The 56,150-nt window shown below is 41.2% G+C and overlaps 3 protein-coding genes across 4 annotated transcripts; 1 reads left to right on the top strand and 2 right to left on the bottom strand.

The window, feature by feature from the left end:
* Positions 1–12,240: 12,240 nt before the first annotated feature.
* Positions 12,241–19,951, bottom strand: FAM111A (FAM111 trypsin like peptidase A). The gene is made up of 6 exons (XM_067461937.1): positions 19,612–19,951; positions 18,413–18,517; positions 16,994–17,067; positions 16,157–16,245; positions 15,944–16,056; positions 12,241–14,244 (listed from the first exon to the last, which is right to left on the bottom strand). The coding sequence occupies exon 6, from the start codon at positions 14,182–14,184 to the stop codon at positions 12,403–12,405; it is 1,782 nt and encodes a 593-aa protein (XP_067318038.1). The 5' UTR covers positions 14,185–14,244; positions 15,944–16,056; positions 16,157–16,245; positions 16,994–17,067; positions 18,413–18,517; positions 19,612–19,951; the 3' UTR covers positions 12,241–12,402.
* A 7,106-nt stretch (positions 19,952–27,057) lies between these two features.
* Positions 27,058–33,215, top strand: LOC132772677 (macrophage-expressed gene 1 protein-like). 2 transcript variants are annotated; one of them, XM_067461926.1, is made up of 2 exons: positions 27,058–27,245; positions 30,257–33,215. In XM_067461926.1, exon 2 carries the CDS (start codon positions 30,281–30,283, stop codon positions 32,444–32,446), a length of 2,166 nt encoding a protein of 721 aa, XP_067318027.1. In that variant the 5' UTR covers positions 27,058–27,245; positions 30,257–30,280; the 3' UTR covers positions 32,447–33,215. The 2 variants fall into 2 exon arrangements, with proteins under 2 accessions (XP_067318027.1, XP_067318018.1); XM_067461917.1 differs by lacking the exon at positions 27,058–27,245 and adding an exon at positions 27,252–27,471.
* Positions 33,216–47,980: 14,765 nt separating this feature from the next.
* Positions 47,981–55,325, bottom strand: CNTF (ciliary neurotrophic factor). Its single transcript, XM_060771558.2, has 2 exons — positions 54,300–55,325; positions 47,981–50,459 (listed from the first exon to the last, which is right to left on the bottom strand). Exons 1-2 carry the CDS (start codon positions 54,411–54,413, stop codon positions 49,971–49,973), a joined length of 603 nt encoding a protein of 200 aa, XP_060627541.2. The 5' UTR covers positions 54,414–55,325; the 3' UTR covers positions 47,981–49,970.
* Positions 55,326–56,150: the final 825 nt, after the last annotated feature.

Below are 56,150 nucleotides of genomic sequence, written 5' to 3'. Positions count from 1 at the left end.
ATAGATGCATGCGAAACGTCAGGAGAGAATGCTTCTGGAACATGACCAGACAAACCCAGAAAACTCACAACAACCTAGTGATTCCAGCCGTGAAAGCCCTTTCACGCAGCCCTATATCCCAGAATATCAGGGCAGGAAATCCCACATTATCTGAGTGTGGACACAGACAACCCAGTTCAAAGCCGATATTGTGGGATTTTCTGCCTTGATCTTCTGGGATATAGGGCTGTGTGGAAGGGCCCCTAGACAATACACTGAAATGGATTATCTGGTAGTGTGGGCTCAAAAGCAGATACTGAGTTATATGATCCCTTCGACATAGCCATATAACAACTCAGAATATCAAGGCAGAAAATCCACAGTGTTGGCTTTGAACTGGAATATTTGAGTCCACACTGGCAGATAATCCAGTTCAAAGCAGATAATGTGGGATTTTAATCAGCTGCGTGGAAGGGGCCTGAGTCACCATCTTTTACCTCAAGTCTGTGTTTTTCCAGTTGTGCCATCGGGTGCGTGCACACTGTAGAATTTATGCAGTATGATACCACTGGTTAATGCTGTGGAATCCTGGGATTTGTAGTTTGGTGAGGCAGCAGCACCCTTTGGCAGGGAAGACTAAAGAGCTTCCAAAACTACAACTCCCATGGATTCTGTGGCATTGAGCCATTGCAGTGAAAGTGGTGTAGATAAGGCATGGGCAGACTTTGGCCCTCCAGGTGTTTTGGACTTCAGCTCCCACAATTCCTGGCCTCAGACCCTTTCCTTTCCCCCCTCAGAGGCCTGAGGCCAAGAATTGTGGGAGTTGAAGTCCAAAACACCTGAAAGGCCAAGGTTTGCCCTTGCCTGGTGTAGATGCACTCTGCGATAGGGCTTCTTAGGACAGAGGGTACATCTACACTGTAGGCTTAAATGCAGCTTAACACCACTTTAATTGCCAATGGCTCAATGCTGTGGGATCAGTTTGTTGAGACACCAGTTTTCTTTTGCTGAAGGCCTTGCAAAACTGCAGATCTCAGGGTTCTGTGGCATTGAGCCATTGGCAGTCAAAATGGAGTCAAGCTGCATTCATTCTAACTGAAGTTGCACCCTGAATCACTTGTATGACAATTATTATAGCCAGGTATGGGCAAACTTCGGCCCTCCAGGTGTTTTGGACTTCAACTTCCACAATTCCTAACAGCCGGTAGGCCGGTAGTTTGCCCTGCCTGTTATAGCCTAAGCAAAGAAAGAGAAGAAGTCTAGCTGCCGCTTGAGTATGATCAAGCAATGTTTTCATCCAGTTCATATGACAAACCACTTTCCGGTGTGCAAAATGGTCATTTCATTGCCACATCCAGTATTTGAGCTAAATGAGGGTATAACATTACCTATGAATCCGGTGCACACACCTGACTCTCATGTACAGTACCCACATTGTCTCCCCATTCATTTCCCTGCCTTCTGCCAGCGGCAGCCAATGTGGAGCTGGGCAAGGGAACGCATGATGTGTGACGACGTGTCACGGATAAAAGCTGCACATTATGAGGCGAGAGGGAGGGCGGGCAACACCGCAGAGCTGTTTCCTCCTCACCGGCATAATAGAATGGTTTCCCTAAAAACTTTGGAAAAATACACTGCAATAACCAAAAATCCTTTCTAAGAACATTTCATTAGTGAAAATATTTGGATGACCTAAACACAGTTAAAACAACTGTCAGATGAGAAATCCACATTTGTGTATTTCCCATAATGTCAGTGGAATACTATAGGTAGGAGTTAGGTTTAGGAGTCCTAAATGTTCAGTGGGAATTCACACAACCCACAGAATAAATCCTTTATATTGTACAGGACAGGAGACCTTTAACACTGCACAGTTATAGGGCAGATTAAACTTTAATGGCCATGGGTTGCTGTGAGTTTTCCAGGCTGTATGGCCATGTTCCAGAAGCATTCTCTCCTGACATTTCACCCACATCTATGTCAGGCATCCTCAGAGGTTGAGAGGTCTGTTAGAAACTAGGCAAGTGGGGTTTATATATCTGTGGAATAATGTCCTGGGTGGGAGAAAACTCTTGTCTTTTTGAGGCAAGTGTGAATGTTGCAATTGGCCACCTTGATTAGTATTGAATAGCCTTGCAGTTTCAAAGCCTGGCTTCTTCCTGCCTGGAGGAATCCTTTGTTGGGAGGTATTAGCTCCCAATAATGGCCATATCTGCATCCTATGGAATCTTGGGATTTAGTATAATATTATAATATTATTTTAAAATGTATTACCTGCGTCTTGAAGTGGCTCTAAAAGCTGGGAGTTCTTAATAGTGTGTTACTCTCAAAACTGTAAATTTCAGGAATCCATAGGATGCTGCCATGACAGTCAAAATGGATTCATAGTAAGGTAATTGTGTAAAGAGCCTGCCGATATGGGTTGCAGCCATATTGCGGAATTAACACAGTTTGACACCACTTTAATAGCCATGACTCAATGCTACAGAATCATGGGAGCTGCAGTTTTACAAGGCCTTTTGCCTTCTCTGCCAAAGATTCCTGATACCTCCCCAAATCCCAAATCCCAGGTCAAATAGCATTGGGCCATGACAGATCAAGTAGTGTCTAACTGCATTATTTCTATCGTGAAGGTGCAAGGCAATCCTTCTTTCTGTGTTGACCCATTCAGCAGCTAATAGCAAAGAAATAAAGAAAACATCAAAGAAGAGCAGTGTTGTGCTGAACTCCCATCAGTTCTAGTAACCAGCATAAGGAATAGTGGGGGATAATGGAAGCTGAAGCACAGCAGTATCTGGAGTGCTACATCTTCCCTATGCCTGGTCTTGACGTTATCACACTGCACTGTTATTGCACTTTTATTCTACTTTAATTACCATGGCAACATTTGGTGGAATTCTGGGGTTGGTCATTTAGTGAGACCCTGGAGCTCTCCTGGAGCTCTCCAGCTGAGAATCCTAAATACCCCTCTCTAAACTGCAAATCCCAGGGTTCCGTAGGCATGTTGCCATGACAATTAAAGTGGAATAATAAGGCAATAATAATGGAGTGTAATAGGGCTCTCTCGTCCAGAAAGATAGAAGCAGTATCGGTGGGGCTTGTATGGTTTTTAATAGTAGTTTCTAGTGGCATCAGTGCAACCTTGTGAGAAGTATAGTGAAATATGGCATTTAATTGCATGGAGAAGAGATGCTTCTTTCTTGTGCAGCTCACAGTTTAACCTTATGAGAAATTAGTGAAATGTGACATTTAATTGCAAGGAGAAGTTTAATGATATGTGACAACAATTGCTAGTGCAAAGGTTTTGACCTTTCCTCCCTTTGGATTGCCCCCTTTGGGTTGTAATTAAAATCCAAGTTAAAAGAAACTGCAGTCTATCCATATCTGTCAAACAAGCAATTGCTCCCACCATAGATACGTGCAGATTGTACAGCAACCGAATTCACTCTTTTCATAAATTAAGCCCCCAGCTAAGGATTGCTAACTCCATCTGGGAGTTTAAATCAAGGCAGATGCTTCTTAAGGAAGGCAAAGATCTTAATTGGTTTGCTTATATGCAACTTAAGGATAGATTTAATCAAGGTAAGGCAGTAACAGAGGCTGGAGAAAATAAATTTTATTTAAAGTTGTGTAAAGATGGTGAACAAATAATAATAATAATAATAATAATAATAGTTTTATTACTTTCCTGCCTATCCTCACAGCTTGTGTTGTAGTTCAGCGTGTTGACAGAGTTGCTACTCCTAGTAGCAGAGGGGAAGGGTCTCCTCGGGAGTCGGAGGGAGAACAGCAGCGTCAACGCATTAGAGAAATCATTATGGCTCCCAGTGATACCGATATGTTTCTAGGCTTCTCAGATACGAAATGGGGAATGGGGAGGTGAGCAGAGGTGTAAAGAGGGCTGCTCACGAGCGGGAGTCTAAGGGGGAATTACAAAGGAAGCGTATTCGGGAAATACTTAGTGCACCAACTGATGAGGATGACTTCCTGGGATTTGAGGGGAGTTCTGGGTCTGGGAGTGACATGGAGGGGGAGGAATTGGATTGGACCCATGTGCAAAACATAAGGGACATCTGTAACCAGCCCACCTCTAGCGAGGAGTTTGAGGGGTTCACTGGGGACTGGCAGCCAGGTGATTCTTGGCAGGATCTGAATCCTGATAGTAATTGGCAGAGGTGGAGGGATGGGCACTCAGCTGTAGACTTGGGAGCAGGTGATAGTGATGACGAGAGGGTGGGGAGCTCATCAAGCTCTGAGGATGATCTTTGAGATATAAGGGGGTTCTGTTGCCACATCTAGTTGCAGGAAGCAAAGTGTCTTTATCGGACATAATTCTTTGTCCTGCCAACTCTCACCCTTGGGTCCTGGGCTTCAGCTTTGTGTGTTCCTGAACCTCTGTTTCTTCAGTGATTCCAGCATTCCAGCCTTGCTCTTCAACGGATTGACCACGGGCCGGTTTGACTACGCTCTTGGCTTTTCTGGACTTGTGAATGCTTATATCTTTGTGACTGAAACATTTCTTAGTTTTGACATTGTGTTTTTCCTACTCCAGAGACTGTTTTTGCTATACCTCGATTTTCAAGCAGTTTGCTTCACTTTTTGTTTAAAGCGGATTATAAAGCAACGCTATAATCCGGATTATATTTTTGTTTATTGAAACAAATTCTTTTTGATGTCAAATCCTAGGACCTTCAGCACTGCAGTTAAGTGCATTTTTGGTCCTTTTGTTTACAATAAAGCTGTGTTTGAACCTTTATTTTGTGTCTGGCATTTTTTGTAAGCATCTGGATCTTGACAGCTTGAGGTGGGTTATAAAATATAAACAAACATAATCATTTTAAAACACTTCATAAAATATAGATATTTAAAATATACCTCCATAAAATACGTATCAAAATATACAAAACAAATACCAGGCATACAGTGGAGTTAAAAATTCACTCTTTAAACTGTCTGGATAGGCCTGTCAGAAGAGATAGGTCTTCACTTGTGTCACATGTATGTACAGCAGAAGGCAGCAAATTATTTGGGGTGATTCCCGTGTAATTATGTGTTTCATGTAAAATTGGAGTAATTAGAGAGTGAAGTATCACATTTTACCAATAATTGACTGCTGTTACTTGACGTAGTACTTTGTACAAGTTGAGCAGCCCTTATCGAAATGCCCTTTATATTTATATTTTTTACTTTTTGAAATTATCTAGACGACTGTTCATTTCACAAGTGAACTAACTACATTCCCACTTGAGACATTACTTTTGAAAATAAGTTCATTACTGCTACGTTACCATTCACTCCCCCAGCCTCCAACTTTTTCCCCAAAAGCTCTGTGGTAGTAAAGATATACATTATGGGCTGTTGAGTTTTGAACCATTATCATCTCTACTAAGAAATAATATCAACTCCTCACTCACAAATCACATAAAAACAGGACAGAAAAAATGTATTCTATACATTTTTACCCTGGAATAATAATTGTGATATATGCATTTGATAAACAGATTACAAGCATATACATTAAATAATACAAGGCAAGCAGCTCTTTAATCTCGGACTAGTTTGGTTTAGGCTAATGTGAATCTGATTGACACTTTTTAGAGAACCAGTTTGTCCTTTGTATTTGCTGCTATTGCAGTGCCCCCTTCTGTTCTCTTTCAGGAAGTGCATTGCAAATGAACAAAACAGGTTGAGTATCACTTACCCCAAATGTTTGGGATTAGAAGTGTTTTGATTGGGGTGGTGTGTGTGTGTGTGTGTGTGGAATACCTGAATTACATACACATACATAATGTGATATCTTGGAGATGGGACTCAAAATCATGGGCCCTCTAAACACAAAATCATTTATGTTTCATATATTCCTTATACGGGCAGCCCCCAAGTTACAAACAAGATAGGTTTTGTAGATTTGCTCTTAAGTTGAATTTGTTTGTAAGTTGGAACTAGTGCATTTTTAAAGTGTAACTCCAGCCAAAAGTATAGAGATATTAGCTTTGGATCACACAGGGAAGGGTTAACACCTATGTGGTATTTGTTTTGCTGCCTGTGCCCGGGCTCAGAGGATTTCACATCACTTTCAGTCCTTGTGATAATTGGATTTTGAAAAATTGGGCTTGTTGTGGATTGGAGATAAAGCTTCAGTGGAAACCCCTTTTCCCCATGATAACAACTCTTCCAGGAGTGAATTTCCCTTCCGGGGGGTTTCTGTTGTCCGATCTCCGTTCTTAATTATGAGTTGTTTGTTACCATATGGAAGATGGTATAGGATGATGAAAAACAAGGACAAAAATAGACTGAGGACCCTTCCACACAAATATATAAAATAGAATATCGACAGAAATTCCCACAATATCTGCTTTGAACTGGGTTATCTGAGTCCACACTGCCATCTATCCCAGTTCAAAGCAGAAAATGTGGTATTTTATTCAGCTGTGTGGAAGGAGCCTGAGAGATAGCTTTTATCCCAGTTGTTGTTGTTGTTCATTCGTTCAGTCATTTCCGACTCTTCGTGACCTCATGGACCAGCCCACGCCAGAGCTGTAACTATATTACTATATATGTAACTATATTTATCCCAGAGCTGTAACTATATTGAACTCTATGGGTTCACATTGACGTGGCTGTAGGGATTGTGAAATAGTGATTAGAACGTGGAAGGATGGGTGTTTTGTTTTTGTATTTATATAATGTGGATGGCATTTAATTTTGTTGTATAATATACAATAACAAGAAGGTTATTCTATTCTATTATTTCTCTTTTGCTAGTTGCCAAAAGCCAGGGCAAATGTGTGAAGGAGATGCTGCTTAAGATCTCAAATATACCCACTGCATAATTTGTAAGTTGTTTCCTGAATGCATGTGTGAAAAAGTCTTGGTCATATTTCAATTCATTTTAGATGTGTAAATCCTTTAAACACGGTGCATGTGATCATTTTCAATATGTAAGCCTTTTAACCACCGTGCATACAATCACTTATGAATCCCAAGTCAGACATTTTTAACCATATGGTGAATTATGTGGTGTGGAATTTTATTCTTCTTCTGAACAATTTTAATCAATATTCGTGCCATAACATCAGCTATAACAATCCCCTTCCAGAAGGCATAGTTGTGCACAAACATAAAGCAATATTTAGAATTAAAGGATGAAGCCATAATGTGTGTTTCCTCATACAAAATGATCTGAAGACCTTTAGAAACCCAACATTATTGGCCTCACTTCCCCAGTATGTCCCTCTAAAATAATATCAGACATTGCAAATGATTCAGCTGCAAGCCTCTATCACTGTATATATTAGAGAATTGTACTTATATGTAGCAGAGGCTTTAAGAAACCTTCATAATGATTTGCAAAGATGTGCAATGGGATGTGTCTCAATGCATTTTCTAGTGTCTTTATACACAATAGGATCAATGCACAATGTTCAGTGCACATTTGGTGATTTTACTGGCAGCAATAACCCTCAAGTCGTGGATGCACACATTGCAGACTGCCCAATTCTAATTCCTGTGAAAACAAGTCCACTTCCAAAGTCGTAAGTCACTAATGGGGTTCCATCCATCTCCCTTCCCCCGTTTGCTGTTTGTAATATGCAGTGAACCTGTACCATAAGAATTAATGTAGTTTGACACCATTTTAACTGCCATGGCTCAATAATATGGGCCCACAGGAGCTATAGTTTTACAGGATCTTTCACCTTCTGTCAAAGAGTGCTGGTACAAATAACAACTCCCATGTTCCCATAGCATTGCGCCATGGCAGTTAAGAGTGGTGTCAAACTGCATTAATTCTACAGTATAAATACACTATTATTAATTTTCCAGTCAAAGCTATTTGTGATGCCTTATTATTCCAGGCAGTCACACTATACTATGACCTACAAAGAGTTGTGTATTGAAAATGACCAAAATGGTAAATTCAAGTCTAATGGTTCATGATAATATTTTCAAAGATTGTCCTCTGAATCCTGTGGATGTAAAGTGTAAGAAATGCATAAAGGCTTAATTTAAAAAAAGCCACTTTACCCTGAAGGATTCCTTACAAGATCTCTTTCTTTTTTTAAAAAAAGTAGCATCAGGCTTCAATTATCCTCAGATGTCCCAATAAACGTAGGTGGAGTCTAGGTAAGAAATTTCTAGGATTCACATCAAAGCAAGGGTTGATGTGAACAGTCAAAAGTCTTCAAACAGGCAAGGGATGACTCCATGTTAGGGACTTCAAAGCCTGGCCTTTCATTCAACACGCCAACAATAAAATTGGCTGCAATGAAATAATGTCCTGGAAGTCAGTCCTTTGATTTGCTTTCACTGAGAGTGCCTCTGTGCGTGGAGATGCCAGGTGAGCTATTGATGAATTCAATTACAGCCAGCTTCAGAGAGGCTTCAGGAGTGAAGGAAGCAACTGGTCATATTCAAGCAGCTGCTAGCAGAAGAAGGCAGGCATTTAACACAGTGATTTACTGTTACTTGCCTAATGCCATTACTACTAATGGCTTGTCTTCCAGGAGTTTGCTTTCTAGGAGAAAGCCAGGCACATAACGGATGACTTCAGAAAATGCTGTGGCACCATGTTGTGCCACCTTACACATCACATGAGCTTACAGCTAGGTCTGTGTTCTCAGAAATGGTCAAAGCTTTCCTGCCTTGCTTGCAAGGCTGGATTAAAATGCATGGGATCAGGCTGTTTGTTTCATCCTAGCTAGGGTCCAGGAGCGGTCAAATAATAAAGTCTCCCTAATTTTGTGAGTTATTCTAGAAGCAACAGCATATAAATTAATGAATTAGAAGTTAAATACAAAGTACTGTAAACAGTAGCCAAAAAATCTATAGCAGAATCTATTTCCAGTCCTGCCAAATACTGCTCCCATTTTAACACATCATCTTCCTATATTTCACACATGAAAACTGGCATGCACAAGGACAAGCAACAGTAAAGCATGCTTAAGATGGCAAAAGCTATTAATGAGGAAGAATATACAATCCAGGAGTGCCTGCAGTAGTTTGTTTTTGCCTGAGCCTACTGGGATTGGGAAGACATGGCCCCTTTGTTTGGTCTTCCCCATGCTGAATTTTTTGAGAAGAAATTATTTTTTTTGCCACTTTCAACTCAGCAATTTAAGTGGTTTGAGTACAATAGGAGGAAGTGAGAGAAAATGGGACATTTAAAAAGCAGCTGAAAATTATAAATATTTCTCCTTAGAATACAGGCAATAATGTGGAACATGAACAACAGCTTCACCCATGCCTGACTGACACTGGCTGAGTCTAAAGACTTTGTGAGTGCCTGTCTTTCAATACAGCTGGTGGGAAAATGTTGAAACAATCCAAGGTAAAAACTGTGATTATTTTTGGAAATTACAGAGCCTAAAATTATGGCCAAAGCAAAGGTTATGCTATATTGTTTACTGTAATCTGATGATGATGATAATAATAACTAACACTTTCACAATGGTCAGTTGGAGATAAGAGCTTGGTGGTTGGTAGACCAAATAAAGCTCAATTCAGAAAAAGACAGATAGTACACCTTACAAGATAGAAGTACAGCAGAGTCTTGCTTATCCAACATAAATGGGCTGACAGAACGTTGGATAAGCAAAAATGGTGGATAATAATGAGGCATTACGGAAAAGCCTATTAAATGTCAAATTATGGAATGATTTTACAAATTAAGGACCAAAACATCATGTTTTACAACCAATCAACAGAAAAAGCAGTTCAATACATAGTAACATTATGTAGTAATTACTGTATTTACGAATTTAGCACTCAAACATCTTAATGTATTGAAACAGCTGTGGATCTTGGCGGGAGGCAGACTACGTTGAATAATACAGAACATTGGATGAGCAAAAGTTGGATAAGCAAGACTCTACTGTAATGCCGGTTGCCATGGCTCAATGCTATGAAATCCTGGGATTTGTGATTTGATCAGTCACCAGTGCTAGAAGAAAAGGCAGTTTGGTGAAACTATAGTCCCTATGATTCTATATCAGTGTGCCATGGTAGTTAAAGTGGTGTCGAACTGCATTCATTCTAAAGTGTAGCTAAACCTTTGGACATCACTTGTCATTGACCTGTGAAAATAGATTTGATATGTCCTGGATAAAAGGATCCATTTGGAAGTGTTTATAAAGCCCGTGTATGTGTGTGTGTGTGTTCATGTTTACTGTCCACTTATGGCAACCTCATGAATCTCATAGGATTATGTTAGGCAAGGAATATTCAGTTCCTTGCCAGTTCCTTCTTCTGAAACACAGTCCAACAGCACCTGGTATTAAGTACTAACCAAGGCTGACTCTGCTTAGAGTCTAAGATCAGATGGGATCTGGTGCCTTTAGCATATTTAGGCCCAGAGCCAATATACCTGATGGGTAGGTTGCATCCATAACTTTAGCACCTTTTGCTTCAATTTATGCTGGTGCCTTGACTCATCCCTTCCAGAAAATAAACATTTTGTCCAGAAATAAATAATATGCATTAGAGTTGCACTGTTCCTTATATGGAGTGACTTTCTAATGTGTCACAGACCACACATAGAATAAAGAAGCCAAGCTGTGATTTGCAATTTCTTGCTGTAGGATCAGGAAATCTAAAGGAACACATTCTAAATCTATTACAATGAAAGTCTTTGAGATCCTTTCCCAAGTTCCAGTGAAGAAATACTTGTGTTCCAGCAATTTCTAACTTATGACAACCCTGAGGCAAACCTATTGTGGGGTTTTCTGGCAGTTTGTGACTTGCTCAAAACCACCCACTGGGTTTTGTGGTCAAGTGGGGACTAAAATCCTGATGTCTGGATATATAGTTCAACACTCTAACCATTATTATTATTATTATTATTATATTATAACTTTATTTGTACCCCGCTAGCATCTCCAAAAGGATTCGATGCGGCTTACAATAGGCCGGAGCCCAATACAATACAACACAATACAACAATACAATACATAGCAAATAAAACAGTTGAAGCAGAAAAACAATAGCAGTAACAATACAACAGAACATTATTAAAAACTGAGCCGGCCGTAGTAGGGTACAGGATTAAAAGTGCTGAAAGTGTCGGAGGGATATGGGATTAAAAAATATATAAGTGCAGTGTGCGTTGAGGGTGATCTTGACTCTGCTAAAGTGCTTCTGGGCTTGATAGTGGGGTTCCTAATCTGAGAAGGCACGTTGGAACAGCCAGGTTTTCAGGTTCTTTCTGAACACCGCCAAAGTAGGGGCCTGTCTAAGATCTTTCGTGAGGGCATTCCAGAGGCGGGGGGCCACCACTATTCCATACTGCTGACTCTCTAACTGTAATAATTAAATCAGAGCATATACAAGACTACAGCCACCACAGTGTAATTCACCAAGGCAAGGTCAGTGTATTTTAAACCTAAAGATGTTTCTAATGCGGTTCTGATATTTTTATTGGACTTGCCAATTATGCACTTGTTAGTCCAGGTATCTTCACTGGTGAAAAATATGTTACAGAAAATCCTGATTCAGAATATCCTGATCCAAAAAGTAGTCATCATTTTAAGAAATTATGATACACCCCCCTCCCTCCCAAAAAAAGTTGTTGGTTTCAAAAAGTTTTAAAGTGGGTCTGGAAAAAAGAAAAGAAAATGGGTTATGGGTTGTTGTGGCCCATGGCAGGTTGCTTGTATGTAAAACCAGTCCTCAGATTCTGTGATATTTCCCATTCCTGCTTTTCAGCTTCCTTGCAGTAGATGTGAACAGTTACATGGGACAGCCTAAACTCTTTATCCATCTGATTTTGGGGACCCAGTGGTGTCATTTCTGCATGCACGCACACACGCACACACGCACACACGCACACACACACACACACACCATGAATCAGGGGTGGTAGGGGTGGTAGCATATTTATGTCCATTTTCAAAAACATTCAAGATTTCCTTCCTAAAAAGTCATCAATGGCTGATAGCCAGTGGTTCATGATCCCTACTTTGAGTAGGACTGGGCCCAACAATTACTTAGGGTAATATTTTACAAACGGAAGCTGTATTTATTCTTTTTTAGGGGGGAGGGTTCCTCTTTTAAAAACCTTTGAGAACAATAGCTGTTGTAGGCTTCTCAATATCATTGCATCCCAGCCAAAATTCTTAAATAAATACATCCAAACTCCAATATTTCAATAAACACAGCTATCTGTTTTTACCACAATTTCACCTCTATCATTGCTTCATATGCCTCAATTCAGTCTCTTCTTCCATCACTGAACACTGTGATACATAAATGCAACTTACATAAGGATTTATATTTGGATCTGATTTTATTGAAAATTATGAGAAATGATTTTGTGCTAATTCCTAATATTAGAATATCACTATTTTTAGCTTGAAATCTTATAATGTAATTGTACTATGTGTAATAGTTTGAATTATTTTTTTAAAGTAAAAATATCCCATTATTTTGCTAAATGGGATTGAGCAAATCAACTGGTTGCATTTCCACATCTGTAGGGTCCGCACCAACAGTAGTCATTTCAACATCAAAACCTGTCTGTAGAAAAGGACAAATTTCAGAGTCATACCAAGATTTATGCTTCTTTTCGATTACTGTGAGGATTGACTTCATTGAATAGCCAAATTCAATTATGCTCTTCTTTTTATACTTTCCTCCATAAAGATATCCTGCAGTATGCATTGCAACTAAGTGGCCATTTCTGTCAAACACAGGTGAGCCTGAAGAGCCACGGAAGAAAGAGGTGTCATAGGTGACTGCATTATGATTATCAATGATTTCTGGGAAATCTCTAGGATTGTACACATGGATACAATTTATACCCTTGGCATCAATTCCACACTGGAAGTAGTTGCACTGTGTCCATTGTCCCTGCTGTAAGCGACGAGTACTCTCTTCTTTGCGTTCATACACACTGATAACAGAACAGGCATCTATCCGCTTTGCTTCTCCATCTGGATGACCAATGATATCAACAAGACCATTGCATGGTGGAGGGAAGATGAACTGCACCAAGCTGTCAGGAAGTGAACTTTTGTTTCCATTTTCTTTCAGTTTCAGGACAGCAAAATCAAGATCGTTGTCTGATATTTGAAACCAGTTTTCAAGTGCAAACCAGTTATCAGGATCAGGGTGTGAATTTTCATAAGAGAAAGTCACACGAGCTAACTGGCTTATTTTGAGCGCCCAGTTTTTTTCTTCCACACCTTCTCCAACTATCAACTTTATCACATGGTGGCAGGTGAGTATGTACTTGCCACACAAGACAAAACAAGTAGCAGAGCCCTCCTTTGCAATATTGCCCCACTCTATATACCCAACTGAATTACTGAAATGAACATGGAGCCTTTCCAGTTTAACTGGAATTGAGGTATTTTTCCCCTTAGCAAAGTCTTCTTTGCACACTCGAAGTTGCTTCTTGTGATTTTGAAAGAAGGTAATGATTAATTGGCTCTGTTTCTCCAGATCAGGATATGTGTTTAGGAGATTAGATTTAAAAAAATACAAAACTTTGAGTTGTGCTGCTTGAGAAACTGGAAGGATCTGTTCATTATTTGGACCCTTAGTAGCACTGACCCGTCTCTCAGTCTTCACATGAATCGTAAAGGTCCTGTTAGATAATGAATTCACTGGGTGGCTGTTTGGTATGGACATTTTATTCTCCATTAGCACCCAATCTCTTTCTTTTAGAAGAGGCGTAAAGCGGCCATCTTTACATATGGCATCCTTTATGTGTTCTTCTTTTGGAGCAAAGACACATAGATTGCAATGTTCTTTAAGAAGCTGGTTACATCGAATTACCTTATCACTTAGTGGCTCATTGGTTTCAAATTTATTTGCATTTGGAGCAACAAAGAACAAGACACATTCCTTGCTCTTCATTTCATCTTGTCTGTATTCCAGTTCATCAGGGCTCTTAGTTTGCTTACTTCTGTAAAATTTCATTTCAAATTGGGAGCCACCAGGCACATATTTCAGAGGCATCCCCAAATTAACACAACCCTCAATCCCTTTCTTCCCTATCAAGTACATCTTGCCCTTCTTTTTTTGCATGTAAGCCTTAATATCTTCAGAAGCCTTGAGGGCAGAAAGCAGGTTATTGTGGATCGTGCCTTTCACCACATGCTCCTTTCCACTATCTCCCAAATTCACAGTGAATTCTCGCTCTTCATCTGTTGTATTCTCAATGTTTGCTGGAGCCTGTCCTTCAGGATGATTCCCAATTTCTGTCATAGGATGTCATCTTTTCATTATTTTGATACTTGAACTGGGCTCAGATCCATCATTACAATGCTAATAAAAAAAGAAATGAAATAAAAATGTTTGTTTATGTGATTTGCTTTTTTAAAAAAATGGTATCTATCTGAAGGTCTGCAGTGTGGCAATAAAAACAGAAAAAAGACATTTTATACAAACACTATTGCTGCAGCGCAAAACCGACTGGCAGAGCTATTTTGGGTGATTAGGGGACTAATCCAACCTAGCTCAAAAGAGAAATTCAACCAATAAAACAGTATTGTTGAAAGCTTTCATGGCTGGAATCACTGGGTTGTTGTAGGTTTTTCAGGCTATATGGCCATGTTCTAGAAGCATTTTCTCCTGATGTTTTGCCTGCATCTGTAGCAAGCATCCTCAGAGGTTGTGAGACCTCACAACCTCTGAGGATACCTGCCATAGATGCAAGCGAAACATTAGGAGAAAATGCTTCTAGAACATGGCCATATAGCCTGAAAAACCTACAACCCAATAAAACAGTACACTGTGAAGAATTTTCCCACCATTTTGCAGATAAGATTGCTTGGATTCATTCTGATTTAGATACCATAGTTGATAACAGCTCTAGTGGACATAAACCTGTCTCCTTCTTGTCCAGTGTTGATGGATTCTTTTCAGTTTGTGCAACCTAAGGATGTGGACAGGATTCTTGGAGGTGAGAGCCACCACATGTGCTTTAGACCCCTGTTCTTCCTGGCTCATAAAACAGGCCATAGGGGGACTGGTGGAATGGGCCGGGGAGGTGATTGCTTCCTTGCATTAGAGCAGGCTGGCCTCAGTGAGGCTATGGTAAGACCACTTCTTTAGAAACTTTCACTGCTTGGGGACTCAAATACTGTAAATAAATAAATAAATAAATAAATAAATAAATGCCTTGATCACATCCCATCTGGATCACTTCTCTGTTGCAGCAGCTCCAGTGGCTGCCAGCATGTTTCTGGGCACAATTCAAAGTGCTGGTTTTGACCTGCAAAGCCCTCTATGGCTCCAGTCCAGATTATCTGAAAGACCGTATCTCTTTCTAGGGGGGGGGGGGGTTATGGGGGGAATTTGGGGATTATGAACTTGTTTGTGTGTTTTAAATGCATTTTTATTGTATTTATTGTATTTTAACTGTATTTTAACCTAACACACACAAAACTGTTTAATTGGGTTTTTTTTAATGTTTGTATTTGTTTTGTTTAAAATTGATCAAAGTGTGTGGTTGTTACCTGCCCTGAATCCCTTCAGGGAGAAAAGCAGGGTATAAATAAAGTAAATAAATAAACAGAGAACAAAACACATCTCTAAGGCAGTCCACAGGCCAATGAAGAAGTAGCTGGGAAGGAAGTCCCCAGCACCATCTTCTGGTCTTGCGCTTCCAGGAAGGAATGGAACAATTCCAAAACAGGGCTGTCATTGTCTTATGCCAGCAAGGAAGCCCAGGAAGATATGATGGTGAACGGTATTGTAAGCCACTGGACAGTAATTAGTAGTCAATATAGTGGGATGTTGTAAAAGATCCTACCTTACTATAAAGAGGCATTAACCACCCAGAACATATATCACAAGAGCTACCTTGATGCATAGGCAATAGTAGTGTTCAATTGAGATCAGGAGATATCTTGTTATTTCTTGCTAGTGTTATCAAAAATAATATTTCAGTATCACCTCCATCTTGCATAGGTTTTTGACACAATGAGCATTAGACAATCCCTTTTCATAATAAGAATGATACCTTCAGAAAAGGAACGATATTTCCATCACTGGTCCTTTTTTTAACAGAATTCTTCTTTTTATTAGGATGCTTCTTCTTGCTTCTAGGATTCATATTGGCTCTTACAGATACAACTAAGGGAAGAAATGAGTAAATTCAGAAATGGTGGCATGATAAACCAGTAGATTAGATAAGGTTCCTCCCACTAATGCAGACTATTCACCCACTCTTTACCTTTGAACTGGAAGGAATTGGTAGACATCTCCTCTTGTTCTCCCATAAGATCTGACAGCTCTCAATTTATCACACCTTTTTTCTGGAAACTATGCAAGAAATTACACATTAGAATGTTGTACTAAGCAACAATAAGAGGAAAACTAGACTTGTTTGGAAAACTCAGTTCTTGATGCAAAAAATCACTCTGTGTTTTATCCTTAAGAGTTTTCTGGAAATACTCCTATACAACATGATGCATCTTTCCAGTGCCATTTCCAATGTCATCAGTTCATCAATGTAAACTGATGATATGGTGTTTACTCCCAACATCAAAGCAAGTAAAGGGATGGGTTGCTGGAGTTTTTTTAGTTGTATGGCCATGTTCCAACAGCATACCCTCCTGCCATTTTGCCTGCATCTGTGGCTGGTATCTTCAGAGGTTCTGTTGGCAACAAAGCAAGTGGAATGTATATATATCTGTGGAATGTCAAGGATGTTTGTTTAAAGCAAGTGTGAGTGTTGCAATTAGGAAGCTTGAATAGCAGGAGTAACCATGAAGGTGCAAAGTCAATCAGTGAAAGCATCTTAATAGATGTAGCCTGTCCTCTGTTGTCTGGAGGCATTCCCTGTTTGGGAGGTGTTAACTGTCAGTATATGGTATTATAGGATGTGTGGTTTCAGTAATGTATGAGTTAATACATAGAGTTGTGAAGTATTTCTAGAGTGTAATTTTCAAAGGTTCCTATGCTGACTAAATGAAGAAGGGTAGATAAGATTAGAATGTGCTTCTTGAGGTATGTTGAGATGTGAACGGACATGATTGAAAGTTGTTTTACGTATATACTGTGTATTTACCAATAAAGATAAGCGCTGTTTTCGTTGAAAGTTGAATTAAGGAGTCCGGAGGTATTCGTGGCTTCAGGCAAATGCTTAAAAGGTCAAAGAAGATCAAGATAAGGAAGGAAATTTATCACAATTAACCAACATTAACTGGCCCTTGATTACTTCTGAATGGTTATCAATAATAATAATAATAATAATAATAATAAACACGCAAAAATACTGTGGGACTTTCAAATCCAGACTGATAAAATTTTGGAACACAATACGCCAGATATCACGACTGTGGAAAAGAAAAAAAGTTTGAATTATTGATGGCGCCATACCAGGTGACAGTCGCATTGAGGAAAAACAACAGAAAAACTCAGCCGTTATCAGGACCTCAAAATCGAATTGCAAAGTCTCTGGCATAAACCAGTGCGGATGGTCCCAGGGGTAATCGACACACTGGGTGCCATGCCAAAAGATCTCAGCCGGCATTTGGAAAAAAATAAACATTGACAAAATCATGATCTGTCATCTGCAAAAGGCCACCTTACTTGGATCTGCGTGCATCATTTGAAAATACATCACAGAGTTCTAGATGCTTGGGAAGTGTTCAACTTGTGATTTTGTTATACGAAATCCAGCTTAGAGATCTCGTTTGCTGTGACATACTGTGTTATTTTTTATCCTGCCCCCATCTCCCTGAAGGGACTCAGGGTTGCTTACATGGGGAGAAGCCCGGTCAAACATAGAATTAAAACATAGCATAGTAAAATTTATAAGAACAACATCATAAAACAACATAAAATATCATCATCATTATTTACTGTCTTGATTCTGATGGTTTTTAGTGGTAATCAGAATTTGTTCATTTTTATTGTTTCCTCCTTTTTATTGAACACTAGAATCAAGACAGTAAATTTCAAGACAGTAAATAATGAACACCACTTAGCTGTAAGTGGTCATCCAATTTTGCAACCATTTTTTTAAAATCCTAAATTTTAAAAAGGAGCTGCAATAGGTGTCAGTGATAGGTTAACCCAGACATGGACAAATTTAGGTCCTCCACATGTTTAGCTCCCACAATTCCTAACAGCTAGTAAGCTGGCTGGGATTTCTGGGAGTTGAAGTTCAAAACACCTGGGGGGTTGATAATAAGAACCCAGGGAGCGCATCAGGGTTGGGGAATATAATCTTCCAGATGTTGTCAGAGAGCAACTCTAAGCAGCTCTCGTCAGCATTCCCAATAGCAAGGGATAATGGGAATTGCAGCCCAACAAGTCTTAAAACAACCACGTTCCCCCACCTCTGAGATACATCAAGGTTGCAACAACATATTAAAACAATATTGAAAGAGGGCCAAAGACAGTTGTGCTCAGATCCCTATTCTGTCATGAAATTTACAGGATGAAGGAGCAATGCTTCTGCTCTTCTCTGTATCAATACAACCTGTTTTCTGGAGTATCACCAGTGGTCAAAGAATCCAGACCTTCCTCACAGGGTTGTTTTAAGGATAAACCAGGAAGCAGAGATCCATGAAACGACTTGGGCTTTCTAGAAGAAAGAGTGATATAATGTTACAAATAACTGAGTGAGTGCATCTCAACATAAAAAGGAAAAAATTAGGGGAGGGAGTGTGAAATCTAGCAACACCCTCATCTTCCTATTCTGCTTCCTCCTCTCCCTTCACTTTATCCTTTCCTGTTCTTCTTCCTCATATTTCTCCTCCTTTTAACTATTATTTAGCCCCAATCCTACCATGATTAGAATAGACCCATATGATTTATGTAAATGTTGACTCACCATACAACAAGGTAGGTTGACTAGAGCTTGAGTAGGTTGACTAGAGCTGGAACAATCCAACAATGCTATAGAGAAATGTGGATTATTATTATTATTATTATCTTTGATTTTTTAATTATTGGAATGTTTTCAAGCTGTGGTTGGTGAAATCCGTGAGTGCAGAACTGGTGGGTAGTCTCAGAATGGGTGCCTAGGCACCCTCGCTATGTCTTCCTTCTCCCGTTTTCCTAATAGGAAACAATCAATTAAAAGTATCCAAAGGCAAAGAAATTATTTATTTAGTTAGTTAGTTATTTAGTTAGTTAATTTCTACCCCGCTTTTATCCCGCAAAGGGACTCAAGGCAGCTTACAATTCCAGCAAAATTTCAATTCAAAAGCAATAGCAGCAATCAAAGCAAGAGCAATCCAAGGCATCCCACTGATCCTATCATTTGTGGTTGTTGTGGCCCTGACCCCTTTCCGACTAATGGCCCACCAACTCAGTCTGCATCTACACTGTAGATTTGACAGTGCTTTAACAGCCATGGCTCAATGCCACGGAATACTGGGAGTTGTAGTTTAGTGAGGCAGTAGTTTTCAAGGTCTTTGGCAGAGAAGGCGAAGTCCCTTTCTCTGGAGGATTTTAAGTAGAGGTTGGACGGCCATCTGACAGGAGGCCTTTGATTGTGTATCCCTGCGTGGCAATCAAAGGGAATGGGGATGGACTGGGTGGTCCTCGGGGTCTCTTCCAACGCTGGGGACAACGCCCATGGTTCCATAGCATTGAGCCTTGGCAGCTGACAAACTGCATTAATTCTACAACGTAGATGTAACCCACTCCGCCCCCCAAAGCAAGCCCACTTACCTAAAAGGGGGGCGGGGGGAAGGAGCGGTCACTCTCTGCTTCTCCTTTTTCAAATTCCCGCGCTTTCTCAAAAGGAAAGTGAAACTTTGACTCATTTTTCCCCATTCTGTGACGCAAAACACTCCTGGGCTGCTGATTGGCTTTTGTCGCGGAAGTCCTATTCCTAATAGATATAGGGAAGAGTCCAATTGATTTCCCTTGTATCCCGTTGTAGCCACTGGATAGTGTTATGTTGCAGGTGGCACCTGCTCTATCCAGGGGTGCATCTCCACTGGAGGTGATTGGATGGCAAGCAGTATTTTAGTGCTTTGGAAACTTTAGACTAGGCATGAGCTAACTTGGGTCCTCCAGGTGTTTTGGACTTCAACTCCCACAATTCCTAACAGCCGGTAGGCTGTTAGGAATTGTGGGAGTTGAAGTCCAAAACACCTGGAGGACCTAAGTTTGCACATGCCTCCTTTAGATGGTGGTTTTTTTTTTACTCCAACCCCCAAAATTCCAGAGTATTGGCTCACCTGACTGGGGCTCCTGGGAGTTGAAGTCCAAAGTTTGGAGAGATTTGCATTAGCAATATGCAATAATAAGTCAATAAAAACAAATTCCACAAGAGGGAGCCATTGTAAGTTGTAGAAATAATAGAAATACAGTATAATGCTGGAAGAGAACAAAAGGGTCATCCAGCCCGATCCTATTCTGTCATACAGGAATCGAAAGTAATTCTTGTAGGGCAAAATGGGTAGTTCTTGCGGTCCTTTCAATTTCTATGATAATTTATTGTGATCTGTTTTGCTGCAACCTCATTAATCCAAGCCAAGGTGCTACAAGATAGCTAGTCCTATCCCTAACTTTCCTACATTGAGTGAGGAACTCTGGAACTTTCTTCTGCTTAATGTTTGCCCTTATGCAGTGTTTCTCAACCTGGGGGTCAGGACTCCTGGGAGGGTCGCAAGAGGGTGTCCAAGGGGTCGCCAAAGACCATCAGAAAACACAGTATTTTCTCTTGGTCATCTGGGTTACGTGTAGAAAGTTAGGTCCAATTCTATTGTTGGTGGGGTTCAGAATGTGCTTTGATTGTAGGTGAACTATAAATCCCAGCAACTACAACTCCCAAATGCCAAGGTCTATTTTCCCCAAACTCCACTAGTGTTCACATTTGGGCATATTGAGTATTTGTGCCAAATTTGGTCCTGATCCATCATTGTTTGAGTCCACAGATGTAGGTGAACTACAACTTCCAAACTCAAGATCCATGCTCACCAAACCCTGCTAGTGTTTTATGTTGGTCATGGGAGTCCCGTGTGCCAAGATTGGTTCAGTTCCATCTTTGGTGGAAATCAGAATGCTCTTTAATTATATATGAACTATAAATCCCAGCAAGTACAACTCTCAAATGATAAAACCAGTCCCTCCCCCAACCCCACTAGTATCCAAATTTGGGTATATTGGGTATTTGTGCCATATTTGGTCCAGTGAATCCTGCATATCGGATATTTACATTACCATTCATAACAGGAGCAAAATTACATTTATGAAGTAACAATGAAAATAATTTTATGGTTGGGGGTCACCACAACATGAGAAACTGTATTAAGGGGTCACGGCATTAGGAAGGTTGAGAACCGCCTTATGTGAATGGAAGATTTCGCATGTCTGTGGACCCTCTCTATCAGAGTTCCTGTTCATGGCAAGAGTTGTACTCATGTCCCAGCAACTTTGAGCAGATCCCTGCAGACCTCCCCACCCAACACAGAATTATAAGGGTGCATCTACACTATAGAATTAATTCGGTTAAGCACCACTTAAGAGCAAAAAAAAAAAAAAACCCTTTAGAGCAGAATCTTCTCTTGTAGTCTACAACCAAATATAATAATGCTAGGCAATTATTGCAACTGTTAGACTGAATAACCAGCAATCTCTGATCTGTCAGGAAAACAGAGATTTGCCAGTGCATAAAAACAGCAGAGCTTTAGAAGTGTTTTCTTTTTCAGTGCCCAAAAAAACTCTCCCATAAAACAATTTGTTTCATATCATGCACTCAAGAGACAAAATGATATAGACTTTGATAGAAACAACATATTTGGTTTACTCACAACTTGAGTTTGGCCCACCCCACCAATCTCGACACTTTATTGTCAAGGTATTCTTTCTAGATTGGCACACTTGGATTTTGCACTTTCCCTTGGCTCCGCTTAAGAATTTATTGCACTACTTGAGCCTAGATCCAGCCCAATTGTGTTTTCCAGCCATGATATCATTTTAATGTGTTGTTGTTGTGATTGTGGTGTTTTTATTTGATTGTTTTCATGCTATTGTTTTTTATCTATGATTTTTGGGCTTGTCCCCATGTAAGTCACCCCGAGTCCCCTTGGGGAGATGGTGGCAGGGTATAAAAATAAAGCTTTTTGGTGTTGTTGTTGTTATTATTTCATGTGATCAGCATACACAGATACAAAAACGTATTAGTCCAGTTTCAAATATACTTTTAAATCGTTTCCTGTGCCAGCCAGCCAGGGCATCTCTCTTGTAACAAAAACAGCTATTAACAGGCCACATGTTGTCAAAAGGAGATAAAAAGAGCATGTAGTCTGCAGCCTTCTCAGAAACCAAAGAGTAAAGGAAGCTGCACATTAGAACATACAGGTAACATAGACAGGCAGATTGCTTGAGAAGGCTTGATGAAGGTTGTCATTTCCAACAGATCTGGCTAATGATTAGATTTATGTGGGATTTATGTATTTAGTAGGTTACACAAGGCAACAAACAAGACCCCTTTCTATTCCCCTTTGGCAGACTATTAGGCATTTGTTTCCAGATTGGCTCATTAGACAACATTTGTACTCAGATCTAAAACTAGAGGCTGTCAGACCGTGGGTGATGTTTTCACCAAAGCAAGCCATCCACGCCACCATAGAAGTGAAATGCTGGACAACCACTTGATTGTTCTTCTGAAGACTTGTGGGCAGCTCTTAGGAAAGAAATGCAATACAAGAGCCATATAACTCCCCCTCTACTAATAATGTGCAAGAACACAAGATGTGTGCCAAGACTGTGGGTGCTCCATGCTTAGAAGTTCAAGCTGAATGAGGGATATTGCCTTCTTCCTGCATTGACAGCAAGTCAAATCCTGTCTTTTGTGGGGGTCCATTAAGTATCTTTTGTGATCAAGCATGAAGGAAATACTGAAAAATCCCACAAAAAGGAAAAACTGCTGTTGGAAAAAGAGGGTCAGCAAAGTATTCCCTTTTAGTGGCCCTGAGAATGTCCATCTCTTTTTATATTCAGATCACCATGAAAGGGCCAAACCATACAATTGCTAGATTTGATCCTGTGCAGCCAATTAAAAATGTTGTGTCTGGGTGTTTAAAAAGACACATCCCATAGATATAGAGAGGTATAATCCAAAGCAATACAGCAGTCATATTTATATGATCAATTGATTTGGGAAGTGATGGCCTGGGACTTGAATATCAGTTTTTGTTGACCTATACAATTCACTCTTGAGCATCTTGCATTTTCAGCCTGCCTGACAGGGTTGTTGTGAGGAAAATGTAGGAAAGATAAGAGCCAAGAAACACATCTTGAGCTTATTGAAGAAAAGGCAGGGTATGAATGCAGCTAATAAAATAAGCCCATAATAAGCTCATTTCAGCAGTCTCAGGAGAGTCTTTGGGGCTACACAGGTTTTGTGGGGAGCTTTAGGGGAGAAATTATAATAGAGTGAAAACCTTCAGACCAGCCGAGTGATGTTGTTATTGATTTTGTGTCAGGAGAGACTTGAGACTGCAAGTCGCTTCTGGTGTGAGAAAATTGGCCATCTGCAAGCACATTGCCCAGGGGATGCCTGGATGCTTTGATGTTTTACCATCCTTGTGGGAGGCTTCTCTCATGTCCCTGCATGGGGAGCTGGAGCTGACAGAGGGAGCTCATCCACACTGTCCCTGGATTAGAACCTCTAATCTGTCAGTCTTCAGTCCTGCCGGCACAAGAGTTTAACCCATTGCACCACCAGGCATAGTGAGATTAGAGCATTTAGTGACCATGGAGTGATGACTGTTCTGTGTGTATACTTGGCCTTTCACATTTGTGTGTTCGACTTCTGCAGATTTGATTATCCATGGATTTGATTTAAAAATTCTCTTTAAGACTCTCTAGATCCTTCAATATGACTCAAAGGTCACCCATTCAGCAATAGCTGACTAGCTGGACACATTTCTCCCTTTCACTCTCCATTTGTGCCTCTTCTTTATAGTTTGCCCTGGAGTTGATCTACAGAACCACTGTCTATACTTCCAAGGCATGATCCAAGGTGCTGAACCTTATCCCCAAATAGATTTGGCCAGTTGGGATGCCTATTGAAATTTACAGTGAAGCTCAGTATGCTGCACAGACATGGAAGCCACCAGCTGCTCTGCCTGCTTGTCATTTAACACGGCTATTGGGGACGACTGGAAACCCCAGGATTGGGCGATCTGTCAGTGTTGCTCAGCCTGATTGCTGAAACAAGTGAGCAGTTATATCTGAAGGGAGATGCTAAGCAAGCCTCCAAAGGTTAAGTGTTTGCTTCCAAGGGCAGCCGCTGGGGAACCCCTTCTGAGAACGGCCAACTTAAGATGTCACATATCAGCTTACAAAGAGACGGGCTTCCCTGACAAGTATTAGCTCTGCTCTGGGAAAATGCCAGTTGGTATTTCTCCTCTTTGCAAGTGTTCTCCCTTCATGGGGTTATTGCAACCACAAAAGCCAACTCTTCCATCACAGAGTGATGGAGACAGCATCTCCATCATTCTTTCTATTAGTTATCTCTAAAATTAGTTCTTGTTTTTTTCTTCCTCAGTTATTTTTCAGTTTCATCTATAACTTTCCCCCATCTGTTGAGGCAATGTACATTACTGTCCTTCCACCTCTTGTTTTATCCTCACAGCCCTTAAATGTTTATCCACACTGTAGAATGAATGCCGTTTGATCCCACTTTAACTGCCATGGCTCAATACTATGGAATCCCGGGGAAGGGATTATTTTGCAAGGTTTTCTCTATCAGCAAACTACAACACCGGCAATTGCATAACATTGACCCAAGACAGTTAAAGTGGGGTCAAGCGGCATTAATTCTACATGTAGATGCACCCAGGGAGAGCAAAAGCAGCACAAGGTTGCCCAATGAGTTTCATGGCTCAGTGGAAACTTGAACCTGGATCTCTAACACCCAACACGCTGGCTCTTGACTTCTTCGGTGTCCAGAGTTAAACTGCAGCACACATTACACTGCTTCTAATGGAAGCAAATGTTCTAAAGTATTGCTTTGGGGTTTGGAAAGATTAGCCGTTTACAAGAAACGTTGCCCAGGGGACGCCTGACTGTATTTACTCAATTTTCAAGGAGACTCTTTCTGTGTCCCGCCCTGTTTGGCACAAGTCTGTCCATGTGAAGCAGGTGAATATTGCATTGAACAAAACATGCAGAACAATCACAGGGCATGTCCCTTGTAAGCCGTCCCGAGTCCCCTTGGGGAGATGGTTGGCAGGGTATAAAAATAAAGTTATTATTATTATTATTATTATTATTATTATTATTATTATTATTATTATTCCTACCCCCCCCCCATATGCAAGGGAAAGTTGCTGCTAACTGTGAAAGAAATAAGGTTGAACACGGTGAAAACCACCCACTACATGGCTACCAGCCTCCTCCCAGTAGACTCAAATCAAGGAAAAGCTTCATGTGAACCACCATTCCTCTTAATGTCCCCCAGCAACAGCAAGAGCATCCCTGTGGGCAACTAAATCAGGAAATCCTCAATGGATGGTCCCCCACGAGGGCCTGCCTCCAGGGGCAAACCAAGAATGGTCAACTAGTTGTTGTAGTTCATTCATTCAGTCATTTCCAACTCTTCGTGACCTCATGGACCAGCCCACACCAGAGCTCCCTGTTGGCCATCACCACCCCCAGCTCCTTCAAGGTCAATCCAGTCACTTCAAGGATCCCATCCATCCATCTTGCCTTTGGTCAGTCCCTCTTCCTTTTTCCTTCAATTTTTCACCAGCATAATTGTCTTCTCTAAGCTTTCCTGTCTCCTCATTATGTGACCAAAGTTCTTCATCTTGGCCTCTACTATCCTTCCCTCCAATGAGCAGTCAGTATTTATTTCCTGGAGGATGGACTGGTTGGATCTTCTCGCAGTCCAAGGCACTCTCAGAACTTTCCTCCAACACCAGAGTTCAAAAGCATCTGTCTTCCTTCTCTCAGCCTTCCCTATGGTCCAGCTCTCATATCTATAGGTTACTACAGGAAATATCCACTTTAACTATGCGGATCTTCGTTGCCAGTGTGATGTCTCTACTCTTCACTATTTTATCGAGATTGGTCATTGCTCTCCTCCCAAGAAGTAAATGTCTCCTGATTTCCTGGCTGCAGTCTGCGTCTGCAGTAATATTTGCAGCTAGAAATACAAAGTTTGTCACTGCCTCCATGTTTTCTCCCTCTATTTCCCAGTTATCATTCTTGTTGCCATAATCTTTGTTTTTTTATGTTTAGCTGCAACCCAGCGTTTGTGCTTTCTTCTTTCACCTTGATTAGGCTTCTCCGCTCCTCCTCACTTTTGGCCATGAATGTGGTGTCATCTGCATATCTAAGGTAGTTAATGTTTCTTCCAGCAATTTTCACCCCAGCTTTGCATTCCTCAAGCCCCGCACATCGCATGATGTGTTCTGCATACAAGTTAAAAAGGTTGGGTGAGAGTATGGAGCCTTGCCGTATGCCTTTCCCAATCTTGAACCAGTCTGTTGTTCCATGGTCAGTTCTTACTGTGGCTACTTGGTCCTTGTACAGATTCCTCAGGAGAGAGACAAGGTGGCTTGGGATGCCCATCCCACCAAGAACTTGCCACAGTTTATTATGATCCACACAGTCAAAGACTTTAGAATAGTCAATAAAACAGAAATAGATGTTTTTCTGAAACTCCTTGCCTTTCTCCATTATCCATGGTCAACTTGGAAGTCCCTAAACAGACTCGGAAGTGGAGTGGGCAGATCAAAAGACATCCCGGCAAAATGGCACTACTTCGAAGAATCCTCCACTTTGTGCAACTGTGGAGCAGAACAAACAACTCCACAGCTGTATGTTTGTCCACAGTGTCCTGCCTCATGTACAGAGGAAGAATTGTTTAAATCTACAGGCAATGCAGAGGCTGCTGCCCATTTCTGGTCAAAAGATATCTAGCCGCTTGCGCTCCTTCTAGTTTTATCAGTTTTATACAATGCTTTTTATATGAAATAAATAAAATAAACTGATGCAAATGTTCCCTGAAGATTTCCAAAATATGTTCCCACTTTGGCATACAAATAGTGCCACTGAAGGCTAGATATTCCCCATTTCTATTTATCTGAAACCGCATGGACCCTGATCCTCCTGGGCAGAGGAGGTTTCAATTTCGTTTTCGTCTCAGGCTGGAAATTCCCGGCTGAAAAGCTAACCGATTCCAATACAAAGAGAAGGGTCATGATCCAAGGAAAGGGGTGAGAGGCCGCGATGGGTTGGTAGAAGGGACTTTTTTTTTTCGGAGGGGCTGGTGTTTCCCTTTCCCCCAGCAACTGCTCCTGAGGTCAGATGACCTGTGATTCATCTCGTACTCCCTTGAGGTAGGAAAGGGAACACCCATTGGGGAGGGGGGCTGGGGTTGCCTCCGAAACAAAGGCATTGAGCAAGAGGAGTTCCTCTCTTCCTCTCTCCGCCTCATCCCCTGCTCCAAATCCGTGGCTTCCTCAACTGCAGGCCCCACTTGGGTTGTGGAGGCAGAAAGGGGGCAACACTTGTTGTGGGACCAGGAGACACAGGAGCAGACAAGGAGCAGCAGGCGCGAGCCAGGTAAAGATCAGAACTTCTCCTCCTCCCGGGGAGCATCTACACTGGAGGATGGATGCAGTTTGGCACCACTTGAACTCTCACTGTGGCAATACTCTAGGATATTAGGGTTTGCAGTACAGTGAGGCGTGCGCCAGCACTCCTTGTAAAACTACAACTCCCTTGATTCCATAGCATTGAGCCATGACAGTTAAAGTGGGGTCAAACTGCAATCATTCTACAGCAGGCCTGGACAAACTTGGGCTCTCCAGGTGTTTTGGATTCCAAATCCCACCATTCCTAACAGCCTCAGGTCCCTTCCTTTTCCCCCTCAACTGCTTAAGCGGCTGAGGGGGAAAAGGAAGGCACCTGAGGCTGTTAGGAATGGTGGGAGTTGGAGTCCAAAACACCTGGAGGGCCCAAGTTGGCCCAGGTCAAGACAAACCTACTACAGGCGACTAAAATGATCAAGGGTCTGGAGAACAAGCCCCATGAGGAGCAGCTTAAAGAGCTTGGGCTGTGTAGCCTGAAGAAGAGAAGGCTGAGAGGAGACATGATAGCCATGTATAAATATGTGAGGGGAAGTCATAGGAAGGAGGGAGCAAACTTGTTTTCTGCTACCCTGGAGACTAGGACGTGGAACAATGATTTCATACTACAAGAAAGGAGATGCCACCTGAACATTGGGAAGAACTTCCTGACTGTGAGAGCCATTCAGCAGTGAAACTTTGCCTTGGAGTGTGGTGGAGCCTCCTTCTTTGGAAGCTTTTAAACAGAGGCTGGATGGCCATCTGTTGGGGGGTGCTTTGAACACAATTTTTCTGCTTCTTGGCAGGGGGTTGGACTGGATGGCCCATGGGGTCTCTTCCAACTCTATGATTCTATGATTTCATGGCAAGATTGGTTCAGAATCTGAAGCAAAAAGAGTTTGACTTGCCTAAGATCATCTAATGGGTATTGTGCCTCAGCAAGGATTCAGACTCTGATCTCCAAAACTGTAGCACAAAATTCAAAATACTATGCCATCACAGGCCCTACTAAGTCTTTTGGGGTTGAAAATGGAGCAGCAAGGGAAGTGCCTCTTACACTGAAATGGTTGAGGTCTGTAGCTTGACGTGTTGTCGAAGGCTTTCATGGCCAGAATCACTGGGTTGCCGTGAGTTTTCCGGACTGTATGGCCATGTTCCAGAAACATTATCTCCTGATTTTTTGCCCACATCTATGGCAGGCATAGCTTGATGTTCTTGACCTTAATAACTGGTGGGCTTTCTGGGATGGAAGGCAAGGGCTCTTCTTCCCCTTGATTTGGGAGACAAACTGCAGCCGAGGAGGCACACAGAAGGCCCACATTTTGAACCATTATGGCTGCGAGCCTCTTGGAAATATGGTCTCAAAAGTTCAGAAATAACATCAGCGAAACCTTCTAGGGCAGTGTTTCTCAACCTTCCTAATACCACAACTCCTTAATACAGTTCCTCAGGTTGTGGTGACCCCCAACCATAACATTATTTTCATTGATACTTCATAACTGTAATTTTGCTACTGTTATGAATTGTAATGTAAATATAGGACATGCAGGATGTATTTTCATTCATGGGACCAAATTTGGCAATACCCGATACACCCAAATTTGAATACTGGTGGGGCTGGGGTGGATTTATTTTGTCATTTGGGAGTTGTAGTTGCTGGGATTTATAGTTAAATTACAATCAAAGAGTATTCTGAACTCCACCAAGGATGGAATTGAACCAATCTTGGCACACAGAACTCCCATGACCAACAGAAAATACTAGAAGGGTTTGGTGGGTATTGACCTTGAGTTTTGGAGTTGTAGTTCACCTACATCCAGAGAGCACTGTGGACTCAAACAATGATGGATCTGGACCAAACTTGGCATGAATACTCAATATGCCCAAATGTGAACACTGGTGGAGTTTGGGGGAAATAGATCTTGACATATGGGAGCTGTAGTTGCTGGGATTTATAGTTCACCTACACTCAAAGTGCATTCTGAACCCCACCAACAATAGAATTTGTCCACAAAGTTCCCACAAAGAACCCCCATGACCAACAGAAAATACTGTGTTTGTTGATGGTCTTTGGTGATCCCTCTGACACCCCCTCATGACCCCCCCCCCAGGTTCCCAACCCCCAGGTTAAGAAACACTGTTCTAGGGTTTTCCAGCACAGACCTTGAGGAAGTCATACTAGCTGGGGAAAACTAGGAGTTACTGTCCAAAAAAGTAACTTTTCTAACCTCCTTGCTTTTTCTGTCTGCTTCCTGTTCTTTGAAATGATTTATTCCGTAACAAAAGAAGGTGATCATGTTATTTCCTATTGCTACTGTTGTGAATTGCTAACTATTGTTTATCATGGGTGCATTTAAGCTATGATTGGAGTGTCAAAATATACTTGATGTACTTAGTCATTTTACAGCTCAAATAAACATGTTTCCTTTGCCATGTTTATATATTGACTCAACCTTTAAAGGCAACTTTCATGCATTGGTGAAATGGACTTTAGTCAACAGCCTTATCACAAACACAAGAGCTTAAAGAGTGGGCAAAGAGTATGTATCCCATCTGAAATCCTATGGCTACCTCCTGCAGAATTTTGGGGCTTGTCGTTTAGTGAGGCATTTTGAAGGTCTCTCCCCTAAACTACATGCCCCAAAATTCTGCAGGAGGCAGCCAAAGGATTTCAGATGGATTGCATATTCTTTCCCTATTCTTTAAAGCTTTAGTGTGTAGCTTATGCCATCATACATTTGCTGGTCTTTTAAACAACAAGATTTCCCATTGTTTTGTAGGTGTTGCCTTGCCTTCCATCCAGCATGGCTCTTTGGCTTTGGCCTCTCCTGGTTCTCCTGAGGGCAGAGGATGGAGTGGCTGAAGACATAGCTTTCAAGGTCTGTAGGCTTCAAGGTTTCAAGGAGAAAGTGCTGGAGGTGCTGCCAGGAGGCGGCTGGGACAATTTGCGCAATGTGGACATGGGAATGGTGATGAGCCTCAATTATTCCCAGTGCCGGACCACCGAAGATGGACAGTACCTCATTCCCAATGATGTCTATGTGGTGCCCCTCAAGAAGAGCACGGTGGAAGTGCATTCAGAGATTATTGAGGACTGGCTGAGCTACACTGATGCCTTTGCTTCATCCGTCAATGCAGAAGCTTCTTTCCTTTCTGTGCTCAATGGCAAGTTCTCGACCGGCTCCCAGGAGACAAAGATGCACAATGTCTATGATGAGACAGTGACCACACGGGTGCAAGTGCGGTATCACATCTACTCTGTGAAAGCCCAGCCCACTTTCACCTTAAACAAAGATTTCCGTCATCAGTTGCTCACTATAGGCAACCAGCTGGAGAACAACCAGAGCCGTACCGCTGAGTATCTTGCAGAGATGCTGATTCTCAACTATGGCACCCATGTGCTCACAGGTGTGGAAGCTGGAGCCAGCCTAATCCAGGAGGACCAGGTGAAGCGCAGTTTTGTGTTGGACAAGGAGTCTGATAAAGCAGGTATCACTGCCTCAGCCTCTGCCACGTTTTTCAGCAAAGTAAATGTGGGAATCAATTTTTCGATGCAAGCCTCAGATGATCTGACCAAGGGTTACCTAGAAAACACAGTGGATTCCAAGCTTGAGAGCTGGGGCAGTGTGCCTTTCTACCCTGGGATCACCCTTCAGAAGTGGCAGGAGGGCATCCCCAATGGCTTAGTGGCCATAGGCAAGTCTGGGTTGCCTCTGCCATTTTTCATCACAGCTGAGGCCTTACCAGAACTGCCAGAACCAACAGTTACACGTGTAGCGGCTTTGGTGGAAAACGCTATCCGCCTCTACTATGCTGTAAACACCCACCCAGGCTGTGTCAAGCCTGATTCTAGCAACTTCAACTTCCAGGCCAATGTAGATGATGGGTCGTGTCAAGCCTCCAACACTAACTTCACCTTTGGTGGGGTCTTCCAGGAGTGTCATGGTGTAGCTGGCCAGGACACAGAAGAGCTCTGCCAGTCATACCAGGTCCAGAACCCACTGACAGGGGGATTTTCTTGCCCGGCTAACTTTACCGCCATCTTGCTGCATGGAGAGCAACGCACCACAAACAAACCCAAGACGGAGTGCCACGATCAGTGCCATTCCTGTTGGCTTTTGTTTTCCTGCTGTAATAGAGTCTGTGGCATTCGCTACTACCCCACCACAGTGAAGTTCAATGCCTACTGGTGTGCTGCCACAGGTCCAGTGCCTCAGAATTCAGGATTCCTCTTTGGGGGATTGTATAGTAGTGGGAATGAGAACCCCATTACCAGCAACTATGCCTGCCCAGCCTACTTCTTCCCACTGGAACTATTTGATAGCCTCAAGGTGTGTGTCAGTAGTGACTATGAGATGGGAACACCCTTTGCGGTGCCCTTTGGTGGCTTCTTTAGCTGTCAGTCTGGTAATCCTTTGGCCGGGTTGCTGAAGGGACAGAGCCCTGGGATCCTCCAGGACTTTTTCTACCAGGAGTCCTCCACTCAATATCCCATGAAATGCCCATCTGGAAATAGCCAACATAAGGCCTACATCAGTGATGGGTGTGAAATCCTCTACTGCTTGCAGGCCGGGACCCTTTTCGCTCAGCAATTAGCTCCTATCAAGCTCCCACCCTTCTTACTTGCACCAACTTTAAGTGGCGATCTTCCTGAAACCATCCTAGTACGCTCAGATGGTAGCTTGGCCTGGGTGAAAATGCCCCAGAGTGGGAGCTGGCGGCTGGCTAATGCCACGGATGAAAAGCAAATGGCTTTTCTTTTACAAGGTATGCAAACGTCGAGGCTATCTGCAGGCAGCATTGCTGGAATTTCAGTCTCCATGGTTGCTGTCCTACTAACAACCATTGCTCTTGTGGTATACAGAATCCGGCGGTACAAGACAAGAGGTTACCAGGAAGTTTCCAACGAGCACCTAGTAGTGGATCAAGGGGACTATGGAACAACAGCTCCAGAACTCAATGCTGCCTGAGACACCGTTTAACCAGCACCCTGTACCAAAAAAATTCCTAAATTCAGGGAAGGTGCGAGTCAAGTCCAGGAAGTAGGGGATCAGAATCGATGCATTGTTGTGGGGGTGAGGGGTGAAGAAGACAATAATTGAAATTTCCAAGTATTGAATCTGCGTATAGACGTTTTGTAGCCAAATGTTTTTTTTTATTAAACATACCATTAATGTTTCATTAGAAATGAGTAAGTAACAGAAACCAAAGAACTAGTGATGGTGGAGGCCTCTTTGGAGGCTTTTAAACAGAGGCTGGATGGCCGTCTGTTGGGGGTGCTTTTGAATGCGATTTTTCTGCTTCTTGACAGGGGGTTGGACTGGATGGCCCATGAGGTCTTTCCCAACTCTATGTTTCTATTATTCTATCTAGCAGTTACTATGCATTTTGGGCTAGACTTATACAGAAGGGAAAAGCAGTTAAGGTCTTTGTCTACTTGCCTGTTTTAAACAAATGTGTGGGCAGAGGGAAAAGCATTGGTTCTGGGAGCAGAAGATTAAAAATAATTGTGATGTTTAATTTCAAGGCAGGGCAACTCTTGTGAGAGAATATCAAGGGTTAGCAACTTTGATCTGCATATTTTGACATGTTTTGCTTATTTTTATTGTGCCTTGACCGTGACCAACTCATACTTGATACTGTAAAAAAAATGAGAAATTGAACTAAATAGAAAAAAATCCCTTTGACAGCCACTAAGAGTGTCTTTTTTCTCAACTTAATAAACATTTGGATAAGTAAGTGGTTACTGTTGTTGTTATTCTGGTTTGAGGAGACCCGGTGGTGCAGTGGGTTAAACCCTCGTGCCGGCAGGACTGAAGACTGGGGAAAGCATGGATGAGTTCCCTCTGTAGCTCCAGCTCCCCATTCAGGGACATAGAGAAGCCTCCCACACGATGGTAAAACATCTGGGCATCCCCTGGGCAATGTCCTTGCTGACAACCAATTCTCTCACACCAGAAAGAGCTTGCAGTTTCTCAAGTTGCTCCTGACATGGAAAAAAATCTTGTATGATCACTTTTCCTCGCTCTGTTACTGTATGGATGTTGACTAGTGGACATGGGAGCTGGGTCAGGAGGGAATTTTTGAATTAGGGAGAAGAATTCAACAAGTATAGCATTCCTACTTATTCTTTAGTCAAGTAGCCATGCTAATTTATCATTCCAAAAAAAAAAAAAGCAACATCATAATTATTACACAATGAGCTCATCACAGACTGCAGCTGATATCACCAGATGCAACTAATAAGAACTTTTGGATTACAGGTGAGAATTATACTCCAAACATTTTCCTCTCCAAGCTTGGCAGCGAATGTGTTGTCCACGAAAGCTTATACCATAATAAAATTTGTGAGTCTTTAAAAGGCCTCAAGTCACATTTAAAAGAATGTAGTTGCATTAGAGAAGTGCAGATCAATTTAGCCTTGGGAGAGTCAAGCCAAATGTGCTTGATAATATTCCAGCATACTTTACTCCCCCAACTTCCGTAACACGGCTTTTCTATTCTGTCCTTTGAAGGAACAAAGTGATATTATTCTAGTTTATTGTCACAACACCACAGTTAGGTAGGCTATGCTGACAAGTAATTACTTGCTCAATGTTATGCATGAAATTTCAGAGTTCAACAGACATTTGAAGCCAATTAATGTTGGTTAATGTCCAGCATCCTGTCTGCTGCATTTCACTGGCTTTTCTGATGAAGCTTCTTTTCTAACAATCCAGAAGGATGTTGTGCACATTTACTTGGAGATTCAGATCTAAGCTTTCCTGAACCATTCTTGGAGATGTAAGGATTCAACTTAGGGGCTTTTGTATTCACAACAAGGGCTCAACTACTGAACTAGCTTGGGATTGTGCCTTGAATCTCATTTGTATGAACCCTAGGCCCTTGCTTTTCCTTCTTGGACTGCAAGGGGAAGATGTATGAGATATTATCTCAGCTCATCAAAAAGATGGCAAGGAAATTGCACAATCGTTTTCCAGACAGCTAGAAGAAGACATGTGACTCTTTCAACAAGTCAGCAATTCCCACAGGGCTGATTCACTTCATGTTGTAGCTGGTTTTACTCACAGCAAAGCGCACAGATGGTCAGGTCTCTAGATGGGATTTTTCAGAATTCTGTGCAACACACATGCATTTGTAGTCACTGAAATACATTGTGTCAAAGCCAAAAATGACAATGCCCTCTTCATTTGCTTCCCATGGTATCTGTGTTCTAGAAAAGAGCACTTTGGCACCAAGGTCTGTCTTCTGTAAATATGTAAAATGCCCTATACACTGATTATACTATCAAAATAAGAATTCCTACTGCTGGGTAAAACCAGATTATTAGGTTCCGGTGTGAACTGTAAAGCAAGGCACTGCCACTCCTGGTTCCCTGGTTCTTGGTAGGGCATGCCAAAAGCCATAGGGTATTATGGGGTTACTCTGTAGAAGGAGGGGGAGGTCTAGCTTGGGATAGCCCCTTAAACAATGGAAGAAGATCTGTTGCTACTGTTGAATATATGGCTGAAATATACCTGTCTTATGAAGCAAAAGGAGCAGAAAAAGAAGTCGGTCATTTGGCATTAATCTCCATGGTTAAGTGATGAATTAAAGTCTTTTATCTCCAGTGTGCTCAAACACGCTGGAGATAAAACACACTGGTTATTGTGGTCAAGATTTAAAGGATAAGAAATGGGTATCTTCACACACACACAACTTACCAGCTCTATCTAGATAAATATCTATTGAGTAGTTATAATAATAATGTACTATAAATCTGATACATCACATTTGTTTAATGTGTTTAATCCTAGAAGAATGTGTGTTCTTATTGCAAAACATCATTTAAGGCACATTGGGTAGGTAAATACTTGCTAAATCAAACCAGTTAGTCTTCTGAGATATATAATGAAGACAGGTTCTGGAGCCTTCATCCAACCAACCTCTGACATGAAACCATTATTCTTTTGACAATAAGCTGAAAAGGAAAACAGGTTGAATAAGAGATGGTGGTGGACAGAGCAATAGAGTTGGTTTTACTTCTATGAGGTTGGAATAACTTCCAGAATCCTTTGTTTTTCTCTTCTAGTTCTTCCATATTTTCCATATGTAAGAGGGTAATTCAGCGTTTCTTAACCTATGCGTTGGGACCGGGGGGGGGGGGGCGTGAGGGGGATGTGGGGGGGGGGGGTCGCCAAAGACAGTATTTTTTGTTGTTCATGGGGATTCTGTGCGGGACGTTTGGCCCAATTCTATTGTTGGTGGAGTTCAGAATGCTTTTGGGTTATAGGTTTACTATAAATCCCAGCAACTACAACTCCTAAATGTCAAGGTCTATTTTCCCCAAAATCCACCAATGTTCACATTTGGGCATATAATTCTGATGCATCACATTGAGGAGGAAATGGGAAAATCTGACATGAAATCGGGAAGTAGTCAGTGAGCATAAAACACAAACAGCAACCAAATCCCTCACCATACAAATTAGTGGTGGATAGTAGAGACTAAAATCAGCTTAGTCAAAACATTAAAGCTGGTGTTAGAGGCTTTGCTTCAGTTATTACACTGGTTATAATTTATCTGGAAGAATAAAGTGTCCCTCATCTGCAAATTTCCTTGAAAAAGAGCTGCATGGTGACATGATGTAGTACTGTGTAAGAGGCCATGCTGTCCTAGGACTACAGCCAGACTGTAGCAAGCAGGCACGCAACAACTTGAGGTGGCAGCAGAATTTACTTGAAGACAAGGCTGTGGAGTCAGGCCTTCGAGGAATGAGACAACACCATAGGACTCTGGGTGGAAGTGGATATAGATCCATCTTAATAGGACGACTGACCACTGTAGTTTTATATTTAGTGTATTTTAAAGTTGATGTGTAATTTGTGATATATGATATTTTAATATGTTTTTATGGCTGTAAACCGGGCTGAGTCCCTCAACGAGGTTGAGAAGCTCGGTATACAAAACTGTGAAATAAATAAATAAATAAGGCATTCCTCTTAAAAAGTGTACAAGTTTACCCACCCCAACATGATTATAATGCAGTGTTTCTCAACCTGGAGGTCAAAACCCCTGGGGGGGGGGGTCGTGAGGGGGTGTCAGAGGGGTTGCTAAAAACTATCAGAAAACACAGTTTTCTGTTGGTCATAGGAATTCTGTGTGGGAAGTTTGGCCCAATTCTATCATTGGTGGGGTTCAGAATACTCTTTGATTGTAGGCAAACTTTAAATACCAGCAACTACAACTCCCAAATGTCAAGATCTATTTCCCCCAAACTCCACCAGTGTTCATATTTGGGCATATTGAGTATTCGTGCCAAGTTTGGTCCAGATCCGTCATTGTTTGAATCCACAGTGCTCTCTGGATGTAGGTGAACTATAACTCCAAAACTCAAGGTCAATGCCCAACAAACCCTTCTAGTATTTTCTGTTGGTCATGGGAGTTCTGTGTTCCAAGTTTGATTCAATTTCATCGTTGGTGGAGTTCAGAATGCTCTTTGATTATAGGTTAACTATACATGCCAGCAACTACAGCTTTCAAATGACAAAATCAGTACCCCACAACCTCACCAGTATTCAAATTTGGGTGTATCGGGTAGTTTGGTCCAGTGAATGAAAACACATCCTGCATATCAGATGTTTCATTATGCTTCACAACAGTAGAAAATTATCGTTGTGAAGTAGCAATGAAAATAATGTTATGGTTTGGGGTCATCACAACATGAGGAACTGTATGAAAGGGTTGCGACATTAGCAAGGTTGAGAACCACTGGTATAGTAGCTAAGACATGCTCCAGGTCTTCTAGAGCTAATAAGAGATTGGAACAGGATTTCACAGTTCCTTTGTCATTGTTTGAAGAAGATTTAACTGCCGGTCCTACTGGCCTTTTCACATGGAATTGGGATGTAACAGACTCCCATCTTGACCTTCACTTTGGGCTACAACATGTCTTGGGCTTGCTTCAGTAATATCTGAGGGATCACGAAGGAGTTCTATCACACAGAATGTCAATGAGATAATCAGGCCTTATCTGCTTTCTATGCTCAAACTGTTAGGAAGATCAATATTGCAGCCATTTAAAGTAATGTAATTTCAAATTCTGCAGTACCACCATTGTAATTCAGCATTGTGGTAAGCTAAGACATACACAGTAGTTTTTTCCTGCTTTAATAAACCATCCTTATTTTCTCAAAGAAGTTGATTTTAAGTAGAATGAAGTAAATTCCATTACTGTTCTAACTAAATCAGAAAAAATGTTGATTTAAGAAAGTAAAGACTGCTTATTGGAGTAAGAAGAAAAAGAGATCCTGAAATGACAGCCAATAACTGCCACCATGTCGGCAAAAGAGGTTCATCATCCCATGCCTACATATGCAAAGCAGATGCCTTCTTACAATCTTACCTCTCAAAATGCATGCCCTTGGTTATATTGTTTACACTTTGCCATAGTTTGTACATTGCATTCCAAAAGTTTTTCTTCTTTTTTTGTCCTGTTTTCACTTCTGTTAAATAAATAAAGTCTGGCTGAACGTTCACATACAGAAAAGAGGAACTAAAGTTATATTAAGTGTCAAGCCTACCATGAAAACATTGGTTGGGGTTTTTTAGACATGTTGCAAACAGAGTGAAACCATCACTTCCAATCAGAACATGAAAAACCCTAAAACTAAATTAGTCACAGAAATCCCCCCCTCTTAACATTCAGATGCTTGGTTGGCTCATATACAGGGTACTAGGGATCAGGCAGGATGCTTTGGTTGCTAGTTCTCAGAGACAATTTAACACTAATCTCTCAGTTGTACTGACGGTGTAAACAATGAAACACGCTGCACCTGTCAACATGAAACTTTTGATGATAAGGATGATGAAGATGATAGCAAGTGCAGTCTTTGCAGCATTTTGTTTGTGCTTCACATGAAAGGTGCCAAGTATATTCTCTATTTGATATTTTTCTACATGCCACTGATGGGTGCAAAAAAATCATTCTGTTGAGATATCCCCCCCATTTGTTTCTAAATAATAATAATCATCATCATAATCACAATTTTTCACAGAGCACTTGGAATTGTTTCGCATATTTATTTTTCGTGTCAGAAGCAAACCAAGGGTACAGTTGTAATATATTTAAAAACACCAGTAGCTGGCCACTTGGAGTGCCTCTGGTGTCGCTACGGGAAGGTCCTCCATTGTGCATGTGACAGGGCTCAGACTGCATTGTAAGAGGTGTTCTATGCTTTGCTCTTCTCCACACTCGCATATCATGGACTCCACTTGGTGGTCCAATTTCTTAAGGTTGGCTCTGCATCTCGTGGTGCCAGAGCGCAGTCTGTTCAGCACCTTCCAAGTCACCCAGTCTTCTGTGTGCCCAGGAGGGAGTCTTTCATTCGGTATCAGCCATGGGTTGATGTTCCGGGTTTTTGCCTGCCACTTTTGGACTCTCGCTTGCTGAGGTGTTCCTGCAAGTATCTCTGTAGATCTTAGAAACTATTTCTTAATTTAAGGCCTTGACATGTGGGCTGATATCCAAACAGGGGATGGGCCAGAGATGTCACTGCCTTGGTCTTTTAATTATTGGCTGCTACTTCCTGGCGGATGCCAGGTGGTGCAATACCAGCTAAACAGTATGATTTCTCCAGTGGTGTAGGGTGTAGACATCCTGTGATAATGCTGCATGTCTCATTAAGAGCCACATCTACTGTTTTAACGTGGTGAGATGTGTTCTACACTGGGCATGCATACTCAGCAGCAGAGTAGCAAAGCGCAAGGGCAGATGCCTTCACTGTATCTGGTTGTGATCCCCAGCTTGTGCCAGTCGGCTTTCGTATGATATTGTTGCTAGCACCCACTTTTTGCTTAATATTCAAGCAGTGCTTCTTGTAGGTCAGAGATGGTCAAGGGTAACTCCCAGGTATTTGGGTGTGCTGCAATGCTCCTGTGGGATTCCTTCCCAGGTAATCCTCAGAGCTCGAGATGCTTGTCTGATCTTAAGATGGAAAGCATACGTCTGTGTTTTAGATGGATTAGGAATCAGCTGGTTTTCCCTGTAATGGGCAGTATGAGCACCTAAAGCTTTGGAGAGCTTCTGTTCAACCATTTCAAAGCTCCCTGCTTGGGCAGTGATAGCACGGTTGTCATGAAACTGACCTTTTTGGCAGGAAGGCTGAAGCCTGGAAGTCAGTAGCTGACATATTCTGGGTTAGGCAAGAGAGCCAGAGGCAGGAGGGAGGAGTCAGCCGACTCCTGATTGGTTAGGACAGTCAGGGGTGGAGTTAGGATTGAGAGGGGGAAAAGGCTGGCTTATTTGACAAGTGGGAGAGTTGGAGTTTAGACATCGTGGAGGAAAGAAGTATATTTTAGGGAGAGAGAGCTATAGAGATCTTAGGCAGGGAGGGAAGACTTTTGTGTGAGCCTTGAGAAATTAGAGCAAGTGATAGGTAAAGGACCCTAGTTCACTGATCAGAGTAGGGACAGTGAAAAGGAAGTCTGATCTGCTCTAGGAGGCAGTTTGTGTGCTGTGCTCCAAAGACACACTGTGTCAGTTAGTGATCAGTGTGGGGACAAGAATCTCACTGAGAAACAAAAGTTGAAGCTTTTAAGTAAAACTGCCTGTTTATCCAGCTAAGCATTAAGAAACTGAACTGCATCAAGATTATTGTACCACTCTTTTTAAGAGTTGATCTGTTTATCTAGTTCTATAATAAACCTGTTTCTTATTTCACCTTTAAATTGGTGTCTGCCTCGGTCTATTACAAACTTTACATCTCAGTCAACTCAAAGAAGATTACTCCCAGTCCAGTCAGCAAAAGTAGCGGTGGTCAAAGAAGAACAAAGAGCTTGCATATAACTTTTCCTATTTTTCACATTCACACATATGGTTTTCCTCAAACCTATTTAATTGAGGTGGTGGCAGTGAATTTAACAAATACATCGGTCTACAACTACATCATAGCTGGTCACTTATTAGTTATAATGCTGAGGTGGGATAAGAGAGTCTTTCCCCCTTTGATATAGTTAACCATCTTTATTTAATGTAGTGTCCAGCTGAGCGATAACCCTGTAAGCTGAAGGACAGTGGGTGTGATTGCTTGTCCCCCCGTCCAGATGAATGTTCATCCTTACTACAACGGTCATCAGCATAGATGAAACTCTCTGTCCCTTCTGGCAGTGGCTGATAATTTGTTTCGCAGATAAGTTTAAGAAACTCTGCCTTAGACTATTCTGGTATTGATACCTCTGTGGACATACTTGTACCTGTTCATAAACTGGAAAACAGGCTATCAGATGATACGGAATGTGTATTCAACCAAGTTAGGCTTGTATTGTGTTCCTCAGACAGAAGAGCCCTGTCTCATTTTGAGACTGTATTTTTTTGGAAAAATGAAACCAGCCAGCCACCAACTCCTTTTGAGGTACCATAAAAGGCAGTGGTAGTCAGAAAAACATTTGTGGAAGGTCATCCTATTAATAAAGCTACAAGTGTACAGAATGCAAGCACAGAGATGGGAAACAATCTATTTAATGAAGTTAGATTATGTCCATGGGAACATTTTAAAAACTAATCAGGCCTGAGCTAAATTACAGTTATTTTCACAAACTGCCAACTTCATTGATGGATATCCATGCATTGTTTTACCAAAAAGCTTCTCAGCAAGGTTCACCACATACTTGGCTCACCCTAAGTGTTTGCCGAAACTACTTTCTTTTCCAGGAGGGAGTTTTTGGCAGATGATCTGCCCCATTCAGAGCCCTACCAGTTTAGTCCAGAGCCAGATTGAGGAACTGGAATTTGTGCTCCTGCACAGGAGTGTTGACTCAAGCAAAAGGCTTGTTTCTCCTGCTCCATCCCCCATGCCTTCTCATTCCTATGCCCCACAGAGAAAGAGAAGGCTCTGCGTCCTTGGGTTGTGTTTATTTTAGAATGGAAAGGGATGCAATGTAACAAACGGATAGCACCAGTTTTAGCCAAACAGGAGCTGGCACAACAAGGCCTCAGAAAAATGTCTGAACCTTTGTACTTTTTTGCTCATTGCCCAAATGAAACACACCCTTCTAGATGTAGAATTGCACTGCTAATGACTTAGAAATGATTAAATGAATGATCATTATGGGATGTGACTGTGTGGCCTGCCAAGTACGCATATGCCAAGAAATGTGTTTTACTAATTAGTGATGTAGCTGTGATAGTTTTTATGATTTCCATCCGGAAATCTAGAAATGATTATTATTTTGTCTTGCTCAGGGTGTCAGTTTGTTTTATAGTTGTGTGACTCTAGATACCTTTTTATAGTAGCTAAAATAAACTTTTGTAATTTCCCATTCAGTGTGCTTACCTGTCTGAAGCATGCCACAGATCAGACCCCACATTCAAGGAGTAAGAAAGGGCTTTTCCTGCATTTAAGGAGTAGGAAAGGCTGATGTTTGGTGGAACAGCTAAGATAGACAGATAAAATGGGTAAAGATGCATTTCAGAGTTCCTTTCCCCCATTAAGTAGAGGCAGGAATTTTCAAAGGTACATATTTTCTCAACTGTACATAATAAGTTTGCCTTTGAAAATGTCTTCTTCTCGCTCTTATTTTCCCCATTGATGAGTTAAGAGGTTGGATTTAAATATGTAGATCAGTGGGAACAGAAGTAGTAGTAAAACCCTGATCAGAATAGGATTTCTTAAGGTAAACCTGGCCTTGCAGCTGTAGAGGAAATACTGCTGAGTGTTGTAGCATCAGACTCTAATGCATTTTAGGAAACTTTATAATTTTTTTAATTTTTACAATTCTTACAATTTTATTAGTTGAGATTTTATGTGCGTTGTTGTTTTATATTATGTCACTGTGTATATACTTACTGGTATATATGCGGCACTTGGAGTGCTTCTGTGAGCCGCCCCAGGTCCCTCCAGGGAGATGGTGGCAGGGTATATATAAAGATTTATTATTTTATTTATTTATTTATTTACTATACTTATATGCTGCCTCTCTGACTCCAAAGGCGACTATATATTATATTATTATTATATCCTGTCTGAGAAGCTAAGCAGTATCACCCTTGGTTATTACTTAGATGGGAGACCACCAAAAATATCAGTGTTGCAGGCAATATTTATGATGATGTTTATTTATACTTTACTTTCTCTCTATAAAAGAGACTCAAAGAGGCTTACGCTAAAATAAAATACAATACAATTTAAAAACTAAACATATACACACATTAAAATAGAATTTAAGAATTCCCTATGAAATTCATGGGGTTGTCCTAAGCCAACAGGCAATTTGAAAGCACACATGCACATAATGTGGCAATGGATGGAATTCTATACATAGAAAATATGAATATGAGCATTTTCATAGCACTGCTCCCTGCTGGTGACAAAACGATCTGCACTCCTCCTTTCTCCTACTCCCAAAGTCGACTGAAGATTCAGCCTGAAATATTTCCTATTTTGAAATCGCTACTGGAATGAGCAATACAAATACACTGTCATAAAAAACACAAAAACCATAATATTTGTTAAAAATAAAAGACATTTTATTTAATAACAACACTCTGAATACACATGTGCAAACCTGGTCAATAAATTAAAGAAAGCTTTGTTGAGTTTGCAGAGTAAATCTACATGTGAGTTACCAACACAACCACACTTCATTTTTTAGATTCTGAACAACTGTAGAAGAAGCATTCCCTCCAGTGCAGAGCTTTCCACACGATGTGTTGCGACACATTAGCATGTCAGTTGCATTGTTTAGGTGTGTCATGCAAATGTAATGGGAAACTTCTGAGTCTATGTAAAATAAGTAGCAAAGCATATATTTTGTAAAATACAAATGACAGATTTTTTTCATGAGGTTTGTTGGGTCCCCAAACATTTCATTATTCCAATTTGTTTATGTATCTGTTTCTTTGGATTAAACTCCAGTTTGCTAATAAAACTGAATTACTGTGTTGCAAAATTATTATTATTATTATTATTATTAAAATTTATTTGTACCCCGCTAGCATCTCCCGAAGGACTCGATGCGGCTTACAAAGGCCAAGGCCTCAACATAACAACAACAAACAATAACAATGCAAGCAAATTAAAAACATAAGCAATAACACAACAAAACATTACGCTATTACACAATAAAATCAGGGCCGGGCCAATGATGGGTACAGGCTAAAAGTGCTGGGTGTGTGAGGTGGTATGTTGGAGATGATGCATATCTGAAATGTGTGTCACAACATGAAATATCTATCTTCTAAAAATGTACTCACTGTCCACCGTTTCCATAATGACTTGTATTAAATGTTACAAGTCCTTTTTGGGAGCTCTTCACATGGGACCTTTTTTTTTTGCCCCATTTTTCTATTTGTTGATGGGACCTGCTAAGTATCATCAGACATTACTGACTTTACCCCGCCCACATTCCTCCTGAAGTGGAGGGGAACCCACACTTTCCTCTCCATTTCCCCATATGATGGGGGAAAGGGTGGCAGGGCAATGCACATTGCTGCCCTTTCTCTCATATGATGGGGATAGTGCATCAACACACCTTGTCCCATCTCAACCATATGATGGGGGAAGGATGGATGGCCATGATCTGCCACATATGCTTTCCCTTTTGGCAGCAACTGCCGGCAAAACAGCACGGCCATAGGGGCCATGTGAAGAGATCCATGGTCACCTTTTGCTTCAAGCTGAGCATAAAATTGCACCGGAGAATCCAGAGATTCCTAGAGAGAACATTTTAATAAAATCTGTGAATAATCAAATCTGCAAAAATCAGACCCTCAGCTTGAAAAAGAAGATTAGAAAAGAAAATGGAAGCATTTGGGGCTTCATGAAGTTGCCCACCCTGTTTTATGCTTCCTATTGACTCATGGGATCCTTTATTTAAAATCAATCAAAGCATGTTTCAGTCAATTACTCATCACATGTTAGAACGTTCTCTCCAAGGCAATATGCTTTCTTGCAGTGAGATTATATTCATGTGATCTTCACAACATCTCCTGTCTAGAAAACTACAGAGGTTTAGTAACTGTGCCATTCTAATAGTAGATAAAAATTAGAAAACACTCATCATTGTTAGATTTTATATACTTCTGAAGGTGACACAATATGTGCAGTGGTTCTCAACCCCAGATGCTTTGGCCTTCAGCTCCCAGAAATCCTAACAGCTGGTAAACTGGCTGGGATTTCTGGGAATTGGAGGCCAAAGCATCTGGGGACCTACAGGATGAGAACCACTGTGCTCTAGAAGAAATCATTCACATTTTTAAAATTAGGATAAATAAGTTTCAAGTTTAAAACAGTTTGGGAAAGATTGTGGCCCTTGTAAAAGAAAGGGAAATAATTCTTGTTACTTTTATTGATATTTTCAACAGCTTAGATGCAGATTTACACAGAGCAGAATTTTGCTCCCTGGGACATCCCTTGCGGGAATGGCAAGAAGTAGCAAGGCAGTTCCTTATTCTCCCTCCAAAATCTCTTCTAAATTCAACCCCTCCACATAAGGCCACACTGATAATAGCCCTCTGGACTACAAGGGAAATGGGCAATATATTTTCTGACCTTTCCTTCAGATTAAACAACTAATGGAGCCAAGCTAAGGGTTCTCCAGGACTTATGGTGTGATGAATTTGCAGCTTGGAGACATTGTGGAGCATTCTGGTAGCGGAAAATTGTCTTCTTCCCAAAAGTCTATGCAAATTGCATGGCTTTCAGGAAGAAGCAGAAAATCACCAGCCAATGGATTTAAATTCACTGGGTGGCAGATGGACGTATTCTTTCCCCTGTTTTTTTTTTTTTTTTCCAAATCAGAAGTCTACTCTTGTTAGGACTAGCAATTGTATTTTTGGCCAAATATTTTATTCAGAAGCAAACCCCACTATGGCAGATCCAGATGCAGTCATAACAATATTTCTTACAATAAGTCTATTGAAATCAATGAGTTTGAAGTTAGTTAATACAGGCCTAGACTAAGGGCAAAGTTGAGATTTAGCCCAACGAGTTCAATAAAAATCCTGTCTCATAGCCCCCTTTCTCATGTGCCTTTTCTGTTGGTCTTCCCCCCCCCCCCACTCTCTTTCTATTACCAGTTTCCCTATCTGTCTGTTTCTACCACCAAAAATACTCCCAATTAAGAAAAAAACCTATCAATTGAATAGGATTTGAATTATTTTTGACTCCTGGCTGGCAAAAATGTACATGGTTTTTTTTTAAAAAAAATAATGTTTGCATGTAACTTGAGAGCAAAACACATTGGCTATTAGAGTACAGGGTTCTTATTGGCCAGGTCCTTCCAGATTATACTACATACCCTAATCCATCCCCACAGACATAAATGTCTATCCAGTTAGAGAGAGAGGTGTGCTGAAAAATCTTTTGCCCCTTTCCTCATTCTCTCATGCATACTGAGGGTATTTCCAGACAGAGGGCTCTTCTAACTAGCAATGAGAAGGCCCTATCCAATTATTCTTTTTATTTTCATACTGAACAGATATTAAGCAAAGAAAAAACTGTTATCTGGGTGGAGGCTAAAAGGGGGCAATAGACAGAGAAGGATAGTCCATTTTACAGGGGGGAGGGTTGAAGGAGTAAAACCATTTCCTCTGTTTTCCTGTTATCCCCCCGCCCCACGTCACCATTGTGGAAACAGTCCTTGTTTATGAAGTGGGGAGGGGGCATACCTAGCAAAAACAGGGGAAATGGTTTTCCTCTTTCAACTCCCCCCTAAAATGGATTATCCTTGTCTAGCATCCCCTTTGGGCCTTTGTCCAGATAATGGAACAGTACTAAAAAAAATGACTGCAGAAACAGGAGAGAAAAATATGAGCAGCCAATGTGTGGAGGACAGTGCTAGCCGAAGAAGCCCTGGACAATTCTGGGAAGGAGAGAGTGCCATAGCATAAGTCCCATCTGAAACTGCTCTGAGTGAAGCCTTTGTTCTTCTCAATTTGCCAAAGTCATCCAGCAAAAACTGTCCCTGACAACTAAAATGCCACAAGCTCTGACTCATTTTGACCTGGGACTACAAAGTTTTGTTTTGTTCTCCCAGCTTCGAGAGAATGGCGTAGAAGCATTTCCAAATCCCAGCTGATTTTTGATTCCTAGTTGCTGAACTCGAACCCAGAGGGGCGATTCTATGAATTAATTAATTTATACAAAGCGGTCCTAAAACAAGAACCAGTGCAGATTTTATGAACAGCAATCCCTGTTTCTTTTATGTTTTAGTTTGACTAGCAGTCTTGATATAACCTAACATTGATGTTTTGGATTAAAATGTGCTCCTGTTTCAGAGAAACACCTTTTTTTCAATAGACAGCAGCTTGTTATAAGTGACTCACTCCACGACCCTATCCATGTTTGCCTAGGAAACATTCCTATTGAGATCTAATTGATTTACTCCCAAGCAATTGTACACAGGATTGCAGTGTATTTTGAGTTAATAATTGTCATGCAGTAAGCCTATGCAAATTTACTCAGAAGTTTTTTAAAAAATAGTACTGTAATTATAATTATTGGGACTTATTTCCTAGCTAGGTTGTGGCTTTAAAATAACTAGCCAGGTTTTCAAAGTAAAAAAAGAAAAACTACTACTCTGCTTGTAATGCAAGTTAGACTCCAAAGAATATGAATAATCTTTTTTTCCCACACAATTTTCACATTTTGCATAATTTTAAATCCAATTTATTTTTCAGCAAGCGCAGCGCTTACTGAAAATTATTAGATGCTCTTCCAGCAAAAAATAAATTTATGAAATAATGCTTTCTCCTGGGAACAATGACAACAATGCAGCTTCAGTACAGAGGCTGTCAAGCCTACAAATCCGTCCAGACTTTGAAACATTATTTGTTCAAAGTAGTTTATTCCTGTATCTCATTGTGGCATTTGAAAAGTAATTTGTTGCAAGTACTTGTTACACTGTTTGAAGTAGTTTGTAGTATTTTTCATTTTGTGTTGTTTGTTACTCTATGTTATTGTATCTTTAATGACTTTTTAAAAAAGCAAAATTGATTTGTGTGTGTGTGTCAAGAGCAACTTGAGAAACTGCAAGTTGCTTCTGGTGTGAGAGAATTGCTTGTCTGCTTGAATGTTGTCCGGATGTTTTGTTGTTTTAGCATCCTTGTAGGAGGCTTCACTCATGTCCCCACATGGTGAGCTGGAGCTGACAGAGGGAGCTCATCCACACTCCCCCCGGATTTGAACCTCCGGCCTGTCAGTCTTGAGTCCAGCCTTCCGGCACAAGGGTTTAACCTATTGCACCACTGGGGGCTTCATAGCAAAATTGATGCTAGACTAGCCTCCCATGAAAGTGAATTCCACAACTTGGCAGCAGCCACTGACAGGGCCCTCTTCCGAAGATAAGAGAATGGCATGCAGCTTGAAAAATTCCTGTCAAATAGTTGTTTAAAGTCCTATTTTAAATTCAACTTCAAAAGTAATTAGAAAACATTACTCCTTCAACTAGTAAGGTAACATTCCTATTTACTGTGTTTCTTTTGAAACATTATTCTATTTTATCCTCTCTTTAAAAAAGAAAAGAAAAAAGGTAACAGGAAGCCACATTACATGATGCCCATCACTTCCAAGCTTCTGACCCAAGCAGCGCAAGACATGCAATAGATGCAAAGAAGAGGAGGAACAATGGGCTCCTCAGCGGTGTCAGACTATAACTCCCACTATCCTGTACCACTGCCCAGAAGTTGCCTTTTCCTGCTATAAACACTGCAAAATTATTTTGAAAAGAATGATATAATCTAATGGGAATGAGGAGGATTGAGGTTATGAACCTGTGAATATTTAGCAATCCTTATTTTTTCGTTTATTCATTCATGTTATAAAGCAATTTACAACATGAATTAAAACAAAATACAGATTGAAACCACTCAGCGATGACACTGAAGAAGAATGAATAAAAATTAAATAAACTATCAGGTTAAAATCAAACAGTTAGAGCAGCTTTAAAACCATTTTAATGTATTAAAGGAAATGGGGAGGCACAAGCCCCTTCCCCTAAAGAGAATTTTGTTTGTGTAAGTCAGGAGTGACTTGAGAAACTACAAATCACTTCTGCTGTGAGAGAGTTGGCTGTCTGCAAGGACGTTGCCAAGGGGGTGCCTGGATGTTTGCTGTTTTACCACCCCTGTGGGAGGCTTCTCTCATGTCCCGCATGAGGAGCTGGAGCTGACAGATGGAGCTCATGCGCACTGTCCCCAGATTCGAACCAGCACAAGGATTTAACCCATTGCGCCACTGAGGGCTCCATCCCTTAAAAATGACTTTACTGTTTAAATTAAAAGGTCTTCACTTGGAGAGCAGAGACAGGGCCAGACTAGCCTCCCATGAAAGTGAATTCCACAACTTGGCAGCAGCCACCGACAAGGCCCTCTTCTGCATCTTCGCCAGCATGAACTCTCTATGCATGGATGGACTTCTATTCCTTTGCCTGGTGCACCTTTAAGCTTGCACGGTTACTTACCCTGTCATCAAGTTCAGCTTCAGAACAAAGCATTCCTGGAATGTAGATTTAAGTAACTTGAAACCAGCAGTGGCAAAATTGAGGAAATGAAAGACCAAATACTTTCCATTTCTTGGATACCATGATATTATCATTATTTACTCCAAGTGGTGGAGCTCAACCAAACCTCCAAGCCATGAGATTTATTCTGGAATGTCTCTGACAAGTGCTGGATTTTAACATTCAAGCAGAATCTATGAGCTCTCATATACAACTGAGTCTAACTCACACTACTGAAGACTGCAGAGATCCATGGAAATGAGACACTAGTCTCACCACCACCCTTACTTCAATAACGGGAATGATATGCCCTCCAAAGTTTGCTGAATGGCAAGTTCCATAAGTCTAACCAGTACACATTTGTGAGGAATGTTGGGAGTTGCAATACGACAATATCTGAGTGAAGTCAGAAGTCCCACTCCTGCTTTACTCACTTTTTGGCCCTTGCAAGTTTATGGAAACATCTCAAATGAGCAATCAATAAGTGAATTCATTTCAAGTCAAATGTTTCTCCCACTAACTGCTACTATGAGCGTGCAATATTAAAACTTAGCATGATGTGTTGATGAAATTACAAACAAACCACTATGGTTCAGCAAGAAGGATGTTTGGAGAAAGAAGGGTCAGCCAGAAATTGGTTGCTTATTAAACACGCCTTCCAATCTCTTGTGGCTGAAATTCAGACAGGGCTGTCATAAGGTTGTAATGTGACCCATTCTTTGTGGGAAAATGTGAATGAATAACAACCACATGTGGTTATTGCAGCCTTGCTGGATGGACTGGGTGGTGGCAGAATTTACATTCAAGCAAACCTGATTCCAAGATGTGTCCAAGATGACATAGTATTTTCAAACAGGTTAAATTTAAATATTGCTTAACAGAAAATAATGCTAACACTGGAAAAGCACTACTCCACTTCTCTTAGAGGACTTGCTGTGATCACATTGTTTCAGTCTAATAGATCGTTGTTGTGGATGAAGAATTTGGTCTGTAAGCGTCCCACAGAGAAGAGCAGCCTCATTTTTCTTGGGCTTGAGCCATGCATGAAGCAGCACACACGACAGTGCCTGGCTGAAGGGACTTGGAGACTTGGTGGAGGTCCTTGATAGACCTAACAGTCCACTGAGCAAGTTGCTGCAGCACCTTCAGGCCTCTGATTTTCTTCTCAAATGAGCCATTTTCACCAGGGCTTCTTCTGTCTTCCAGTTCTCTAGCTGGCACACTGTGATTCAAGATGACCATGAGTTCCTCCAATTGGTAAGCCAATGCAGAAACTTGTAGCATGACTGACTGGATAGATTCATGGAAAGCAACATCGGCAGGTGTCAAGTTGGTTCTCTGCTCTTCCAGGATTTCCTCTAGCAACATCTCAAATGCCCAATAGGCTTTCAGGTTATCTTGAAGCCTCTCAGCATCTGAAATCTCAGCCCAGCATTCAGTCTCAGCTACAGGTATGCCATCAATTGAGTCAAGGCTGAAGTTGGTGTCCAGTCCCTGCTTCTCAGCCTAAAAGGACAGGGGTTGGAAAGGGATAATGGGAAGAGAATTATTTTAAAAAATACCTGGTATATAGTTGGGGATATATATCTGGTATATAGTCAATACAGCCTCACCCACCACAATTCATCTTATGAAAAATAAATGTATGCATATATCTTACAAGAAATAAGTTTAATGATTAGTTCTGTAGTTTCCAAAAGACATTTAAACCACCATAAACCAATGGTTGCATGGCAATAGATCAACTACCATACTTATCTTAAATAAGAAGAATTGTGGCCACTAAGAAAAAGCAATACGTTAATTATTATGGGCAAGCTGTAATTAATCGATTGAATTAATTGCACAGTATGTCTGGGGTCTGGCTGAGGATAAGAAGCTTGGCAAGACTGAAGTTACCATCCTGTAAAAGGAATCTGAAAATTGCATTATGGGAGAGCAAAGGAGATGAAGAATTACAGAGTTTATAAACACTGGCAAGAAAGGTGCTGATGAGAAAAACTACTGAATTGAACTGAGAACTTTGGGTGCAAACAGCCCATGTTTACATAGTCAAAGACAATGACTTTTTAAGATAAGGAAGTTTTTGAATTGATGAGGCTCCACCAGGCCTGAGATGATTGACAGAAGTTATCTAAACAAACAAATAATGAGTAACCAAAAGCTCTACATAAGAGACCCTCTTCCTTATCGTCTGTGTGTCAGATCTGCAGGGATGCAGTATTTGTTCACTCGCCTTTCTTCAGGTATGAACAGAGGAGGGATGGCGAGTATGAATGTATGGACTATGAGTGAATGTGATGTTTCCACTGTCTGTGTAACCAATATAGCTACCAGTAACTGTGTGCCTGCTTCTTTTGCTGGTGCACTGTGTCCTACTGCAAATGAATTAAGAACATGTTTAACATTCCAAAAGAATTAATGACAAAGACACAAGGATCTGGTGGGAGAAGTACAAATCAGAGAAACAAACTAACATTCCTTCAAAGTCTCCCTCCGAATGCCCTCATTTATCAATTCAAGATATTTCTTCAATGAGCATTTCATAAGAAACTGTCTTATCCCCATCCAGACCGCAGAGTTTTGTAGCATTGCACATTGTTTGCAGTCTTTGAAAGGAGCTGGCTTTCTCTGCTTTTCTCGTTCTGAAAAATAGGATCAAATGCTATTGCTGGGTAATAGTTGCAAAAGAAGCATTCCTTTGTTTTGCATTTGCCACAAATATATTATTTTATAATGAATCCAGCAGCTAAAATTATGAACAAATAATTTAGATAATAATTGTTTTTAAGAAAATGTGCCTTCCTCTTTTTTTCATCATTAATGGAACCGGTGACGGAAAAAAGGAGGATTAAAAAAACTTACTCCCAGTATTCTTCAAAATGGAAGATGTAGCCATTTCATCATCTACTAGAGGAATGAGTGGGAATCCTATGGACTTCCAAATTTCCTGGACCACAAGTTTCAGCAGACCTAACTGCCATAGACAAAGTTGAGGGATGACTGCAATGGCAGTCCAACATCACCTAGAGGACTTGATGATCCCTAACTCAGTGACAGAGCCTTACTTCAATGTCTGTGGGTCTCTTTCCCCTCATTTGATCTTAATACATCATGTAGACAATATGATTTCATCATCAGCCCCAACTAACTCAACATTAAATCAAAGATAACTTTGAGTATGGAGAACTATTTTTAAAATACTTCCTTGGACTACTATGTCTAACATGTCTATATCTCTAAAAATGAATATGGAGACGTTTTACCTGTACTCGTAGGCGGTATGGTGTAGTGATTTCAGTGCTGGACTAGGGAACTCATCACATTGAGGTCACCTATCCAGGCAATAGCAGGGGGATTAATCACAGATCGTGGCAAATCCAGCATGGGGAACCTGGTAACCCACACCACCTGCATTGCCCCTCATCTCTTCCCACTTGAGGAAGTGTTGCTGCCCAGCTTCCCCCCACTGTTGTCTATGCAACACGGGAAGCCTCCTATGTTGCCAGTGTTGCCTCCTGCAACACTTGGACCTCTCTTCAGACATAGAGCCCCGCTGGAAGTAGATAGACATCACGTGATGACATCTGGCAGGCTCCGTGCCTCAAAAGAGGTCCAAGTGTTGTAGGATGGGCAATGTTGCCTGTTTGATGAAGTTCTAGGACCCCAGAAGGATAAGGTTGAAATCCACACTCATGGAAATCTATTATTTATTTATTTCATATATTTATATCCCGCCCTTCTCCCCACAAGGGGGACTCAGCACGGCTTCACATGAGCATCAGAGTATGCTAACAACATAAATACCATAAAAACTACAACTTACAATAAAATCATTTTTAAACATTGTACTGGGTTACGTTGGCCAAGTCAGACTCTTTCAGCCTCAGAGGAAAATAAAGCAATGCCCACTTTGAACAAAGTGAAGAAACCCCTGGCATAAAGTCACCATAAATTGGAGTTGACTTGAAGACACATAAAACCAATAAATTATCAGAGTCAGCATGATGTAATAGTCTGAGCACTGAACTACAACTTTGGAGAACAGGGTTCAAATCTCCATTCAGCCTTGAAAACCCTGACGTTATACTGTTACCACAAGATGGCACTGTATTATAAGGACAGTTTGTTTTCAATCAGATTAGTTTCTTTCCCTTTCCCTTTCCACCCACAACTCCAGGCAGGTGCATCATAACATTACTCTGGATTTCAGCTCAGCCTAGACAACTTAATAAGGATGGCAACTATACCTTTTATATTGATAAATTGCTCAAAAATATCCCTTTTAAGAGTTAATAAATGGGTTTTGATGGACTGTTACCAGATTTACCAAAAGGGTGGGTAGGTAGTAAACCTTGTGTAATTCCTTGATTTCCCTCATCCACTCTACAATATATGATTCTAAATAATTGCTGGATCTAGACATATTTCCTCTGCATTGCCTCTTTCTTCAATGAAGCGCTAGCTGGGAGGATGGATTTGCCTTTGGGTAGGGAGTGGGCTGGTGTGTGTGTGTGTGTGTATTTATATATATATATGACATGTTACTCATGCCAGTTATCTGATTCTGTGCTTTAGTGAGTCATCTCTTTTGTTGGAGGGAAAGCTTTAAATATTGGGTTTTGAAGGGGAGCAGGGAAAAGAGGAGTTAAAGGCAGCCATCCAATTAGACACTTAGAAAATTGGATTTTGCTCAACACAAACAAAATGGGGTGAGGGGAAGCTTAGCGGATTCAAATTGAATCAATGAAGTAAACTGTGATGTGAATAAAGATTAACCCACCCCAACAAGAAATCTTTACATCTCTCTACGATTATGAATCTAACGAGGGATCCAATTTAAGTGCAAGACAGGTAGGTAGCACTGACAGTACTTTCTTTAGGACCATTTTTCTCATTTTCTTAAAGCTTTGCACTTGGCCAGGCACACTATGATCAAAATGCCAAGAGCCCATATGATGTGATTAGTCCTGGCTTGGGATTTGAAAGGGAGCCATAAATCTCATTTTGGTGCAAGGCGCTTACTCTCAGCTTAGCCTACCTCACACAGTTGTTATTGTGCTGACAATGTGGGGACAAGGAGAGCCATTCATGGTGCCTCGTTAGAAGAAAGAAAGAAAAATGAGATCGGATAGAAAAAGAATGAAGAAACATGCCTCAGAAAGGTTTTACTCTCCCACAAAATTGAAATAAAAATGCTTTTCCTGTAAGAGCAGAGAAAAAGAGTGCTTCGGCTTCTCATTCATCTAAATAAAGTGCCTGGAATTTTTAAGATGTAAAGGAAGAGACCCACAAGAGAGTAGGAAAGGGCTATGATAGAGGCAGGGGGAAGAAAACAAGACTTACATAGGACTCAAGGAGGAGACTGGCATCCGAGCGCATCTTTCTCAGCAGGTACAAGGTGGGACGGCAGAACTCATGGTGCTGGGAGGCCCCAGGCAGCCGCTCTGTCGAAGCCATCACCCAGTCCGGCTGGCCCAGAGGTGACAGCTGCAGCTGAGGCTTGCACACAGCCGGGTGTCCACAAAAATCCCTTGCTCAGCTCATACATTCCAGACAAGTAGAAAATCCTCCGCTTGTGTGCCTGGCACTTCTCTCCCTCTCCCCCTCCCCGCCCCACCTTCTGTCCCCTGCGGCCTGAGAAGAAACAACAAAGTCTTGGCAGTGGAGCTTAACCCTTGGAAATTATCACCAGCAATTTTTGTTTCCAGCTCTCCAACCCACTCTGTTCATCATACAGGCTGTGCACAGTAGACACTGCCTGCTCCCACACATAGTCCTTTCTCTCTTTACCACCCTCCAGCTTGTTTGTATCCTCCCTTTCCCTGCATGCTTTTCCACTGCTTTGCCTCTAATTTGCTACCAGCCAGGTCAGCGACATACTTAATCCTTGTAAATTCAGCCGCAGCAAAGCTTAACCCTGAAAGCACAAAAGAAACTGGCTTACATTTACTTTTTGCTTTCACTAAAACCCAAAACAAATCTGTGAAATCGTTCTGCTTTATCAATGTAATGCAATTTGCCACACTGTTTTGGGAGGTCATTTGTAATCTGAATTATTTCAACAATGCCTGGTCTAATTGGTGTTGCTATATTGTCCAAATATTTCCTCCTCCTTTGCTCAGAAACTAGGGCCAATTGACACAGCTAGGGAGGTGTCAATCTGAAAATATCTCTTTTGGTCTGAATTTTGGTTTGGTTCACAAATATTCTTGCTTTTTCTCCCAGGAATTCAAAGTAACCTCTTCCTCCCCACTAGATCATCACAACAGATCAGTGAAATTGGTCAGATTGAGAGGAACAGGCCTATGGTAGTCCACAAAATTTCACAGCTCAGTAAGGACTTAAAATTAAACTGTTTAGTTGCATTCTACACAAGAACGGAGCATTGTGTATTAAACTTACTATAAGTGCTATAGATATATGGAGAGCAAATACTAAGCAAATACTCAAGTATAAGCTTAGTTTTCAGTCCTTTTTTAAGGCTGAAAAAGCCCCCCCCCCCTTGGCTTATACTTGGGTGAGGGTCCTGGTGGGAAGGCATGGGGATGAAATAAGGGCTTCGTTCAGCCCCATGCCTTCCTGCCAGGACCCTCACCTCTCTGCACAGAAACCCAGCTCTCCTTCCTTTCTTCCTCTCTCGTGCAGCGCACACCTTCCTCTCCTCCTCTCTCAGTGCCAGTCTTTCCCACTTTTCCTTATTCATAAGCACACAGCATTTCCCCCAAAATATATAGTTAACTATGATGATTATTGGAAGGCTACATAAGCACATTTACACTGAAGGTTAGAATAATATCTTAAATTTTTATGTAAATATTCAAAGACATTTAACCTACCGATGCCTCAATTAATGTAATTTTACTGATATCTATTTTTATTTTGAAATTTACCTATAGCTGCTGCATTTCCCACCCTTGGCTTATCACTGTCAGAACTGTTAAGGACTGACCAAATTTCAGAATGTTTTACTTATCCATGGATTTTTGGAGAATTTTCAAAGTTTTTATAAACAACATCTTAAAAAAAACACAAAACTACAAGAGCTATCTCCTTGAATTGACTTCCTAATAGAGGTCTATGGGCAGATCCAACAAAATAAAGTATTGGCTGAGTGCTTTCAGGCTAATAAGGGAGTTATTAAGAACCTGAAACAGATTGCCTATTGTGAGATGGCAGAAGTGGTTCTCTTTCAGT

This window comes from Anolis sagrei, chromosome 1 (genome assembly GCF_037176765.1).
Source record: "Anolis sagrei isolate rAnoSag1 chromosome 1, rAnoSag1.mat, whole genome shotgun sequence".
Lineage (NCBI taxonomy): Eukaryota > Metazoa > Chordata > Lepidosauria > Squamata > Dactyloidae > Anolis > Anolis sagrei.
Note: the sequence above shows the minus strand (reverse complement) of the source record. Positions and strands in the feature narration are given on the sequence as shown.

Bases quoted from the DNA above. Each gene is read 5' to 3' on its own strand.
- FAM111A (XM_067461937.1), bottom strand. From the start codon at position 14,184: ATGACAGAAATTGGGAATCATCCTGAAGGACAGGCTCCAGCAAACATT.
- LOC132772677 (XM_067461926.1), top strand. From the start codon at position 30,281: ATGGCTCTTTGGCTTTGGCCTCTCCTGGTTCTCCTGAGGGCAGAGGAT.
- CNTF (XM_060771558.2), bottom strand. From the start codon at position 54,413: ATGGCTTCGACAGAGCGGCTGCCTGGGGCCTCCCAGCACCATGAGTTC. The intron at 50,460-54,299 runs GTAAGTCTTGTT...CTGTCCTTTTAG, and splicing joins GTCTCCTCCTTGAGTCCTAT to GCTGAGAAGCAGGGACTGGA.